Source organism: Eulemur rufifrons, chromosome 29, assembly GCF_041146395.1.
Source record: "Eulemur rufifrons isolate Redbay chromosome 29, OSU_ERuf_1, whole genome shotgun sequence".
Taxonomy (NCBI): domain Eukaryota; kingdom Metazoa; phylum Chordata; class Mammalia; order Primates; family Lemuridae; genus Eulemur; species Eulemur rufifrons.
The window spans coordinates 80,571,769-80,629,291 of NC_091011.1; the positions used below are offsets into that span (position 1 = coordinate 80,571,769).

Genomic DNA, 57,523 nt, shown 5'->3' on the forward strand with positions numbered 1-57,523 from the left:
TTGCCAGCATCACTGGTATGATGTATATTTAATTAAAGCACACTTTTCCCCTGCCGTATACTTAAAATGATGATTAAAGCCATTCTTTTAAAAACAAACAAACAAACAAAAAAACCCAGGATATGCTATCTGATCTAATCTTTGTTTAAGAAAAAAATCTAAAGCATGGAGAGAAATTTGGAAAGATATACTAAATGGTTTTCTTTGGGTGGAGGAATTACTGGTGATTAAATAAAACACTTCATTTCAATCCAAATCCAAACTTTCTGTAACAGGTAACTTCCTTGTTATAATCAGAAAGACATTTTCATTTTGGGAAAAAGCACAGAAACAGAGATATCAGTTTGTTGCAAATACAGATGGATCACTTTAGAGACAGTGTGAAATTGAATATTAAAAGGCCTTCTGTTTTGTTTTAATATAGAGTGAGGACTGGAGTGGGCCACATCTACAGGGACATTCAGCAGACGTGGACTGGGTGATTACAGTGGTTCAGGGTAAACATTACAAAAACAAACAAATGAGCAAACTAATGGAATGTGATAGACAGGATGCCTGAGTAATTGCTATAAATGCTCTGTCCTTTTTTTTGTCAGAAACCCAGAAAGGACTTTAACCTCTAGGTCTATTAATCTGGTTTCTATCACTGGGCAGAGCTAGCGACATTTTATGTTCTAAATTATAAATATATGACTCGCCCTTGATATGCTCTAGCAACTTTGTTTTCTTTCCACTGAAGTTTGTTATCTCATCACAGGAATGGAAAACGGACAGATTGGTGAGTATCACACAGGTGAGTATCTATAACCTTGAGAATTTCACATGCAGGTGGGAATTTTACCATGTAGGAAATTCGCTTGAGTTCTTAGGTCAGTAGATCAGCTCCAGCTACAGTGCCTATAAATAAAATTCAGGAAAGACTCTTGAATTCTGGACTCTGGGAAAACTCCTGACCATGAGGTTGATCCTGTTTTTTGGTGCCCTTTTGGGGCACATCTACTGTCGAGAAACATTTGTGGGGTAAGTTACGCTTTCTGGTGCTTGTTGGAATTTTATTGAACTGATTTCACTGAGCCTCTCCCTTGACTGTTACAGAGTAAACGGTGTTAAGTGTTCAGTGTCTCCAGAGTTCTCTTAGATTTGTGGGTGGTTCAGTAGTGGGAAAAATAGGAGTGGGTGATCAAAAAAAAGATGAATGGCATTTAAAGGAAAAAAAACGAAAGTGAAAACCGAACACACACAGCCCGATTTTTTTACTCATTTTCCCCTCCAGTGATCAGAATGTGGGATGACAAACATCAGGTGAAATAAAGCTGCATGGCCACTGGCCTCAGGGCATCTTAGGAGGTGTCCAGGCAATGCTCCCAGCTCCTTCCTACCTTTCTGGGGTTCACCTACCCCTCAGTCCCTGTCTGGCCCAGCTTCAGATTCAGCGTGTTGGCAGTGGAACCGCATGGAGTGGGGGCGGGCAAGGCTGGAGACTCCAGCTGGACTCCTGCTCTCATCTTTGCTCCCAAGTACTTTGGCTCCAAAATGTTACGTGGGGCTTTCGGCAGCATTTTTTGGAGAGTGTTCCAGGGAACTAACGAAGCAGTCAAATCAATTTGCTCCAAAAAAGTGAGTGGTCAAATAAATTTGGGAATGAGAGGGTTAAACAAACTATAGGATTTCTAAGAACTTTGACTAAATTAGTGTGCATTATAAATCTATAAGAGGAGATCTAGGTTGCAGCATGTATGTACCCAAATTTTTAAAAATTGCTAACTACCCCCCTTTTCTTGCTGAGCAACTCAAAGAACTACTACTATTCCTTAGAATAAACACCAGGAAATATTAGCCTAATGTATTTACTTTTTCCAGCACCTTCCCATTTTAAAGGAGGACTCCAGAGAGTCCATGCATTAACTAAAAGTAATGAGACTCAAATGGAAGAATTTTCAGACTATTTGTGGCAGATGGATACTTGGGGCAGAAGAGCCTTGAAGAGCTCACATTCCATCATTTATGCATTCCACCGGAGTTTGCTGGAAATTGCATGGGACTTGGTTTCAAGGACCTATGTGCTGGTCCCCATATATATATGCTCATTGTGCAGATTCCTTCCCCACTGCACAAATGAGTGGGCCAATGATTCGGGAAGTCTGCCTGCTTGGAGAAAGGGATAGAGACGGAACTCTATCACCAAGGAAAAGGCTATAAGAATCCAGCTCTTCCACCCAAACTCTTCTTGAAAGACAGGTGTTTGCTTGTTTTGAGATTTCTCTTTCCTGCAAATCTTTTATTCCCATTGTAAGTGTGCGTGTGTGTGTCTGTGTGTGTGTGTGTGTGTGTGTGTGTGTAAAGAGAGACACATCATGACTTGTCTGGGTCCCAATTGTCCCTGGCCATGCCCCGAGTTTGGGCCACATGAATGGGGTTTGGAGATGGAACCCCAATATATTTTCATTTGACAAAAACAAAAAACAAACAAACAAAAAAACCCTGAAAACAAACAAACAAAAAAAAACCCCAAACCAAAAAAAAAAACAAAACAAACTTATGTCTACTCACATGTGAATTTGATTCCCCTTATAAGCACCAAGTTAATTATTCCACTTTTTAAAAACTTATTTCTGAAAAACAGGAACAGACGAGTTTAAAAGCTAGCACTTTATGAGCAGCAGGTGTTATTTGACAAACACTCATTAGCTAAAGGAAAGGTAACTTTAATGGCAAGCTTCCTGCCAGGAGCAGGTACACCTCTTAATTATTATTTAAATAACGTTTCCTTAGAGGAAATAAAGCCATTCTATCACCTCCTCATTCTGAGGATGTGGGTCAGTATGCTACTTATTAGTTTCTGGATTGTCAAAGAGATTATTGACTGTCGCGTTAATCTGTTACATGCAGAGACTAACAGAAGCAGAAAGCAATAGGAAAGTGCCCAGGTTTTGCTTTTAAGATCATGCCTGTGGTTCATTTTCTTTAGGGACCAAGTTCTTGAGGTTGTACCAAGCAATGAAGAACAAATTAAAAATTTGCTAGAATTGGAGGCTGAAGAACATCTTAAGGTATCTGTCCTGGAAGGGGCGGGTTCTGTTTCCCAGAGTGGATACTGCAGTTAGATACTATGACTTCTCTGATGTAGGGTGGAATGCTAACTCACAGAGCTGGGATTCCAAAAACCTGGGCGCTAGTCCTAACTACATGTCAAGTCACCTACCTGCCCTGTGTCTTATTTTCCCATTCAGCATACTGGCAATAAATATACCATTCTTGTATTTCATAGGTTTATTATAAGGATGAAAAGAATAGAATAGAATGTGAAAGTTACTTTGAAAAATTGTTGAACACCTTTAATTCATATTTTCCTTCTAAAATAATTTATGGTATTTATATCCTAATATGAAATGAATTGATCACTTGAATGCCAGCTTTAAAAAATAAAAAAAAAAAAAACTGCCACAGTTTTAAATAATCTTTTCCTTCTGCCAGTTTTATTTTATTTATTTTTTTTGAGACAGAGTCTCGCTCTGTTGCCTGGGCTACAGTGCCGTGGCATCAGCCTAGCTCACAGCAACCTCCAATTCCTGGGCATAAGCAATCCTTCTGCCTCAGCCTCCCAAGTAGCTGGACTACAGGCACGCACCACTATGCCAGCTAATTTTTTCTATATATATTTTTAGATGTCCAGCTAATTTCTTTCTATTCTTAGTAGAGATGAGGTCTCGCTCTTGTTCAGGCTGGTCTTGAACTCCAGACCTCGAGCTATCCTCCTGCCTGGGCCTCCCAGAATGCTAGGATTACAGGCGTGAGCCACCACACCCGGTCCCTTCTGCCAGTTTTAATATCTAGCCATGGTGGAGGGTTCAGGGCAGAGGCAGGGAGCAATATAACACATTTGCTGATGCTTGGATGTTTAAAAACCCTTGTTGCAATAGTGATTCCACAATGATTCTGGTCTTGTGGGTTCAAGATAAAATATATACAAGTTGATTTCTTGAAATCTATCAATGCTGAACTGTCTATATCCCCAGAAAAACCCACTCATTTCCTTGGCTTGGCCTTTTATCCCTTTCAGCTTGACTTTTGGAAGTCTCCCACCATCCCAGGGAAGACAGCTCATGTCCAAGTTCCCTTTGTCAACCTCCAGGCAGTCAAAGTTTTCTTGGAGTCCCAGGGAATTTCTTACTCCACCATGATTGAAGATGTGCAGGTAATTATGCCACAGACCAGCCTTCCAGAGGCTTGCTGATCCACATAGACTGCAGTTCATGTCCACCCTCTTTTATTCTTGAGTACCCTGTGCCAAGCAGGGACTCGTGGGTGTCCCTAGGACCTTGCAGCAGCCTGGGCTACCCCCGCAGGGTGGGTGGGGAGGCAGTGTCTCTCTTCCTTTTGCATTTGGCACAAGTAGAATATGGTAACAAAGAATTTCAGGGAAAAGGCAAAAGAGAGGCTACAACATGAAATATAAAGTGCAAACCTGAAGGGTATGTAGTCAAAATAGAGAAAAGCAAGCTGTTACTGATTTAGGTTTTGATTAGAGGTTGACTCAGGCCCTGAGTTCCCAGAAAGGTGGTATGAGCCATAAGACTGTGCCTCCCATTCCACCACGGCATCTGCAGCATCTGGCTGGCAGGAAGTGCCATTAATGCCCCAGAGTACTTTTGGAGTACTGCCAGAGTAAGAGAAAGCCATGACTCCAAAGCCTACCAGTCAGGAAGAGGAAAGCTTGGTACTGGGGACCTGAGTGTCACCATTTCTTTCACAATTGTAGACTGAAATGCATTGCTACAAACTAATCATAGATATAATTGGTTTATCTTAGGTTCTGTTGGACAAAGAGAGGGAAGAAATGCTATTTAATCAGAGAAGAGAACGGAATGGGAACTTCAACTTTGGGGCCTACCATACTTTGGAAGAGGTAGGTGTTTCCAAATGAACATCAGAGAAATGGGCCATTCTCTCCTCTGATGACAGAGGCTGCACTTCCACATGGTGATTAAGAGACCTAGAAATGATTCTCCTATTTCCTAACTTCTCCAAGTTTCCCTAGGATTTCATAGCCAGCATCAGTGTCATGGCTCCACATCTCCACCTGCTTAATGCAGGACCTGAAGCCCGCCAGCCACCCAGCTACTTTGGAAGTGTCTGGGAGTGTCTAAAGTGAGCCAACAAACAGCCCTCTCCTGCTCATGTGCTTCCTCTCAGCCCCCTTGCTGCCTTCCGACCTGTGCTGTCCGCAGAGCCGTGTGAGAGTTCTGCTTCACGGCTGCCACTGATGACGGAATCAGGGGCCACCTCGATGCCTCTGCCTTCCAGCCAGGGATCAGGTGTCTTGCAACCTGCCTAAGGCTTCAAGGCCTCAGGGTAGCAAAGCCTCATGTAGTCTGTGCTGTCTTTCCCGAGTTTTGTTGGTCCTGTGAAGAATGCTCCCTTCCTGCAGCTGGTGCTCCACGCTGCTACGCAGCTCCTGGGCGTCGATGCATTACCTCTTTGTGACACAGAGTTCTTCTTGGGGTTCACAGGAGTCATCTGCCCTTAAACGACTTAGGAGTAGGGGGTGGAAGGGGGCATGAAAGGAGAGCTGTTGTGGGGTTCAGGCATGAGGCTGGGAGTAGGGAAGAGCCAAAATGGAGGTTTCTGGCACCAAGCCTCCAAATCAGCAATTTTAAAATGCAAAGAGCTCTGAAGCATTTTTCCCCTCTAATTTATCTGGTGGCAAAACCTGATCTGACCTAAACTCATTTGGGAGCAAAATCTGACCTGAACTCGCTACTCATTTGTTTCACTGCCAGAAATATTAATGTGCTTGAATATGGAGCAATGTCCCATGTGTAATATATAATACATATTTCCTATTGCCTTTGTTAAATCTCCCTCTTCAAAAGAAATTTTTTAATTTGAAATACATATGGCCCCAAGGATTTCAGATAAGAGGCTGTGGACCAATACAGACAGTAAAGAAGAAAAGGGAGTGGAGAAAACAAGATGCCCTCTCTCTCCCCCTTGCCGGCCACACAAACTGGTGTCCTCCTACGGAGTGCAAACGCTGGCAACAGCTGGAGGGGCTGTTTCCACCCCATCAACTCCCCAGACGCGCCTGGACACGTTTCAGTTCCAGCAATGGACACAGCTTGGGCGCCCCAGAAGCGCAGAATTTCAATCAGCCTTGGAAAATGGGAGCCAGAGTAGCTGGTGGCTTTAGTGTGTTGGTGGCAGGCACCTCATTGTCCCCAGGCCTGAGCTCTCCCTGCTGCGTTTTGTAGCGCCCTCCTCTACAGCCATCCTTTGGGGGGCCACTAATGTTTGTGTTCCTGTGCTAGCGAGACCGAGAAGCTTTATAGCTGGAGAAGCTCGGCCGCATGGCGGGGGTCGAGGAAGCCACAGGCAGGCCAGAGCAGTGCCATTTTGTTCTGCGCAAAACTGCAAAGAGCCGGCACTGCCGCAGCAGAATGGCTGCTCCTTTCCAGCCCCTGCAGATGCCGGCTAGCAGACCCTGCAGACGCCGGCTGGCTCTTACCTCCTAGCTGGGACCTCCCCGACCCTCCAGCACCCCCCTCTCCACGGCACCCCAGGGCACGGGAATGGAGGCGAGGGGAAAAATCACTAACGAATGCAACACATCAGGTCGTTCACGTGCAAATGTCTTACGTATTCATTTGAAACATTTTAGATTTCTCAAGAAATTGATAACCTCGTGGCTGAGCACCCTGGTCTAGTGAGCAAAGTGAATATTGGCTCTTCTTTTGAGAAAAGGCCTATGAACGTGCTCAAGGTACACGGCGCAGCGGCGGTTTTTCCTCCCGATGCTTCTAGAATTTCCCTTCCTCCATGGCCCGCAGTCCCCGCTCAGCTTGCAGAGCGGTTCTTTTTTCTTTTTCTTTCATCCCCCTCCTAACCGGTCCTTGCTGGTTTTGAGCATCCACCCCCACCCTTTTCTTTTCCCCTCTTCCTGCGCAGGCTGACGCCGGTCTGCAGGAGTGAGTTAGTGCTCACGTCCGACGGACGCGCGCGCGCGGGGCATGGGGCGAGGGCGCCAATGGGAACCGAGCAGGGGGAGGTGGGGGGAGTCTTCTGTAATTAATCAAGGTGGGAGTTCTCTGCCCTTCCCCCCCCTTCATCTTCTCTTTTCTTTACTCTTTAAAAAAAAAAAAAAAAAAAAAAAAAACCAGTTAGAAAAGGCACCAAGTAATTGCCTGAGCTTCAGTTTAAAAAAACGAAGAGTTCCTGTAGCGTGCAGAAGGATGACTGACAGCTAAGCCGCAAAGGCAAATGCCCTGAACGAAGCCTTTTTTTCTTTTAGGTGATAGTTTTTTAGTTTAGGGTTTTGCTCCAATTGTAACCCCTGTCTTAGTGCTGATAATTTCAAGCTTTTGCGCTTTGCCCTGAAAAAGAGTGAAAATTATTTCCCCAGCTTTCCTAGAAAGAGTTTGTTAAGAAAAAAAAATAAATAAATAAAGAAGAGGTAATGTCACAACTCCTTGCTAAATTGGGAAACCTTATGGCTGGGAACCAACTAACTGGGACAGATGGATTTCTCCAGAGCATTTTTTTCCAAAGCAAGCCTGAAAGAAGTGGTTTGCTTACTTCATAACACTGGGGTACATTTGCTAATGTTTATTATTCTTTCTTTTTATTTTCTCCACCTGCCCCCCAACTAGGTCAGGAAACTCCAGATTCTCCTGGCCTTGGACTTTCCTGGCCTTCCCTTTTCCAGGATGGTTTGGTAGTTGAAAATGTTAAGTGTTTTTGAAAGTTCCCTGCTTTTTACATTTGAGCCCTTTAGAGGAAAAGGCACAAAACATTCAACTAAACATTCAACATTCAACTAAAACTCTCAAAACCCGTGAAATGTAATTTTTAGCGAGGATTTGCATTTCTCATTTACCTTATCTGCTATGTTTAGAATGCTGCACGGAGATAGAAGTTGATGGTGCAAAAATAATCTTTTCCTCCCCATTTACTGATCCAATTGGCAAAGCCACTGTTCCAAATAAAACTCACTTAGATCATAAAATTTAAACTCTGGAAAGCACCTCTAGAGCCTGCCATCCTGTTTTTATGAAGGTCTCAAAAGGTTATGAGCATTTTTATAATAAAAATAACATTATTATTGCATAAATTTGGAAAGTGGAGAAACAAACCAAAAAAAAAAAAAAGGAAAAAATCCTAGTAATTCTAATTCTACAACTATGGGACAACAGTTATTAACAATGTTGTGTATTTTTCTACTTCTTTCCCTCTTTTTCCTTTTTTCTTTCTCCTCTCCCTTTTTCTCATATGTATGTGTGTGTGTATATTAATATATGAAGTCTTTTTATTTTTTTTGGTCTCCAGAACAAAATCTGGTGAACAGTCTTTTTAAAAATGGCATACATTTCTGTAACCTGTTTTTTTCTAATTTACAACATATGAACATATTTTCATGTCATTACGTTATCTGCAATGATTTTTTATAAACATCAAAGGCGAAAAAGCCCATGTCCCGCTTATTAGCCTGCATTTAAGCTTACATTTTAAAAAAGGGACAAAAGAAAATCCACCTTAAATGAGAAGAGTTAATTGACAGCGTCATTGTCTGCATCTCCTCTTTCAATCACATCAAGAACAGAAAGGGGAACAGAGAAGGACCCGAGGTGGGGGGAAAGGAGGGGCCGAGGTGCCACCGCGGTGGAGCCGTTTACATTGCCACGCTTGTTTTGCAGTTCAGCACCGGAGGAGACAAGCCGGCCATCTGGCTGGATGCCGGCATCCATGCTCGAGAGTGGGTTACACAAGCTACTGCACTGTGGACAGCAAATAAGGTTATTTTGCCAAAAATTCCTTGCTTATTTTGTCTTTCTGGAGTCAGGCCCACCTAAACACACAACAGTCTCTGTGGTCCTGACGGCCGGTCCTCTCAGCCCAAGCCCTTCTCTTGTCGCAGGGGCAGGAAACAGACCCATCCAGCCTTTTTGGCATTGCCCCATCTGGCACCCTCGCACTCTCCCCTTGGGCTGGCTGCTGCATGCTCTGTTACACGATGCAGCGAGCTAGAAAAGATCTAAAGGATGGCAAGTAAGGACCGTGGGAGTCAGATTTCAGTCTAAGAACTGACTAGAGAAAAATCGCTTTGCTGCCTGGAATTCTAAGGGCTGTGGCGTGATGTGCTAGAAATTTATAAAATCACGAAAGAGGCTGAGAGAGAACATATGAACAGGTGCAAGAAGAGTTTACTTTGACCTACAGATCCAAAGTGGAATTATTTAAGGGTGTTTGGGTGGTTCTGAAAATTTCCCAAATCTGATTTTGAAGTCAGAGTATAGCAATACCTCTCTTCCACATGTTTGTTGGCATTAGAGTCAGGACATGGGGCTGGGTGTGACCTAGTCTGGTATTTCTTAAGTAATTCAAAAATGACATGCTATAAATCAGAATGTTAATTCATGAGCATAGGAAATCAATCCACATCAGATCATTCAAGCATGTGCAACCACGTGCATACCGACTGATACATTTTTCCCTTCAATTAAAATGCGTTTACCTTTAGGGTATTATTAAATGGATATTTAACAGTTGAATAATAATGTGTTAGGATGGCTGAGCACAGGAAATGAATAAATTTTAATCCAGCAGAAACTTCAACTCTACTGCTATTGATGGCAAGTAAAAATGTAATTGCCCAAATGGAATTTAACCAGTTCTCTATATCTTTAGCAAAGTCTCCACATATTTAAGTAATCTGATGTTGGTCATGAGTTCTTATGGAAAACTACCCAGTGTGGGGATTAGGAATGCTAAAAAAAATTTCTTTGGTTCATAGATCTACATAAACCACATATACTATTGCCCACCATTGCAAAATGCCTCACCAGAATTAATAGGAAGAATGCTACTGCTCTTGAAAGAGAATGGATATGTGATATCTGGTTTTTACTTAATGTAAGTAAATTATTCTGACAATAAATAAAAGTATAGACATTGGGGTATTAAACACATTAACACTGCAGGAGGCTGGACCTGGAAGACTCATTGACCAACAGTGATTCCTAATTCACATTTGGAGAAAACACATTGCATTAATGTTTTGTCCTGCGTTCCCCAGTGAGGGGGAACATGAGGTTGACATATATAATGTCCCTGCTTAGATTGCTTCTGATTATGGAAATGATCCATCTATCACTTCCATCCTGGACACTTTGGACATCTTCCTGCTGCCAGTCACAAACCCCGACGGATACGCATTCTCTCAAACCCAAGTAAGCCTGGATCTTTCCTCTTCTTCAACAAGGACCTAAGGAGATGTGTAGGAACTTCAAAAACATAATAAAAGTAATCTTTCTTTTCTTGATTTTTGCTAAATGGAATGCCTCATCTCTCAGTAGTGCCCGGAAATGAGGCACGGAGAGGTGTTTATAATCCTTTCTTGCTCTGGTACATGATGTCTTTGCATGTCGTCTCTGCCAGAGCCCATTTCGGCTGTTAGCCTGTGCTATTAGAGCTCAGTGTTCGCTGTGAGTCACCTAAGAGATTTGTTCCAATTATCTCTGCGTTTTTGTGGTAGGATTGATAGAAAAGAGGAGGCGGATGTTACCTGCTGACAATTAGATTGCAGTAGGATTTGGGTAGGAGTACAATGCGTCTGGCATTGTGCTTAGAATCTGTGGAAGAAAGCCCCTGTAATATCACTAAAAGGGGTTATGTAGGTTTTTTTCCCCTTTAAAATCTCATTACAAAACACTATTGTGGCAACTGTGACCCCACGTATATTCAAAATGAATTGGAACTTCAAGTTTATTTTTGGAGAGAGCTAACTACAGTATCTCATGAGATACCGAATGAATAAAGGGTTCCACAGTCAAGTCTAGGAAATACCACCCACCATATCCCTTTCTTAGAGGTTCGTAAAAACATTAAAGCATTAAAAAATCCTTCAAAGAACTGAAGTAAGTTTACCAACTTAGCCCCATATTTTCCAAAATATTGTATCACAGTCCCCTCTCTCTCCCGGCTTTTTGTTGTGAGCACAGCAGGCAGGCATGCATTTGAGGAGATGGAGGAACATCCACTTCTCACCTCGTGAGATGGCAGAGAAGCTGCAAGCAGAGCCCTGTTTGAGGACTATTTGACACCCCTGCAGGCAAGGGAAATGAGTGCAATTCCAAGGGGACCTTTCCGGGAGGGAGCAAGGGAAATTAACAGAATTTTAAAGGGACTTCTCATCAGGCTGAATGACCATCTTTCTTTTTTTTCGTATTACTTTTGCATGGGATTTTGAAGAATCGTATGTGGCGCAAGACCCGGTCCAAGGTATCTGGAAGCTTCTGTGTCGGTGTGGATCCTAACCGGAACTGGGATGCAGGTTTTGGAGGTGAACACAGGGACTTGCCCCTGGGGATGGTCAGATGGTTGTCTGGCTAACTAACTGGTTTGCATGGCTCTGTGGTGCGTCAGCCTGCTAAACCCATTCAGGATTCAAGCCATTTAGAAACCTATTTGAAAAACACTTAACTAAATTCCCTTCACAGGAGCTCAGTGCTGTCACAGAGCTCTGAGCAGCATTTAATATGTTTTGTCTCACATCTTGGTTTTCTCACAAGCCGGTTGGGCTTGCAATGGCGGGAGGCCGCAGGAAGCCCTGAACCAACCACTAGAGGGGGTTAGGATCTATTCCGAGGAGAAGCATTACATCATCTATGGATGCTTCGAGAAAGAAAACTAAAACGAAGTACAAATAGGATTAAGAAATTGATTTTCAAAATAGATTCAAAGGTAAAGTATTAGCTTGCTGTTCTGGTTTTGTTGACTTGCAGCTGTTATGATTTGGAGTTCAATGCCATGCTAGTTAGGGGCTCATTTATGTTTTCAGCCACTGGTTAAAACCACTTATGTTTCACTAATCATGGAATTGAAATTTCTTTGATTTTTTTTCCCCCTCAGTAGGCGACAGAGGTTAGGAGCTGTGCCTTTTTTCACGGCTGTATTCCTAACACCTAGCACAGAGGCTGCAACATACGAGGCAATCAGTAAATATTTGTAAAACAAATGAATTAATGAGAGCTATGGAACCGAGACAGGACACACTAGGGAATTGTGACAGGATATGGGTGAGTGGCAACATCATCCATTGCTTTTACAATTTCTTTTTTTTCTTTAGCTTAGGGGGAAAAAAGTCAAAGCATCAGATCTCCGATATTGAATAATGCCCTGCAATTCGATATCACATTTTTTTCCTGAAATGTTATTTTTATTAAATAATTTTCAAATAAGGTGGCGTTCTGTCTGTATCACTTAGATAGCCTGGGGAATTCTAGCCCTCCCCATCCCCTCAGAGGTTCTCTAGCCTTCAGAGGCTCGGGCACACCCACCATGGACCCACTTCAGTGGTCTTGAGCCATGCTAGTTGCGGAGAGAATCAAGGCCAAAGATGGCCTTGTTGTCAAACGTAGTTGTGATTTCCTCACTGTAGAAAGGGTGTCAGAGTTTCCTTGCATTTGTGACTTTGTTATTTGGAAGTAAAGATGCATAGAATCTTCTACTCTTGGACTCTAAGAATTGGATGAGATGCCAGAAAATAAATTTGCTAAACTCCCACCCAATGCAGGAATTCCATCTATAATAGTAAATCTAACTTTTCTTCCAACAACTCCCACGGAGAGATGATATAATTTGGTGGCTCTTTCTGCCATTCTACATGACAGAAAGAACCTATTTTTTAAAGAATAGGTGTATCCAGAATCACTTTGGTTGTGCTTCCTATTTCCTTAGGAAGAGACTTAATCTAACACGATGACAATCACTCTGATTTCCAGAGGAGAAACTTAGTGATTCATGATAGCCTCTTCCTTACTGTGTCTTAAAGCTCATTGTCCTCACTGGGCTTCTTCTGCATCTCCTCAGGACCTGGCGCCAGTAACAACCCTTGCTCTGATTCTTACCATGGACGCAGTGCCAACTCTGAGGTTGAAGTGAAATCGATAGTGGACTTCATCAAGAGCCATGGAAAAGTCAAGGCCTTCATTACCCTCCACAGCTATTCCCAGCTGCTGATGTTCCCCTATGGGTATACATGTACCAAGTCAGCTAACTTTGATGAGCTGGTGAGTTTCTGAAGCTTAATTTCAGCTCAGCAACAAACATCCATTGTGTAGACAAGTAAGTTTCAGTCATAAAGTTAGGCACTGAGGTGGATGTGTACTAGTGATAGGTGACAAAGATGAATGAGGTGGGCACAGTGGCACCCTCCTGTAGTCCCAGCTACTTGGGAGGCTGAGCTGGGAGGATGGCTTGAGCCCAGGAGTTTAAGTCCAGCCTGGGCAACACAGTGAGATCCGATTTCTAAAAAATTATTTTTTTCTTTTTTTTTTTTTGAGATAGGGTCTCGCTCTGTTGCCCGGGCTAGAGTGAGTGCCGTGGCGTCAGCCTAGCTCACAGCAACCTCAAACTCCTGGGCTTAAGCAATCCTACGCCTCAGCCTCCCGAGTAGGTGGGACTACAGTTATGCACCACCATGCCCGGCTAATTTTTTCTACATATATATTTTAGTTGGCCAGATCATTTCTTTCTATTTTTAGTAGAGACAGGGTCTCACTCTTGCTCAGGCTGGTCTCGAACTCCTGACCTCGAGCGATCCACCCGCCTCAGCCTCCCAGAGTGCTAGGATTACAGGTGTGAGCCATTGCGCCCCGCCCCATTTCTAAAAAATTAAAAAAACAAAACAAAAAACAAAACAAAGATGAATGAGACACAAGTTCAACCACTGGGAAGATTGTGGTGCAGCCAAAAGTTTGAAAGGCTGGTTATGAACTTTTCTAAATTGAGTTTCCTTGGGAAATAGAATTCACAAAATTACTGTTACCTTAATCTAGATGAGCAGGAGTTGGATTTGATCATAAATTCCCAGGATGTGCTTTTCATTGCTTAAGGGGAAAAAAACCCCCTTGGATTTGGATCTGAGGCTCTGGGGTGTGTAGTCAGATGCTCTGCACTAATCAATACTGCTTCCCAAGAACTTGCCTCATTCTTTCCTGGGGCGTTTGGCTCTGTGACCTGTCATGATGACACACTGGTGTGTGATGTTGGGACTGAAACACTCGCCTCCCTAATTTGGTACTTTCTGTCATCTTTCCTCTTTCAGGAATAAGCAAACTGGTGGCAGCCTTAGGTCCGACAGTGACATCTCAGAAGGCTATTCCTAATTGAGCAAGAGATAGCCCCAGCTGAAAAAAATGTGCAGATATTTCCAACCTGGCTCCTAAGCTTGGTTTTTGAAACCCATATGTTAGGGATAAGGCCTGCATTGGGACCTTTTATCAATGTACCTTCAAGTATATTATTGTCAGTAGCCGCAGGCAGTAATGGTATAGATTATTCTAATTCAGGTGTATTTTTCATCTCATCAGTTGAATTTTAACTCTGTAAAGCAGTTTTCAGAGTTTTGATGGTATTAGTATTCAATTTCAAATCAAGGAAAAGGAATGTAATGGTTGGAAAGAACCTAAAGTATACTTTTAGTAGACCTAGATGACCTTAAATTATCCAAACCTGGCGCTCAAATCTCTACCTGCAGTCATATAGCCTGTGATTCGATGGCTTCCTGCCTCCACGGGACTGTCTGTGCTGGGGCAGGTTTGATTGTTAGAACTCTTCTTTACAGAGCCAAACCTCCTCCCCATGGTTTTCACCTATCAGTCCTGGTTTATCATCTGGCTCTATTGAGCAAGTTTATTTCCCTTTGAGAGGCAAATCCATTAATTACTTGAAGACCACACCTGCTTCTCCTAGGTCTTTTTTCTCCTAAATAACCCCAGTTCCTTCAAGTACTCACATTACGGGATCAGGTTCCCTCCCTATTCTGGTAGTTGTTTCCTGAGCGTGCTTTGGTTTGTCTGTGTTCTTCAAGGCTGGCTCCCAGAAGTGAATGTAGAACTTGTGTTGTGGGTTAACCAGCACAGAGCAGAGCGTGATCATAACCTCGCTCATCCAGACAGTGCACTTCTGCTAATGCTGTTGAGGGTCATGTTAGTTTTTTGGCAGTGGCACCTTGCCATTAATTTATGCTGGACTCATTGACAACAGAAACCCCCAGGCTCTCCAAGGATTCTACCGAGCCAGGTTTCCCCATCTGGTAATTGTACAGTTGTTTTCCTGGATCCAAGCTCAAGACCTTACGTTTATCCCTAACAAGGACGGTAAAGCCTCAATCAGTCAAAATTGGAACTGTCAAATAACAGAAAATATTTTTCTGAGCTCTACTTCTTGGAAAAAGAGACAATCACAGGGAAATAAGCCAGTATAGGGATTTAGCTAAAAAAAAAAAAAAAAAAAATCAACTTCCCAGGTATGTCCTGGGGACAGTACATGATCTCTTTAGCGCCCTTACACCCATTCTATGTCCATCCACACTCCTGAGCAAGGAGAGCTGGTGGCAAAATCATGAACCCTGGAGTGCTGCAAACACCAGGATGGTCAAATAAACACTGACAGACTTCATGTTGTGTTTTCAAAGCCAACAGAAGTGAACTTGTGCTTACTTCTCAGTGAAAATGGTTAAAACAAAAACGGTATTGTGCTTCCAGCTCAATTAACCAGACAGTCTAGATAACCAAACCTTCCCGTTCTACATTCCACTGTTGGGCAACTGATCTCCCAAGAGACAAATGTTATCCAGCCACATTTGTTTGCTTCTCTCACTCTAGAATGAAGTGGCCCAAAAGGCTGCCCAGTCTGTGGAAAGCTTGCATGGTACCAAGTACCAAGTGGGACCAATCTGCTCAGTTATCTGTAAGTATCTAATGTGCTGGAAGTTTTTACAAATGAGCCACTAAGTTGGCAGGCACCATGTGAGTTTGGGCCAAAGCTTTTAAATACTTTGATGTGAAAGGGATAGGCCTTCATGCACGGAACCCAACCTTACCCAGTCTCCCTCAGTAAGTCTCGTCTCCTCCTGAGACACTTGCTGTGTAATGTCTGGTACAAAGAACTTCCTAAATATATGAGTTTTTTGCTCGCTCCTGTGCTTGTCCAGATCCTTACAGCTTACTCTTTTTTTTTTTTTTTTTGAGACACAGTCTCACTCTGTTGCCCGGGCTAGAGTGCCGTGGCGTCAGCCTAGCTCACAGCAACCTCAAACTCCTGGGCTCAAGAGATCCTTCTGCCTCAGCCTCCCAAGTAGCTGGGACTACAGGCATGCGCCACCATGCCCGGCTAATTTTATATATATGTGTATATATATATATATATATTTAGTTATCCAGCTAATTTCTTTTTATGTTATTTTATTTTTTTTTAGTAGAGACGGGGTCTCACTTTTGCTCAGGCTGGTCTCAAACTCCTGAGCTCAAACAGTCTGCCCACCTCAGCCTCCCAGAGTGCTAGGATTACAGGCGTGAGCCACCGCGTCCGGCCCCAGCTTACTCTTGTTATGTAGAATCTCTTTGCCTAAAAATGGACCTCTATCAAGACCTGGTCCTAAATCATGTTCTTTTATTAATCTTCCCTTCAACTAAGGTAAGGACAGAACATTTTCCATTAAATTTTCACCACTAGTTTATTGGTGACCTTAACCAGAGCAGTTTCAGAAAAGTGGATGAGAAAGAAAGGAGAGAGGAATGGAAGGCTTTTTTGGGGGGTGGGGGGTGGGATAAGAGATATATTTATTAACTGTGGGAAAAGAACCAATAGAAAGGGAGTGGTGGAAGATACAGGAAAGAGAAGAAATGACCAATGCAGGGTGGTGCCAGAGTAGGGGAAAAGAGGGGAAAGAAGGGGACAAGCACGGGCAGGCAGAGGTAGCCAGTCAGGCTGGGACAAGAGGAGCATGTCTTCGGATGCGCTGTGGGCATGTATGTAGCTACAGCCATAAGAGGGGCGGTCGTGGGAATTTGCAGGAATGCACGCTTGTTAGTCATGGTTTTCTTACTGGGGACTTAAGGGGAGTGATATTTTACTCACCATATCATGGAAATGCAAAAACTACTTATCTGGTAATTATATTACATGTCCTCAAAGTTTCTTTTTTCCCAGGTTATGTCTTTTTTTATTTTTGCTCTTTTTTGCAATTTATGATACATTTTAAAAACTTTATAAAAAATCCAATTATCATATCTTATCATTTTCAAGTTCGTCAATGATTTTGTCAATGAATATGAATATATTTATGTAGTTGTAACCATATATTTTGTACTCAGCTTTTTAAAGTTCTGTATAGTTTTATGCATTTACATTCTAGGTACTTGTTATTCCATTATATTGCTATATCCCAGTTATTGCGTCTTTGGATTGTTTCAACATTTTTGCTAAATAGTACTATTTTGAACATGTTTGTACAAACTCCTTTTTCTGTTGGACGATCTTTTTGGAGTATATTCCCAAGGCAAGATTACTGAATCAAATGGAATAAACAGCTTTGGAGCTCTTGTTACATATTTTTTTAGGCTGTTCTCTGGGAAGACTGATCTGCTCACAGTTGCTGAGACCATTTTATCCATGTTCCACATGGGATTGTTCTCACCTTCATCAGGGGAACCTCCAGAGAGGAGGGCCCTCTGAATTGTGGCAGTGGGAACAGAGGGCTGGACCTAGCTTGAGACCGTCACAAGTCAAGACCGAGGAATCTGTGCCTTTGTCTGGCTGGCAGCTTTTGAGTGGACTCTGGAGTTCGGAGTATCAGCAGAGTGGCATCATATACCCCTGAGACCCCCACGTGGATCTCAGCAATTCTATTATAAGGAATCTAGTTTTACACCTGCCTTATCTGGAGGTATTTGCAAATAAGGTAGACCTTGGAAGGCTGAGGTTGAGTATGTTTTCCTTGGTGACATCACAGATGTTGAAGATATTCCTACTGAGCAAATATTGGTCAAGTATAGTGTTTACTGTATGATCTTTCGAAACCTGACCATTGATGGCTGAGCAAGTTCTGGTTGCATCATTGCCCAGAGCTGACTCTGTTATCCTGGTCTCATTCCAGCGTGGACAAGCACTGCCTCTAAGGACCAGTCCTAATTAAGTCCTTTTTGCCTGCTGCCCCAGCTTGGTATGCAGGTCTGGGCTGAACACCTGCTCACTCCACCTAAGAGGTTGCTGTGTGCCTGTGGTGGGTGAGACATTTCCTGGGCAGCTTTCCATCTGGAAAGGGCTTTGAGGAGTGGCACTACAATAGGTACTTGGTCCAGGAGATGTTGTTCCTTGAGTTCTTTCTCAGGGAGGTGTAGGGGGAAGAAAACACAGAGCTTGCTGACAGAGGCCTGGGTTTGAGTTACAGCACAGCCACAAAGTAACCTTGGGCTGGTCACTCATCCTTTCTTCGTGTCTTCATCTGTGAAATGGGTTGTTGAGAGGCTCACAAGCTAGTATATGGAATAACAGTGTTCACTAACTCTAAAGCACTGTATAAACACTGACTGTTAGTTTCCTGGTGAATCCTCCTCCAGTTACGTCTGGTCCTTACTGTAGTCTTACTTTTTTTTTTTTTTTTTTTTTTGGAGACAGAGTCTCACTCTGTTGCCCGGGCTAGAGTGTTGTGGCATCAGCCTAGCTCACAGCAACCTCAAACTCCTGGGCTCAAGCAATCCTCCTGCCTCAGCCTCCCGAGTAGCTGGGATTACAGGCATGCGCCACCATGCCCGGCTAATATTTTCTATATGTTTTTTAGTTGTCCAGCTAATTTCTTTCTATTTTTTTTTTCTTTTGGAGACAGAGTCTCGCTCTTTTGCCCTGGCTAGAGTGCCATGGCATCAGCCTAGCTCACAGCAACCTCAAACTCCTGGGTTTAAGCAATCCTTCTGCTTCAGCCTCCCAAGTAGCTGGGACTACAGGCATGCGCCACCATGCCCGGCTAATTTTTTCTATATGTTTTTAGTTGTCCAGAGAATTTCTAATTTTTTAGTAGAGATGAGGTCTCGCTCTTGCTCAGGCTGGTCTCGAACTACTGACCTCAAGTGATCCTCCCGCTGCGGCCTCCCAGAGTGCTAGGATTACAGGCGTGAGCCACCGTGCCTGGCCTATAGTCTTACTTTTTTGACAGGATCCTGGGCATTTGTTGATAATAATAGTCGTAATCATAACTGACACTTGCTGAATGCTCATTCTACATATATTATCCTAGCTCCTTCACTTCAACTCTCAGAATCTCACTTTCCTCTTCTAAAAATAGGAATAATACTAGGACCTACCTACAGATTAAATGAACCAACCTAACATGGTGCTGAACACATTTAGTAGTGCTCAACTAGTGTTCTAATTGTAACCATTGTGTAATCCCATTTGAGTCTCACTGCCCTGTGAAGTACGTAGTAGTATCATCCCTATCCACAGACGAGTCATCTGGCCTCAGAGGGATAAGGGATTTGCCTTAGGTCACCCAGGTAATTATTTGCAGGGGAAGGATTCCATTTGAAGCCAGCATTCTGTCCCCTGTGGACCTCCTGGTGTGATTGGCTGTGCCGTTTAGCCACACCAAAAGGATGAGTTAGTAATTTTGGTACCTGGGGAAGATTTAGTTCAAGTCAGCAACCACTTAGAATTTGTTATTTGCCAGGTGCTCGAATGGCTGCTCTGGGTGAAGGCAAAGACACAAGTCATGGGGTTCATAGCATTAATTCATAGTACTAACCTCTCTAGTCCTACTCTTTTCTGCCACATCCTCCCTGGTCTTCCCAGCCCTCTTCGTAGGGAGTAGGTGGCTTCCGCCATCTCTGCTCCAGCCATGTCCTCCATGTAACCTCTACCTGCCCTTCCCAGGAGGGCCCTCAGGGCCATTCATTGCTCAGCTCTTCTGAGTCATGGTTGCCTCATAGGCTCGCGCCATCTTACTTCATCATCTGTCACGTCATGTCTCAGGTGCTCATTACTGTACTGGCTAAACCCATCAGGCAGAGGTGCCGGGCGGGCTGATTGATAGCAGAGCAGAGCCTGCTCCACCCTTAATGCTGAAAGTCCCTTGAGGGCAGGAATCAAGTCTCTTACTCCATTTGTAATCCCTCCCCTCCTGCTAGAGAAAACTATCTGTGCCTTCTGAAGAAGGAAGTGGTGTAGCTTCCCTAAGGTGGAGAAGATGCCAGTTAGGACAGCAAGTGGGATTCCAAATGGGTGCTGGGTAGAGCTAGAGGTTCCTAAGAACACCAAAGGAAGGCTGAGTATAGTGTGCATTTGAATTACACCATTTGCTTTTCAAATTATCGTGTATTTTTTTCATAAGTATGACCCTCCACTGAACTATCCCTTGTCTCACAGTTCATGCATATAGGGGCCTGACTCATCTTTGATAATGGTAGAATTTAGTAGAGAGGTTACATTGCTGTGAGAGACCAGTGGGAAGAGTATAACCAAACTTTATTCTCATTTGCCCTTCAGATCAAGCCAGTGGGGGAAGCATTGACTGGTCCTATGATTACGGCATCAAATACTCATTTGCCTTTGAACTGAGAGACACAGGGCGCCATGGCTTCCTCTTGCCAGCCAATCAGATCTTGCCCACGGCCGAAGAGACCTGGCTTGGCTTGCAGACGATCCTGGAGCATGTGCGAGACCACCCCTACTAGGGGCCTGGGGAGGAAACAAACACCATTAAATCTCTTTGGTTTGAAGCAAAGTTGGGTTGTGATTATTCCTTTTTCTAACCCTGATCTGGGAGTACCAGTTCTTCGGTTTCTGCTGCCCTAAAACACAGCAATTCACTGCACTGTACCCTTTTGTCTTTTTAAAAAATATCCACCCTGAGCAGAATGCTCCCAGCATCCTTTAAAACATTTTTTAAAAATTGTGATAAATTGTACATTACATATAATCCACATCTGACTCAAAAAATTATACATTACATAACATTTACCATTCTGATTATCTCTAAGTGTGCAATTCAGTGGCATTAAGTACATTCACAGTGTTATGCCACGGTAACCACTACCCATCTCCAGACTTTTTTTTTATCTCAAACTGAAACTCTGTACCCATTAAACAATAGCTCCTTATTCCCCTCTCCCTCCGCCCTTGGTAACCACCGTTCTACTTTCCGTCTCTATGAATGTGCCTGTGCTGCGTACTTGGTATGAGTGGAATCATACAGTATTTGCCCTTTGTGTCTGGCTTATTTCACTTAACATAATGTTTCCAGGCTTATCGTGTTGTAGCAAATGTCAGCCCTTTCGCCTAAATGCTAAATAGTGTAGCATTGTACAGCAAGCAGTGGACTTTTGAGTTCCTTTATTCTATAAATACTAATGAAGCAACTACAACGTGCCAGGCATTGTGTCTGGTTGCGTTGTTGCCTTTGGCATTTCCATTTCCAGTATGCTGCAATATACAAACTGGTGGAGTCCACACCAGCGACACTCCTTTCTGGTTGCCCCATCAAGTCTGGTTCTCAGCTTCCACGTGATTTCTCTTTGGACATTCACTTCCATTAGGAATTTAGGTTTTCTTCATGTGTATGGTTTTCTCTGAGAGAAAAGGTAAGAACTAAATTTCAGCTTGCTTAGAATTCTGGGGACTTGATTCTTTTGCTTCACATCTCTTAGAGATTCGGGTCTCAGTTTCTCTGGTTCCTGACTTCAAAGCTGGTAGAGCCCAGGCTTTGTGGTGGACAGGGCGGGTTAGGAATGCAGTGTAAATCTGGGAGGACAAAAGGGCCCCCAGCTCCTGATAGCTCTCTCCTGGACCACACTTGCGACTCTGTGCCCTCCTTTAGGCTAGGCTGGTTCTTGGCGCTAAGCCAGTCTACACAAAGGTCCTACTAAGTCATCCCCCACTTTGGTATCTGATCAAGTTCCTCATCCCCCACCTGTGATGTATAAGTCCGTGGCCTGCCTTGGCTCAGCAAAAATCCCACTATCTTGATGTCTCCTCTTCGTAATTTTCCATCCCACCGATGCCCTCACTCTGCTGTCCTTGCTGTATTCAGAGTCCAGCACAATTAGTGTCTCTCCTATTGTAATGGTCATGGCCTATATTGCAATCATCTAATTAACATCTTCCTTACCGTTTTATTTTTTTATTTTTTCAAATTAGTGGGTTTTTTTTGTTTGTTTTTTGAGACAGAGTCTCACTCTGTTGCCCGGGCTAGAGTGCCATGGCGTCAGCCTAGCTCACAGCAACCTCAGACTCCTGGACTCAAGCAATCCTCCTTCCTCTGCCTCCCGAGTAGCTGGGACTACAGGCACACACCATCACGCCCGGCTAAATTTTTTTGTATATATTTTAGTTATCCAGCTAATTTCTTTTTCTATTTTTAGTAGAGACGGGGTCTCGCTCTTGCTCAGGCTGGTTCCTTACCGTTTTAACAAGTGTCAGAATACGTTTTATGTAACACTGCCAATACTGACCCTTGGTTGTGTCCACTCCTCTTAGAAAGAGTGTAGACTGTTGGGAAGGTGGGGTAGGGAAGGGTTGTGGGAATTGGGGCTCCCAGGATAGACTCAAAGGCCCAGAGCCCTTGGAGAAGTCCTGGAGATCATGAATTTCTTCCATTTATTCAGCTGTGACTTGGTGGAACAGACACCAGGCTCAGAGTCTAGCAGACGTAAGAAAGTCTTGTTGTTATTAATACCATTAAGACTTCCCTGTAGGTCAGATTCCAAGGAGCACTGATGATTCATTCAGACTAACACATCCTTCTTATACCATTTACCTGATATATTTCTATTTTCTTAGTGGAGTCATAAGAATTAGGCCTCAGATACACAAAGGAGGCCACAAACTCTCGTCATTATGACCCACGCTGGTGAAATTCCCTGGCAGGGCTGATCACGTGTGGAGCTGACTTAGGGTTGCTCTGATAGTCTTCACTATTTTCCTTCTCTAGAGGTAACTTCACGCCAGGTTTACGATCTGGTCTCTTCTATCAGTATAAATTCCACCCAGCACCGTGGGACTTTCTTATTCATTAAAAAAACACTATTTAAATGCCAAGTGATGAGCAATGTGGTACCTTTGGCACAGACTTTTCCAGCCTGTGGAGCAAGTTCCTGACCTTGTAAATTGAGAGGCTCAGCCTTTATCACTTGAAAGGAATGGAAGAGGCATCGGTAGGGACTGGCCTGTTGCCCCGTCAGAGTTGCAAGGGTGCTTGGGAACCACATTATCATTTCTGAGGATATGAGTCTGCTCAGACACCTTATAAATACAGCTTGACTCAGCCACTGTATGACTGACATCCTTGGGACATGAGGTGGATACTGTTCTTTGGGGCCCTTATTGGGACCAGCATCTGTGGCCGAGAAAAATTTTTTGGGTAAGTTATTTTAGACTTATTATTATTATTAGGTTATTTCAGAAACATGAGAGCCAAATGGAATTGAAATGAGTGGCTGATTATAGCTCAGGTGGGAGGGTCCTGGTGGAAGGAGACCTGGGCTCTTGTCCCAGCTTTGCCCTGTGTCAACCAGGACAGCCGGTTTCATCTGTGAAATCGGGACTGAAGGTCGCCACAGTCCTTCCTCAGCATCTTAATCTCCAGCCAATTCTTTTTCTTCCTAGTTCTTATTTGTAAGATCAGTCCCAGGCATCTCCTACTTTCTTACTTCTGCGTTAATTACTGAGAGTTACCAGAAATTTGTTTCTGTTTCTGCCATGCTTAAAGGGAAAATCTGGGTCTCAGGCTTTTTGGCTTCACCTCTCTGTTAATGGCGAAGGCTTTGCAGGCTGGTACTTTCTCGGTGGGTTCTAGGACATGAAAATTTAATAGGTCTTGTCTAGCCACAGCTATGAAAATTGACATGCAGGGACACACACCTGTACGTGTGTGTGTGTGTGTGTGTGCTCGCACATGCGCACATGTTACACACAGAATGCTTTGAAGCTTGCAAAGGAGAGGACATTTGGGAAACGGTAGAGATGAAAGGAACACCACGGTGCCCTGCTAGAAGAGTGAATTATAATAGCTCATTACTGAATAATGCTTTGCCATTTACAAAGAGCTTTCATGTGCATTATCTTTTGGATCACACAACAACTTTGCCAGGCAAGGCTGTTATTTTCCTCAATTTAAACCTGAAAAAAAATCAGACTTAGAAAGGTTAAGGAATATGCCAAGGCCACTTAGTTGGTAAGCAGGGGAGCTGGACTCTGAGTGCAAAAATCTTTTGCTATGACACAAGTTAGTCTCCCAACAGAATCCTCTATCTCCCAGATCTATCTCTATCTATTAGTTTACTCTCTATTTATTATACTACCTCACTAAAGGAACTTTGGGGTTGTTTATCGGGGTAATTACTTATATGAGATTGAGTAATTTTTATGGTGATGACTTCTGTTCACACCTGTGTCTCTGCTGCTGAATAGCTCAGAGAGCTTAGGCGTAGCAGGTGGCCAGGGAAGGAGGTTTTTCCACAGGCAGCTCTGCAGGAGGTATGTAATAACTACACTTGGTGATGCATGGAAATGTCAGGCTCTCACTGCAGCTATTCGTGTGGCTGAAAAATCTCTAGTTCTCAGGATACAGACCCCTTTCATCATGGGGCGGGCACCTGGGCTGAGACAGCTGGGCTGGGCCCTGGAGTGCTCACCGCGGGAAGTTTGCACAGAAAGGGCTGTGTGCCTGAGCTGAATGCAGATGGTTTTAGCCAACAGTGTCATCCTCACCCCAAAATCTGTTCTCATCCCCATAGCAGGGAAACCAGTAAGGGTGGTGGAATCCTTCCCAGGGTCTATAGACATGTCCCAGGTACTCAGCCCAGGGAATATTGACAGCGAGGGAAGCTGGCCTCTGAGCATTCAAGTGGTCGGGAAGCCAGGACCCAGACTGGCTGATGAAGATGAGGATCATGGTTTCTCCCTGTCTCCCAGTCTCCCTTCCGTCCACCTGCCTCATCCACCCCCCCAGTCTCTCCTGCTCTGCTGTTGTCTTCTGCCTTGGTCTTCAGACATCTTAAGGGTGAGATGACGGCCCAGATGCCTGTAGGTGCTGGGCAGGCAGAGAACAGGAAGTAGTTGCATAACTGGCTGCAGCATCAGCAGAAGCCGGCAGGCATCTGTGAGTCCCATGAAACCATCTCTTAGTACTCTCCATGGTGGCTGCTAAGCCTGGCCGGGGAGGCAGGTGAGAAGGGCACCAAGAACAGGCACGTGGCTTCAGGCATGGAAAAGAGGGGAGGGGTAGAAGCTCAGTCACTGAGGTGATTATTGACTGTCCGGAACACAGGACAAGTGTGAGGGTGACGGAGAGGGGTCACCAGTGATTGCAGTGGCAGCAGTTGGACAGCCCTGGCAACCGCAGAGGGCCAGAGTTAAGAGGAGCTGCAGGAACACCCGTGTGGAGCAGGAGTGGTAGACACGGCCATCTGCAAATCCCAACGTGTCTCCCCTCCCAGGTCAGTCTTCGTCTTCAGAAAGAGCTCGAGGCCTTTCTTTGAATGAGTTTCCAGATAGCAGAGAGAGGATGTACTCAACTATCTGCCCTCTCATGACCTGGAGGGGGCATTTTCCAAATAGAGACAAGGACAGTGAGGGCAAGGAAAAGGCAGCCCTTTGCGTGGCACCCCACGAGTTTCAGGGGTTGCTGGGCTTATGTTCATAAGGAGAATGCTAGCCCCTACCACCGCTGCCAATTTCCAGCAGTCTCTGCAGACGGCAGCTAACTTTGCCTCCTCTAATTAGGGAAAGCTTCTTGGGTGATAGGAGTTGGTCCTGAAGACTTGGTGGAAGATTACCAGACAGAGGGGGCAAAGGACTGGGACTGCGAGCAGAGGAAACACGTGCAAAGGCATACAAGGGCAAAAGTACACCGTGAATTTGGGATGTCTGCGGGGCTGGGGCTGAGGAGTGGAGAGGGGAGAGGTGGAGGAGAGAGAGATGGGGGTGGGCTGCACTCGGCACCAGGCCTTCCCCCCTGCCGCTCTGCACACTACAAATGTTTCTTTAACCTCTGTAGCCTGGCTGATTAGAGCATGATGAAACGGGCTATGGATTTATTCATCGTCAGAGCCAGCCTGAGTCACTGTGTTCCTGTCGTTGTGGGCTTTGCCCAGGAGGATGCACAAGTTCTATTGTGAAGTCACCTCTTTGTGTTTTTGTTTTGTTTTGTTTTGTTTTTTGAGTCAGTCTCACTCTCTCTTTTGCGGGGGCTAGAGTGCTGTGGCGTCAGCCTAGCTCACAGCAACCTCAAACTCCTGGGCTCAGGTGATCCTCCTGCCTCAGACCCCCAAGTGGCTGGGACTACAGGCGTGCGTCAATATGCCCGGCTAATTTTTTCTATTTTTAGTAGAGACGGGGTCTCACTTTTGCTCAGGCTGGTCTCGAATTCCTGAGCTGAAGTCACCACTTTGGAAAAAGTAAAATGTATGTGCTGGGTGAATGCTTAATGAGATTTTCATATTCTAAAGAGCTTCTTATTCTTATGTCCCTCTTTTTTTCTTTTTAAAATTTTTATTTTTTAAAAAAATAAGCCTATAGCAACCGGTATTCCCAGGCAGTCTCCCATCCAAGTGCTAACGAGGACCAACCCTGCTTAGCTTCCCAGATCAGATGAGATGGGCACATTCAGGGTGGCATGGCCATAGGTCTTCTTTTTTTCTCTTCCTGTCCCTTCTCCCTCCCCTCCTTCATTGTGATTGCTGTAGCCAGTGCTATATTTTACAAATGCCTCCTCTTGCTAATAGTGATGTCAACACATAGGCTCTTTCTAGAATGCCCATTTTTAAGATGCCTCTTTTTCTGGAGCGTTGGGGGTAGGTTATGACAGAGCATGGGTTCAGCAGACAGGTCCTGGTCCTCTGCCAGGAGTAAGGGCTTCCCTTCTGTTTGGGACCTGTCTCTTTTCGGCAAGGCTGCTTGCCTGGGTCAGGGAAACAGTGGTTTGACTCCCTGTCTTCCCAGGGCTGCAGCCCAACTCTTGGCAAACCTATTGGGTTCAGACTGACACCTGCTTAGCCGTGGCTTCTCCTCTAGGCCCTCACCAGCTCTCACGGGATACAGTTACTTGCCCACCTCCAGGACCCTGTAGGGACCAGGTGGGTTGGGAGAAAGTGAGCCTTTAGCACTGGCATCTCCTCCAGAAGGGCCTCCTGTGGCAGGAGCAGCTCTGCAGTGGACCTTGCCTCCTTGGGGCTGGCCTAGACCCCCTGGAGAGCCCCCAGAACTTTCCAGAACCCGGTGAAACTATGACAGTCCATCCGGATGGGACTGGTTTTCTGATGAGGAGCTGCCACGTGAGGCTGCACGTTTAGCTCCCTGTGACAGAGCCATTCATTCTGTCAACAGGTCCTTCAGCCCACGGCAGCTCTCCCCGCATTCACTGATGTCAAAGGGATGACGCATGTGACAGCGTCGAGTGCGGATTCATTTGGGCTGTCACCTAGCAACAGCCTAATGGCTCCCCTGGCTCTCTCAGCGGGCTGAGAGCACAAAGGCAGCTTTTCAGGCCCGCTGTCTCCCACCCACACACAGGACTTTGGTGGCACCTACCCCTGCACTGCTGCGGAAGTCCAGTAATGTACCTGAACCAAGTGCAGGACAAACGTCAAGGGGACTGGGACCAGTGGGCCCTTGTGGGCCCTGCGGGGAGGAATGGATCCCAAGTTCAGCCTCGGCACCCTGGGCCATGATCAGTTTCCGCCGTAATGTGTGCTTGTCTGGGGTTCTGGAGCCGGGAGGGATTTCGAGAGCACCCAGCCTCTCCCCTCTTCCCTAAGAGGACAACAGCTACCCCTCTTAGGACACAGATACAGGTCCCTTTCCCAGCTCTTCCCAGCATGGAGGTTCTAACAGCATTTCGGGACTTACGCCTGACAGTGAAGAAGTGCTTCTTTATGTCTTGAGTTAGCTTTGCGTGTAACTCAGGAACATTCCTTCTTGTAAAATATATATGTTTTTCATTATAAAGTAATATGACCACATTACAGAAAACAGATACAAGAGGGAAAAAAAGTAAGTCATCCATAATCCCACGACCCGAACATAAGGGCTGTCAGCATTTGGTCTATTTCCGTTGTCTGTTTTTCTTCCAATGCATCTGCTTTTTCCATACTTGTAATCATGGCATACATACAATTTTGTGTCCTGCTCTTTTACTTAATATTTCCCTTAAAGTTATACCATAAGCACTTTTTCATATTTGCCACGTAGTCTTATTTTTAATGGCTATACATTATAACCAAAGACTAGACCATTTCCTCCCTTTCGGCCCAGTTACGTCTGGGATAGTGGGCTTGGGGTTTATATGCCAGCTGAAAGCTCACCGTGATCTTTTGCCTTTTTTTTCCCCCTTCTTCTCCAGGGACCAAGTTTTTAGGATTAATGTGAGAAATGGAGACGAGATCAGCAAACTGAGTCAGCTAGTGAATTCGGACAACTTTAAGGTACCTGGTTTTTCTTAGTCCTCTTGAATGTTTTCTAACTTTGGTGGGAGAAGGCTCTTGCACTACCCGTGTTATTATTTTTATTGCCAAAGATTCTCTGGGTATAATCCTGTATTAGTCAAACTACCGTTTGCACAGTTGGGAGGGTTGGGAGGGGAGAAGCAGCGCTGTAGATCACAGCAGTGCTGTCCTGGGAGACGGGAGTGTGAGCAGTAGGCCCCCTCCTTCTAGCTGCCTTTGACTTATTCCTTCCTGGACTCTGCCAGATGCTGCTCGCCGGGCAGATCCGACCAGACACAGTTGGTGAAATAGGCAAACTTTGCCCTTGGGCAGAGCCCAGCCCCTCAGGGATCACCCTGGCTTTTGGTAGTGTTCTAGAAGAATGAGCTCATTGTGCCTTTTACCTGAACTGTCCTTTAACCTGCTTTTACTTCTGTTCCCTTCAGCTCAATGTCTGGCAATCTCCCTCCACCTTCGGTCGGCCTGTGGATGTCCTGGTGCCGTCTGTCAGTCTGCAGCTAGTCAAATCCTTCTTGGCATCCCAGGGCCTGAACTACTCAGTGACAATTGAAGACCTGCAGGTGGGTAGGCCGTGGCCCCTCGCTGGTGTTGTGTAGGACCAAGCAGCCAGTCCAGAGTGGGCTGGAGAGCTTTTCAAGTTCTGGTCTTACCTTTTCCATTTCATAAGATGAAGAAATTGAGGCACCTGGAAGTAAAGTGCAGAACTTGTTAGAGGAACAACATGTAGTGGGAAAGGGCACACATAGGTCAGGGAAGCACACAGATCTGGATCCAGATCCTGATTTTTCTAACTACTAGTGCTCTGTGCTATATCTTTGGACAAGATGTTAACCTCTTGCATCTCCGTTTCTTCATCTGTAGATTGGTAATAGTGATAGCTATGTCATGGGATGCATTGAGACGATTCAGTGACTAAATATATGTAAATGTCTAACAGTGCCTGGCACATCATAGATGTACCATTAGGTAATAAGTCCCTCTCCCTTTTCTTCTTTGAAGTCAGGAGACAAGGGCAGAGTTGGCGGGGGAGGGGAGGGGGGGTTGGAGACCAGCCATAGAGGCACCCTTTGAGAAAGGGGGGATGTCACCAATATCCCCCAGCAGAGGGAACATCATCGTCCAGCCTCACGACCTGGACCTGAACATCAGGACAGTGTCTGGCTCATGCTCTCTCCTCCACTGAGGTGGGTTATGGACTAATTGGTGATTTGGCCTGGGAGTTTCCTGATGGCGTGAGCAGCTGTGAGCTTATTAATCATCCTCACATGTCACAGACATCTGCCAGGAACCTTCAAAGTATGAGTGGTTGTAAGAATTTCTTTGTTTCTGTATGGTTTCCCAAGCTGTGTGTTTCAGCGGCACTGGATACCAGATGCAGGCTGCTGTCTAGAGAATTCATACTCTGGAATAGCCAAATAGCACAGATGCTGCTTCCAGGGAATAAGTGGGTTCTCAATGGGGTGATGCAAATTGGGCACCAAGAAGTAAAAATTTATAAAGATATGAAAGAAATCTGACCCCCTTTTAAACTTTGACGTCTGCGCTGCTTGACATGCTGAGGGTGCCGCCATCTTGGCTGGCCCATATATCAAACATGGCGAAAAAAACCCCACGTACATCTCCACTGGATCACTTCACAACATTGCTCTGTCTGTTTTAGGGCCTCTTAGATAATGAAGATGAAGAAATGCAACACAATGAAGGGCACGAACGGAGTGGCAATAACTTCAACTATGGGGCTTACCATTCTCTGGAAGCTGTAAGTGTTTCAGAGCGGGTTAGGTTCAAATTTCTCTGCCTCCTGAATTTTGTAATACCTTCCTGTGATACCTTCCTTCCGGGAGGTATCAGTCTTCACCACACTACCACTTCACTGAGGGGCTAAACTGTGTACACTTCAATTCCTATCTTGGGTTGTTTAGCTTCCACCAGCACCTAACAGCACTGTGAAACACACACTGGGCATTTTCTCCCACATCCATCCTTCTTTCCTTAAGCAACCCCTTCAAGGAAAGCATAAAATAAGTGCAATCATTTCCAGTCCTTGTAATTCAACCTTCTTCTACCCTACCATAATCCCTCTATTTTATTCACCCAGAATAAAATGTTACTTATTCCAAGCAAGTAGACAAGTGGTTATTTCCAAGGTTAACCAAATATTTGCACTCATTTATCATGATTATGTATAACGCATATGTGTTCCATAATGCATTTTGGTTGCTGTGTTTAGTTAGAAACCGCTTTATATAGATGACTGACTTTCAAGGTAAGCCAGACCTTCAAAAGAAAAACTTGGAGCAGAATAATTTCCTAGGATACTGGAACCTAAGAAATCAAGAGGGACTAGAGAAAGGCCAGCACCATGCGCGATACAGTTCTCTTATGTCCCTCGGTGCCTTCTTCATTAGTCTGCAAACTCTACCAGCTCAGGAACACACCTCCAAATCTAAACTGGTATTTGCCCTCCTATACCTTAATACATGTTGTTCTTCATATGCAAATGTGGTGTTCCTGGCATGCTTTTCATGAGGCATATACTTTGAGTTGTTTTCTTCTTGACAAGGGATTATTTCAAAGGTTGATCAACTATTTCCACTTCTTTCCCATGATTGTCGGTAGCTTTGTTTACTGTGTACACTTCCAACCACATTGCCCCTTGATCCTTCTTGTGACCAATGACATACATCTGCAAAACAGCTGGATAAAGTTAGGAGTTCAGTCTCAGGCCAGGGACAAAAGCAGAACTCAGGGCCCACACAGGGATAGAGCCCATGACGTCAGCCTCATTAACATGGAGCCATCCCCAGCTGAGCTAACCAGTTGCAAATGTCACCCACGACCCTGGAGGGGCCACCCCCTCACCTGCTGGCTGCTGGAGCCTCACTTTCTCCTCTTCTCACCTCTGGTTTCTCCAGCGGTGGGTGCCCTTTGCAGTCTGGCTTGCAGCTGTCTCTTGCTCTCCGTGAGGCCCTTTGCTGTGGATGGGCAGCTGTCTCTCTCCCAGCTTGATCATTTTCAGTTCTTTCTAAAAACAGCTTTTGGCCGGGCGCGGTGGCTCACACCTGTAATCCTAGCACTCTAGGAGGCCGAGGCAGGAGGATCGTTTGAGCTCAGGAGTTCGAAACCAGCCTGAGCAAGAGCGAGACCCCGTCTCTACTAAAGAAATGGAAATTATCTGGACAACTAAATATATATAGAAAAAAATTAGCTGGGCACAGTGGCGCATGCCTGTACTCCCAGCTACTCGGGAGGCTGAGACAGAAGGATTGCTTGAGCCCAGGAGTTTGAGGTTGCTGTGAGTTGAGCTGATGCCCCGGCACTCTAGCCCAGGCAACAGAGTGAGACTCTGTCTCAAAAAAATAAATAAATAAAATACATAAAAACAGATTTTAAGAGCTCTTATCCTACAACCACTTAGGCTTTTTTTTGGGTCTCTGGTGGGAATTTCATGTTTGTCTCTGCCAGGGTTTCGGGTTCCAGATCCTTTGTGCATGTCATGGTGGTGGTTGGCAGTGTGAATTTGTACCCCACGTCTGGACACAGCTTGGTGATTTAACTTTTCCTGGGTGACTCTTTTTGTCCCCATGGCTCAGGGTGGCCATCCTGCTTTTTCTCCACTCTTTGGGATCAGGGGGTGGAGTTTCCAAGCCCTTTTTGTGACCAAAATTGCCAATTCCTAGCTCTCAAAGTTCCAGGGCCTTGCCCCAAGCTGAGTCTGCGCCCTCTGCTCCTGCTCTGTCTGCGTTTGCCTAAACCCGCAGCGCCTAAGGCAGATGTGTGGTCCTGTGGCTTCATCTCCTCCACCAGGGTGGTTAGTTCCATCTTCATTTCTGGCATCTACAATTTCCCCTTTTTTGGCTTTTAAACTTGGCTGTGAATCATTTTCCTTGTATTTTATCTGGTTTGCCTGCATGTTTTGGGTAGTTTCTGGCCTCTGTTCCATCTGCCGTATTGATTGCAAGTCTGAGAAACCCTCGAAGCCTGATTTTGTTCTATATTGATTACATACTTTCCTCCTCTGTCTAGCTCCTTCTTCCAATCTTAAGCACTAAACGGATAAATTTGTTTATTTTCTTCTGTTGGCCCTCAAATGGTTTGAGCAACTGAGATGGGTACATTCTACTTAAATCAAACTGGTTTGTTTTTTCTGAAAGCAAACAAGAATATTCACAGCCACTGTTTACAGTCCTTCACTGGCTCCCACAAGGCCTTTAGAGAAATCATCTCTATCGTGGGGTGCCTGTATCTTGGGCTGCAAGCAAGATGGTCCACTGGGACGGAGGAAGAAACCATTACAACTTCTGTGTAGATTTGGACATATAATTATGTTTATTGTTAATGCAACCCTTATAAAATAATGTACATAATATATGTATGGCAATATGTATATATGTATATATATTTCATGCTAATTTTTTGTTGTTGTTGTTGATGGAGAAAGTGACCACAGGGGTTCGGAGAGTGTTGCTTTCAAGAGCCTGGGCTAACCCCAGGCGGTTGCTGATTGTCTAGTCCAGCATGGCACAAGGGGCCGAACTGTTGCAGCAATATCTGCAAAAGTCTCTCTAGTTTAGTGGACTTTAATTTTGTGGACAAATAAAATGTGCTAGTCTCTAGAAAACTGCAGAAAAGAACTGTTCAGGCAGTTCCTCATAGTAAGCGTTCCTTGCCAATAATATGGTTAACCCTGAGGTTAGGGGCCCAGAAGAAATCATTAAGACCAACAAGGTTAAGTTCATAGAGACCCAGCCAATGCTGAACAAATTCTAAAAATGCCCCTGGGTTCACTTTTTCATGCTCCAGATTTACCGCGAGATGGACAGCATCGCCGCAGATTTTCCTGACCTGGCAAGCCGGGTGAGGATTGGACATTCGTTTGAAAACCGGCCGTTATACGTCCTGAAGGTGAGGCCTGTGCTCTTGGAAGGGTCCTGACTGGAGTCGTGTCCAGGACCCAGGTCTCACACCTCTGAAGGAGGCAGCTGTTTGGACTCCGTGACTTCAGGGACACATTGTACCTGGGCTAGAACTTGGTCTGACAGAGTCCCCTGCTTCTGCCTAATGTGGGGGGGGGAGGGGAGTTAGAAGGAGCACATCCCATTCCAAGTTTTGACTAAAAGACAGGATCGGAGAGGGATGGCAATTAGTATTCCAGAAAGTTCTCAGATGGTCTTTTGCCATCATCGTCACCTTCTGTAAATAGCAGGACAAGTTGGGATGGGCCCACGGACTTCCGCTTTTGGGGGTACTTTATTGGAAAAGCAACCTAGGAAGCTAATTTTAGGTTTGATATAATTTAAATCCAGACTCTGATCCTTGGCTACATAAAGCCTCATTTCCAGATATTTCTAACAGATTCAGGTCTATATTGGCAAAGGAGGTAGAGAACTATGACAATGACATAAATTATATAAATCAGCCTAATGAATAAAAAGGAATTTGGGCATATAAACCACGGAACAACTGATGGCCCTAAGAATTTGCCAAACCTTTAGCTTCATATAAGCCCCAAAGAACTCAGGTTTATAGTACCGGGCAAATTACCAGCGGGAGGGGAGATCTGCCACTGAGCTGGTTGCTCTAAAATTAATTATATTTAGATTATTTGCCAGTCTGATGGAGACCTTGGCTTCATTAAGCACCAAGCTCTGACCCAAGGGGGCCCAACACTATGGCAAAGGCAGGAGCCAGAATTCATTACCGCCATTTACAAAGAGCTATAGTGCATCTCCCTTCTTCCTAATTTAAAACTGAATTCATTTATTGCATCAACTGGAACAGCCTGGTTCATGAACCCTATGTCTCTCTCTGTTGGGATACCACTTGAGGTCTTTAAAGAGACATAATATTATCTCTAATCACTCTGGCATTATAATCCACGATAACAATTGTTTCCCCTTCCCATTTGCTCTGAGTGCTGGAGAGGTTCGGGCTGCCCAGGGCTGTAGCTTGGCCCCACAGCCAACCAATTAAGCTCCCTGGTCACGGATAAGCTCGATAAATAGATGGTGCCCTCAGGAACATTTGGTCTCTGAATTATCTTAAATGAATTAAATGAATGGGAGTGAGCTGGGGAGAGGAGAGATGAGGGGGATGTGGGCAGGCAGGTCACTTTTTGGCCTCTCCTCCCTCCTGCAGTTCAGCACCCGGGAAGGGGAGCGGAGGCCGGCCATCTGGCTGAACGCGGGCATTCATTCCCGAGAGTGGATCTCCCAGGCCACTGCAATCTGGACGGCGAGGAAGGTCATGTCACCTGGTATTAGCCAAGAATTCTGGTGGGCCTGGGGTGCCCCTGTAGCATCCCATGTGGCTGGGCCCAGGGCATGAGGTGGGAGGGTGTTCTGCCCAGCCCCAGGAGGCTGGGGGTGGGGCTGCTTTTCAGGTTGCAGGAGCAAACGGTCAGAGCCCCTTGGTCAACCCACTGTGGCTAAGTGACAAAGTACGTGTTCATGGTGGTGAGCAAGCTAGGGAGCAGCAGAGGTGGGTCTGAGACCCTCACCTGCAGTCTACCCATGGAGCAAAACTCAGGCGAGTCCCCACGGGCCCTCAGGGATCTCATGCTGTCTCCATCTTCTAGAAAGTCTATGTTCATAAAGTCCACGGCAGGAGAGGAACTGTGGTGCACGTGGGGGATGCATCTTCCCTATCCTTTCACTGGGGGTTGAGATTCCTAAAAACTTATGCTGTGTGGTCCCTTCCTCCTGCAATGAATAAAGGGGGCACCCCAGGACTCATTGCAGTTGCTGTTGTCCCCCCAGGTTTTGAAGGGCTCTGAGGGCTTTTCAGAGGGCGGAGCCTATGAGGGTGGCAGGGAGGCTCCTGAGGGTGGATGCTGTTCTAGTTGGCTGGGCATCTCAGGAAGATACACGGCCTAGACTGGTGACCTGGTCTGTGGTGGGGTAGCTGACAAGCACATTGTCTCTGCTTAGATTGTATCTGATTACCAGAAGGATCCAGCTATCACCTCCATCTTGGAGAGAATGGATATTTTCTTGTTGCCTGTGGCCAATCCTGATGGATATGTGTACACTCAAACTAAAGTGAGTAATCCCAAATGGGCTGCGCTTGGAGTTAAGACTTGGTTGGATTCCTTGCTTTGCCGTGAACCTAATTGTCTAAGCTTGGAGAGAACTTGCACAAATGTGAGTGTGATAAGCTCCCTTGGGATTTCATTTCCTCAGAGCTAGGAATCATCAGGGAATATTTTTTCTTAGCGAGAATAATTGAATGAACTCTTTATTGTGGGTCTTAACAGTTATCAACATTTTACCAATTTTTTTCATCGATTTCTCTCCCACGCATTTTTTTTTTCCTGACATATTTTAAGCAAATCCCAGACATCATGTTATTTCACCCAAAACCACTTTGGCGTGCATCTCATCTCTAGCTGATGATTAAAAAAACAGCAAAAATCCATGATACTACTATCTCCTTTAAAAAATTAACAGAAGCTCTTTCACATCATCTAACACCCCCAATTGTTTAAAAAATGTCTTTTAAGAGTGAATTTGTTTTAAGTCAGGATCCAACAAGGTCTGTACACTGCATCTGGTGCAATGTCTCTGTAGTCTCTTTTCTTCTACAACAGCACCCACCCCCCGCCTTTTAAAAATGTCTTTCATTTGTTGGAGAAACCAAATAATTTGTCCTGTGCAACGTCTCACATTCTGAATTCGGCTGATGGCTTCTTCGTTGTGCCACTTAGTTTGTTCCCCATATGCCCCCGTATTTTCTATTCACTGATGGTCAGATCTAGAGCTTGATTGGATTTAGGTGAAGTTTTTAGGTAAGAATGAAACAGAGGCTGTACACTTGCAATTGCATTAATGATCACCCAGGTACATAGTGTCCACTTGTCCCACTTCTGCCAAAGCCAAGAATTATTTGATGGGTTCAGGTGGGATCAGACTGGTTCTAGCACATAAATTCCTCATCAGGGTGTTTTAAGGGAGTCCCTCTTTTAGAGCCAGAAGGGAAAACCCTGCTGTCTCTGGGGGAGGAGAGGTCACCTCTCAGTCAGTGAGGATTGGAGCCCAGAGGACCCTTCAGGTAGAGCCATAAGCAGCCCTGCCTGTGGTGTCTCAGGCCTCTCCTGTGCCCTGACCTGCTTCTGGTTGTTTGTTCCTTCCTTGGTGGCTTTTTCAGAACCGATTCTGGAGGAAGACACGGTCCCTAAATCCTGGAAGCCCCTGCATTGGCACTGATGCGAATAGGAATTGGAATGCTAGTTTTGCAGGTAGGTAGGGGGAGACACTTTGCAAAGCCCCCTGGTATAACCTGGTCTACCAGTGCTCTGAGCTTGCCGAGATGGGGCCAGTTTCTCTCTGCTTCCATTGCTGATTCATGAGAGACTGAGGTGCATCCCTTATGCTCTCTCTGCCTCGGTGTTTTGTCTTTTTTTTTTTTTTCCAGACAGAATCTCACTCTGTCACCCCACTAGAGTGCAATGGCATCATCTTAGCTCACTACAACCTCAAACTCCTGTGCTTAAGTAATCCTCCTGCCTCTGCCTCCTGAGTAGCTGGGACTACAGGCATGTGCCACCATTCCTGGCTAATTTTTCTATTTTTTGTAGAGACAAAGAAGTCTTGCTCTAGCTTAGGCTGGTCTTGAACTCCCGATCTTAAGTGATCTTCTTGTCTCGGCCTCCCAGAGTTCTAGGATTATAGGTGTGAGCCACTGTGCCTAGCCTATTTCGTTTTTTAAATTTTATTTTTGTAATTTTGAAAGGGAATGATTTAGTAACTCCTGCCCTCCTGAGAGAATGATGGGACAGAGAATCTTTACATTGAGATTACAATTTACACTAATATTTTTAAAACCAATCTCGTCCTACAGGTAAAAACCCAAGGGCCTTCCTTATCCCTGGCCATACCAGCTCCACCTGGGCTAGTTATGAGCAGGTAGAAGGACTCCTCCTGGAGACTCCTAAGAGAGCAATTAGCACTGTTACCCAAATAGGCAAGATCGTGCTGTGAAAATTAAACTCCAGCACTTTGCTCTTAGATGTGTCAACATGAACCTCAGCAGCTTGCTGTCACAGAAAGAGAACAAGAATTAGGTGACCTGGGTTCTGAGTTCCAGATATTAAAAAGCCATCCTTCAAAAAAGTGCCAACTGTGTGCCAAGTACTTTCCCATATATATCGTACTTATTCTTCTCACCTAGTGGTGAATTTTATTATCTGAAATGAGACAATTGAAGCTCAGAGACAATCTCAAGATCATATGGCTGCTAAGAGTTCAAATCTACACTCACCTGCCTATTCCAAATCCAGATAGTGCTCTTTCACTATTCCACAGCTGTGCTGATGGTTTGTTTTTAACGTTCTTCTTTTACTTGCATAGAAATACCAGAAAAACCATTGGGGGAAAATAATGACTGTGGGAAAGGAGCTGCCACCAATGTGGGAACTTAGGGCATGAGTCAGATAGTGTCACAACTGGGGTGGTTTTACCCACACACACACACTCGTGCACACGCACGCACCCCAGACACCTCAGGGAGCTATATTGTAAAGTGATACAGAAGGCAGTATTTCTGAATACCTGCCAAATAAATAATAGAGAGATTTTAGCCACAACAATAGATTATTTTTGGCAGCACTTGGCCATTAAGATCTGAACCGAGAGAATAAGTTGACACCAGGATAAATGGAGTCATTTTCATTATTTATTGGTATTCATATTAATTATCTTGAACGCTTATTAATTACTGCTCATTCTCAAGTATGACATTAATTACTTATGACAACTGCTTCTGGTATGATACAGTTGTCCATTTAAAGGCGACCTAATGGTTTTCCTCCACAGCTGTGGCAGATCAGCACCTCAGCCTGCCTCTCCCGTGCCCTCCCTGCCGTCCCCACACACCAGGTTCTCAGGGGCCCCTGGCAGGGGGGGCCTCCTCTGGGTTAAGTGTCCTGCATTTCTGTTTTCTTGGCCTGTCCCCAACAGGAAAGGGAGCCAGTGACAACCCTTGCTCCGAGGTGTACCATGGACCCCACCCCAATTCGGAAGTGGAGGTGAAATCGGTGGTAGATTTCATCCAAAAGCACGGGAATTTCAAATGCTTCATCGACCTGCACAGCTACTCGCAGCTGCTGTTGTATCCGTACGGATACACAGTCAAAAAGGCCCCAGATGCTGACGAGCTGGTGAGTGACAGGCTGCCGCCCGGCCAGCTCCAGCCCTGCTATACCCCCGGCACTGCCCCGGCAGTTGTTCCGCAGCTTTGTAGGGCAAGTCCAGGGGTCTGGGCAGGTTTCAGTAAGGATCCAGTCTTCTCTGCCTGCCCTTTGGGATGTGCTGGGGACAGGCAGAAAGCAGTGCCTCTTTCTGTCCCTACTGTGAGCTCCCAGGACCACACCTGACCCTGTCTTTTCTCCTCTCTTGTTCTCCTGACTGAAGTGTGTTGTGGACCCACTGCTTGCCAAGGACTGTGGTTGGCACCACTGTGGGCAAGGGGAGGTGCTCCTGGCTCTAATTAAGGAAGAGTTTACAGAGAGTGTGGGCCACAGCCCATGGGTGCTCCGTGTCACATCTGATGGCTCACCCTAGAATGTGGAGAGACGCTTAGGGGTATACTGGCAGGAGCTGGGCCACATCTGCGGGGTGACTGCAGACCGCTGCCTCTGTGCTGGTCTGCTTGAGCGCACCCCGCTGCCCGGGCCACAGCCAGCCCATCAGCCTCCAGGCAGATGCAGCCGCTCCCAGGCTCAGGGCTAGGTGTGGCTGGGATCCTGGCCCCCCGCCCGCTGGCAGGCATTCTGTGCCGGGCTCATGCATGCCTGGCAGTCCTGTCTCCCCGCCACTCTAGAACACCCAGCCGTTTGAGGGTTTTCTCTTAAACATACTTGACCTTCCCTCATGGTCACGTATGTGACCTCCCCTCCCTAGGGATGGGTGAAGACAGTGGCGCCTTTCCCAGCCTCCTACGGGCTTGGTGAGCAGCTGCTCAGGCCCTCAAAGAGCTTGGGGGCCAGCCCTGCAGTCTGCGTGCACGCCGACGGGCTTCTCCACTCCCTCTTTACCTTTTCCCCCAAACTGGGGGTGTGGCGGGAGAAGGAGTTGGAGGAACTGTGTCACCTCCCTCGGTTTCCAGTCATGCCTTGGCTCTGGGCAGATGGGAAATCAGGGGAGGGGCCGAGAACCTTCCAAACCATCCCAGTGCGGAGCAGCTGAGGAATGTCAGGCTCCTGGATCCATTCTTTCTCATTCCACCGATTCTCCCTTCCCAGGACGTGGTGGCCAAGCGTGCGGCCAAGGCTCTGGCTTCCCTGTCGGGCACTGAGTACCAAGTGGGTCCCACCGCCACCACCATCTGTAAGTACTCTCTGTATCTATTCATTCTTTAGACAGCACTTGGAGAGGAACCTTGAAATGGGGTAGGAGGGGACTGCAAGTTAGACTTGCTATGTTGTTGTCTGATTGTTTTTGTGGTGAGTAATGGACTGAACTTACGCCAAGCCTGTGTGCTGATAGCTGTTGCAGGCAGTCGCCTTCCTAAATATCACCACCGCCATCAAGCTATTTATCATGTGCCCAAGATGAGTTAAGTCTTGTCAGCAGAGTCTGCGTTGCCTATTTTGCATTAAAGATCCTGACATAGTTTATCAAAAATTGCTCAAGCCCATCATTCCAATTTCAGAGGAAATCCACCTTTGGGTTGGCAGAAGGATGATGCTGGGAGTGGGGGTGGGGAGATGAACTCGCCTTGGAGCATATTGAGGGGGCAGCGGGTTAGGGGGTCCCTCCCGCAGTGGTTAGAATCTAGCCACAATATCTACCAAGCCTCAGACCTGAACCTGGGCTTCAGGCTCACTACCCACAGCCTCATTTAGAGGAAATACCTTTGTTTTGGTTTTTCACGGAAATGTTCCATCTGAGCAATTCACTCTGTTGCTGCTGAGATCTTTCCACTTTCCTTATTCTGTGAGTCTGTCTTTAAATGTTTCGGTTGGAAAAAAAAAAACAAACTATACTCCAAGACTCCAGTTGTAAATGGGAAATAGAAATACAGTCACGAGCCGTATAATGGCGTTTTGGTCAACAACAGACCGCACATACCACAGTGGTCCCATAAGATTATAATATCGTATTTTTATTGTACCTTTTCTATGTTTAGATGCACAAATACTTAACACTATGTTACAATTGCCCACGGTATTCAGCCCAGTCACATGCTGCACAGGAAGCCTAGGAACAGTAGGCTAGATGTGCAGTAGGCTATACCGTCTAGGTGTAAGTAAGTCCACTGCATGATGTTCGCCCAACCATAAAGTCGTCTAAGGATGCATTTCTCAGAACACATGCCCCTCGTTAAGCAACACATGATGGTATAAATACAGGAGCACAACTGTGATTCTTTTAAAGGTAACTCCCTTGTTTTTCCCTCTAGTGCCTCTTCTATTAAGAGTGTTTCAACAGTCGAGCCCCTCTTTGAACCCCTGCAAACTTGCTGATATTTCTTTCCTCTTCATACTGTAACTCACGCCCCTGTCCTGCCTGATTCTCTGGCACCCGGCTTTCCTTCCAGACCTCCTCTTCTGGGAAGACTCTCCATTCACCCCGAGCCCTCCTCTGGCCTGGGACCTCAACAGCTCCCGTCTCTGTTTCAGCTGCCACTGAGCTGCATAAAGCAGTTAGCATGATGTTGGTGTTTGCGCTGCTAATTACAGCAACAATCCATTAATTATTCATGGTGTATTGTTATTAGTGTTGTTAAAGGAAAACTCTTCAGAGAACACATCATCAGAGCTTCTCCACCTTCTGCTTAATTAGTCAGAGCTGAGTCAGAGACCAAAGAGAGTTTAAAGAGACTTGGTAGGAACCCTCTGAGAAGGTCCTCTCCAGAGATCTCTGTGGGTCATCAGGGTCGTGGCTCTTGGGTCAAACACTAGTTTAAATAATGGTCATGTCCTCCCACATCAGATGTGTTCTTCTCCCAGCGTGAGCTGTGCCCAAACCAAGAGATACTCATCTGATTCCTCCAACAGAAGAGGAGGGAGGCTCTCCTGAGGGTTGTCCAGGAGACATAAAATTTCCTACCTCTTTCGAGAGCCCATCTTCTGTAGTCTTTGTAGAATTGTCTATCCTCCTTGCTTTCCAAAAAGGCAATCAATTTTTGTATAATGTTAATAAGCACTCTATCTAACCCCCTGGGTTTTGGCATGTTCTGCATAAACAGTTGGCATTTGTTCCTCCAAGTGCTCAACGTTTTCTTAGATTAACCATTTTAGATGAAAATAATTCTAAAATGGATTTTGCACTTTCCTGCCTTCTTAGAGCATGTAGAAAAGATGTAAGCCCCTTTCTTCATGATTGAGTGGTCTCGTGAACATCAGTTATTACCTCCTGAAGGCCTCCTCCACCATATTGGACTGTTCCACCCCTCTGCTAAATGGTCCCAGCCTGTTTTGTTTCCTTAATTCTTGTGTCTGCTTTTGGAAGTTTTTATGCCTCCTTTCTCCTGTCAGACTGCCAGTGGAAGCTTGTATGGTTTTAGGCAAACTTACTCTAGCATCCCTTTCCCCGCCCCTCACTGATTCTCCTCCACTGAGGGCTTAGAAACAAGTTCTTTGGGCTCATCTAAGTCATGGATACATCACGTGTATTAAGGATGTTCATGACAGCATTGTTTATAGTCGCTAAAGACGCGTGCAGGGACCAAGGGCAAACTTCTCCTCTCAGGAACAATGGGAAAACAAAAGGACCCATATTCCCATTTAACAGGCATGTTACTAACTGACTGGGCCTGGGCTTTGTCATCAGATGGTCCTGGGTTCAAATCCCAGCTCTGTCGTTTTCTGCCTGTGCTTCCTGGGTAGGATAAAACACCCATTCTGAGCCTGGGTTTCCTCATCTGTGAAACATGGACGATGAAACCTACCTCACTGGGTTCTTAAAGATTATGAGGTCATAAACGTAAAGTTTCTAGTGTCATGACTGGCTCACAGCAGATGCTCAGTAAATGATAGCTGTTACGCCCTGCACTCTCAGCCAGCTTTTGCTCCGGTCCAGTTTGACTGGAAAGAAGCCGATAAGTAGGCCTCTTGCCTTTCTCGAGCTTTCTGGCAAAGGGACGTCCCAAGGGCCATGCTTCCTTCTCTCCGTGTATCTGTTATCACTTGCGATGTGAAAAAAAATCCTAAAACTTAGCAGCTTAAAACAACAAACATTTATTTTCTTACACGGTTTCTGTGGGGCAGGAATTCAAAAGCAGCACAGCTGGATGGCTCTGGCTCGAGATTTCCCATGAGGTTGTAGTCAGGATGTCTTCCAGGCTGCAGCAGCCCAAGGCCTGCCAGGGCCAGTGTCGGGGGTGGGGGGGGGGTGGCTGGACGCTGCTCCAGGACGGCCCACCCGGGTGCCTGGAGAGTCGGTGCTGATTACTGGCAGGGGCCTCAGTCCCTCACTCCAGGGACTTCTGTATAGGGTGCTTGAGTGTCCTTACAGCATGACAGCTGGCTTTCCCAGAGTGAGCCATCCAACAGAGAGCAAGAAAGCCACCGTATCTTTTACCACCCAGCCTTGAAGGTCACAACAACTTCATTTCTGCAACATACTGTTACCCAGGTGAGGTCAGCCCTATTCATTGTAGGGGAGGACCACACAAGCATGCGACTTCTAGGATATAAGGATCATTGGGGCTATCTTGGAGGCTGCCTGCCACACTCTGTCTCTGTAGAGACTGGTTTTGAGTGACCTGTAGGACTGGACACAGTGAGTTAGTGACAAGGTGGGAATGAGGATTGCAGATCTCTTGGTTTGAGGCTGAGCAGACCCTCATGGTGCAGGATGGCCTGAGATGATGTTTTTGTGTCCTACGTCTGCTGACTTGCAGAAAGAACTCTGGATCCTTAAGGAGCCCCAGGCAGGCAGAGATCCTGTGTCTTCCCTTCTAACCGAGAAGGGAACTGGGCTTCCAGAGTGTTTTCTCTTCTGACTTACAGATCCAGCCAGTGGGACCAGCCCCGACTGGGCATATGACAGCGGCATCAAGTATGCGTTCACGTTTGAGTTGAGAGACACGGGGCACTATGGCTTCCTCCTGCCAGCCAGCCAGATCATCCCCACCGCGGAGGAGACCTGGCTGGGACTGAGGACCATCATGGAGCACGTGCGGGACCACCTCTACTAGGTGAGGACCCCGCTTTGTCTACATTTATTTGTACCCATACGCTCACACTGAGGCCACTGTCAAAGGAGCTCATTCCTTCCCGAGTGAGTCAGGGTTCACAGGCCTGCCCCTCTCCAGCCCGCGCCCTGGAGTCGTGCGTCCTGGCGGTGTCCCTGTGCCAGGTGCTGTGCCAGCTGCTGGATTTTGGTGCCGCTGAGCCTTTTGTCTGCCTCTCCTTCCACATGGCGGGCTGGGCGGCCACACTGAGGGTCATCCCTTCCCGGGGAGCATGTCTCTACCTCATTTTTAGGACAGAGGAACAGCTGAGATGGTTCTGTAGCCAAACCCCAGGGAAGGTGCAGTGGGAGACAATGCTTATCTTTGGTGGATCCCAGAGATGATGCAGAACTTCCTTTAATTTCTCTCACTCCTTTCGGAATATGGTTTTCTTTGAGCAATGAATCCTGTGGGGTCATCAGCATAGGTCTCTTCCTCCTGGCCCCTTTCTTTTTAGTCTGAATACAAAGCAGAAGATCACTCCCCATCACTGGGCTAAGAATTTCTAGAAACCACAGTTCTTATCCTTTTTGTCTCCTTATTACTCAGCATCACTGGGATGGCAGGAGGGGATCTGTGTCCCTCTAGGTGCTGCTCACCCAGGAAGGCTGGATGAAGAGGTGATCGAAGTCTCAGGATGGCTAAATTATCCCCATCTGTTCTGAGGGACTCACCTCCTCTTTGCCTTTTGAACTCACTTCAAAGATCTTGCCCTCACCCTACAGGTCCTAAATCATTCCCCTGGTCTGGATAATCTCACCGCCTTGGCACATTCCTGTTTGTGCTCTGGTGTGCCTACGGCATTTGCTTCTCCACGGCGTGTGTGCATGTGCGTGTGTGTGTGTGTGTGTGTGTGTGTGTGTTTAAAGTCGTCATCTATTTTGTATCCCAGACCATGAGTACCTAAGTGGAGCGAGAATTCGTCAGTCAGATGCCTCTTGTTCCATTTCTCTTCTGTATGTACCATCTGTCCTTTTTTGTTTTTGTTTTTGTTTTGTTTTTGTTTTTTTTGCTTTTCCTTTTCAAACATGTCTGTAAATCTTCACCTTCTGCCTAGGATTTGGGCAGCATCTGTTGTGTACTCAGAAGCCAATAAATATTCAGTGTGAGTCTCACGATCGTCTCCTATTCTTCCCCTTCACCTGAATGGAACCAAGCCATGGTTTTGAATAAGCAGCTCTTTATAGAGTCAGAAGTCGGTTTTAATCCCTGTCCGTACTGCAGGGCACGTAGGCAGGCCTTCTTCACCAGGCCGAGAGGCCTCCAGGGCAATGTTCCCCAGTGATCTCACTCTGGTCCTGGGGCTAGTTCTTCATTTTTCAGCTCAGAAGCTTGATATTCCCAGTGTCCGTGTTGATTAGACTTGGGGATGCTGACTCACGCCTACAGAGCTCAGATGAGGCTAGAAAATCAGAATACGAATTTATTAATTTACATCATGGCACGTAACTGTGTAGTAGATTGGATCCTCACGTCGGCCTGAACAGGACATTCTCTCCCTGTAGGCAAGATACATGGGAAGCCAAATTATAATCAGGTGGTTGCTTAGCAAGCAGGCGTCAGTGCAAGGAAAGTTAATTAAAGTCTATGATTAGAATTTTTAATAACACCCAGCTCTAATAGCATGATATAGCCACTTTCATAACCAGAAAACACCTGCCAGCCAGCCAGCTGGTCATTGTGCCGGCTAGTGAGGGCTCCGCAGAGAGGACAGGCATTGGAGGGCATGATGATGTCTGCCTCTGTGACTCGCCTGTCACCTGGCCCCCTCATGTTGAGACTGTCCTTCTGATTCCTTTAGGGGAAGATTTCTTAAACAGGACATGAAAATCCATAAAAAGAAACAGACTGATACCTGGGACTATAAGAAAATTAAGAACTTTTATTCATAAAAAGATGCCTTATAGAAAGTGAGAAAACAAATTAAAGGCTAGGCGAAGATATTAACAATATTCATAATTCGTAATACACACAACCGACAGAGGATGTATGAAGAACTTCCACAAATCAATAAGGAAAGCACAAAGAACCTGATAGAAAAGTGGGCCAAGGTATGAGCAAGCATTTCTCAGAAGAGGAAGCAGAAATGTCTGATAAACATATGAAAGAATGATTAGTGATTGAGGACATGCAAATCAAGACTGCAATGAGATGCTAATTTATACTCATTCAGTTTACAAAAATCAAAAAGTTGAAGAGGATGTGGGTGGCTGGGTCTCTGATTCATTACTGCTGGGCAGGTGAATCAGTAAAACCACTTTGGAAAACAATTTGACATTATCTTCTAAATTTCATACCTTATGATTCAGCTATTCCACCCACACATAAACCCAGGAAATTTTTGCAATTACACCACAGGAGACATGAGACTGTTCATTGCAACTTTTATAAAATAGTGAAAACCTAAAAACAACTTAAAAGACTATCGGTGGGAGAATGAGTCAATAAAGTATGGTACAGTCAGATACTAAAATATGATAGTCAAAACAAAATTTAGTATGATTTCCTTTCTAGAAATTTCCAAACAACTGAAAAAATATATATTATACATATGTACTTTTAAGGAAGACATACAAATTTTGATAAAACTACATAAAAATGGAAGCAAGACATAGTGGCCATGCCTAGACCCCCTCCTCCTGGTCGAGCACATGGATCCCCAGCAGCTGTGAGCGTTGGCTATGGAGGGTTCTGGACTTCATCCGTCTCCAGAAAATTGCCCTTGGCCAATGGGGGCTGCCTCACCCAGAGGCTGTGTACCTGTTTTCCCTTATGCTACCTCTCCTAATGTCAGCCCATGACGGACTGGCTCAGGGTTACAAATAGCTAGCTCTTTGCCTCAAGGTGGGATCAACGCTTTGGCACAACAAGCGCTCCAGAGCTCCCTGTGATGTCAGGCCAAAGCCAGACTCCAGGATGATTCAGGTAAGTCACCCTTGCTTTTTTCCCTGGCCCACCCTGTTTCCCTTACTCTCTCGAGACCACTCCCGAGTGTATCCCTTGCATAAGACTCTGCATCTCAGGCTCTGCTTCCAGGAAGATGAACTTAAGACAACAGGGAATGAAGGACGTGGGATTCTGAGTGCTGATTCCCTCGGACGGACAGGGAGAGGCAGAGGCTGAGAGGAGGACAGTGCGCCACGATTGGATGAAGGAGCCTAGCTTTTGTCTGAGCTTCTGTTTTTTCAGGTGTTTATTGTATGATTTTTTTAAAGCCTAATTTAAATAGCTACATATAATGAAAAGAGGGCCATGCATGCATCAACAATGGACGTGCTGTTAATCAAGAATTATGATCAATCTATTTCTGTGGACCTGAAATCCAATTTTTAAAATGTTTGAAAGATACAAATTTTAATAAAAAATTTTACTATTCAACATGCATTTATTGAGTACCTACTGTGTGCCAGAGACAGTTTTAGAGGCTGGCAATGCAATAGCAAAGAAGATAAAATCTCTTCTTGCAGTGAAATTTCATTGTAGTTGAACAGACAGGAAGTCCTTAAGTAAACAACTAAATTAAAAAGTGAATTTGGGTAACAAGAGCTACTATAAATAAAAGAAAGCAGACTGCTGTCAGGAGAGGGATGGGTAGTGAGAGAGCCATTGTGGATTGGGAAAGCTAGGGAAGATGGCATTTGAGTATAGTATCATAAATTCTTCTTCTTTTTTTTTTTGTCACCCAGTCTAGAGTGCTGTGGCATCATCAGAGCTCACTGCAACCTCAAACTCCTGAGCTCAAGCAATCCTCCTGCCTCAGCCTCCCAGAGTGCTAGAATTACTGGCATGAACCACTGTGCCCAGCTGAAATTATTCTTTTTTTTCCTTTTTTTTTTTTTTGAGACAGAGTCTCACTCTGTTGCACAGGCTAGAGTGCCATAGCGTCAGCCTAGCTCACAGCAACCTCAAACTCCTGGGCTCAAGCGATCCCCCTGCCTCAGCCTCCCGAGTAGCTGGGACTACAGGCATGGGCCACCATGCCTGGCTAATTGTGTGTGTGTATATATATATATATATATATATATATATATATATGTTTTTTTTTTTTAATTGTCCAGCTAATTTCTTTCTTCTTTTTTTTCTTTCTTTTCTTTTTTTTTTTTGTAGAGACGGGGTCTCGCTCTTGCTCAGCTTGGTCTCAAACTCCTGAGCTCAAACGATCTGCCCACCTCAGCCTCCCAGAGTGCTAGGATTACAGGCATGAGCCACCACACCTGGCCTGAAATTATTCTTAACTTTATTCTTTATGTTCTTTGTATACTTCCCCAAGCCATGTGAAAAAGGTGGGCTAGATTTTATTATCCACGTTTTATAGATGGAACATCTCCAGAGCAGTATGTTTTTGCCCAAGATGAAATTAATATGTTCTCCACTGAAAACGAGAAAACCTGAGCCAGGAACATGCATGGACACAACTGAAGTTTCTGAAACATATTTAAGTTTGAAAGGCTTTGATACCTCATCAAGTCAGTCTCCATGGAATTTTCCACCAATAAAACATCAGTGAGGATGGAAAAGGGATAATCCAACAATGATGGGAAAAAGTGTTTTGAGTTCTTTTTTGCAGTTCTGGGAGCCATCTCCAGGTGTCATACTACTGGATCCTCTTGGGGACCGAAAGAAGACTTCTGTGAAGTAGCTGCCATGGTGAGGGAGTACAGTCCATGGCTGTGGATGGGATTAGCTGGCATCCATGGCTGCTCACTGGAAACCAGAGCCATTCATCTACCTGCAGCCACCTAGGGGCCAGCGAGCAGATCACAGCCACTTCTGTCTTCTGGGTCACAGACAGTGGGGAGCAGTGGAACGGCTTAACTCCTTCACTGCCCCATGTTACCCTGGGCCATGATGCACCCTCTGGGATCCTCAGTTTTATTTATTTATTTATGAGGTGGGGGTCTTGCTATGCTGTCCAGGCTGGTCTCAAACTCCTGGGCTCAAGCAATCCTCCTGCCTCAGCCTCCCAAAGTGCTGGGATTACAGGCACACACTACTATGCCCGTCCTGTTTCCCATCTTTAAAATGAAAATAATAATAGTATCTGCAATGACTTCTCAAGAGAATTAAATAAGCTAATATGTTCAGGTAGCTAGTTCTTAACCCGGCAGTAGCAGCTCTCGGTATATGTTAGAATTTTTCTCACAGAATGGTGGAAATTTCTTTATGAATCAGGTCCTTGGCATTTCCCCTAAGTGGGAGAATTATTTGCTTTAGATTTTTTGTGAGATTCAATAACAAAAATCTCAATAGTGCACAGAAAAATACCAGTCGGATGTTAAGTCATTTTTGGTGTTATTTGGGTTTTGAAATATTGTGGTTCTTTCTCTGGGACCTTTCCCATGTGATATAGATATTGATGCCCTTTTACTAGATTTGGACAGAGAACCATGGCCTGAAACCTTCATAGGTCCAGCGTCCAAGCACATCTATGTCAAACATATGGGGCCACTTCTGAGTGACCCACCTCCAGGTCCTGGAAAGGGTATGTTCCAGCTCCGGAATGTCCTATGTAGACTACACTTCTTTTATGTCAGTATATAAAGACCAACTATGCAGAATCATTTTTATCATTATAATCATCATCCTTATCTTTCCGTTTGGTGAATTCTGGAATTTTGCCAACCCAGGCAGCTTGTAAAATAAATATTCTCTGCTATTTGTGTTGAGCCTTAAATCATGAACACCAGCTGTTTCTTGTATTTGAAATAAAGCTCCAGGTGTATTGGGGGCAGCCAAGGAGCACAGGCAGTTTTTCCCTCCTCTAGAATATACGGGTTCAGCTGGCAGATTTGCTCCTTTAATATAGAAAGTGAATCTCATGCTTTTTTGTATCTCCTATAAGGCTTAGCTCAGCAGCTAGTAAATATTTGTTGATTTGATTTGCTGCAGGGCAGCCAGTTAACAATCGCACAAGCCATACTCTCAACAAGTTAGAGCAGCAGGAAAAGAGCACTTTTTCCAACAAATATTATCAGTGGAATTCTGGAAAATAGATTGGAATGCATGTCCCTAAATTCTAAGAGAGACAGAGCATAAATTAAACATTCAGAGATAAGGAAGTCTTGATATTGGTTAAATTGCTTGCAGTTTTGTAATGATTTTAAAATGCTTTATAAATATTGGATAATTAAATTATCACAACCAGCTGGTGATATAGGCAGGCTGGGTATTATTGTCCCTGTTTAGCTGATGAGGAATCAACGTGTTAAAGAGGCAAAGTAACATGCCCAGACGTACGTAGATGGAAATGGGGAAGCAGAGTCTCAAGACCTGCTCTACAGATTGTTGCTAAGGTAGCACGGAGGCAGGAGGTGTTTTGGTGATATTGGATTTGATTTTGAATGCCTTGCAAATGCACATAGTTCCTGCAGTCCCTCTGGTCTCACACTCTTGTGTTCTCTGCCTGGCCCCTAAAACCTTTGAGTTTCTAGTTGTGCAGTCACGACAGGGGATTTAGGGAGGAAACAGGAGCCAGGTCTGCCTCTCTGGCTGCCATTGTTGGCTGAAGAAATACACTGGTTGAGGAACATCATGTTGTTTCTGTAGGTCCTCTTCTGGGCTTGGGATTGCCATCCAGGGAGAATTATGGGTAATGTTTTAATAAGAAACATCTGGAGTGGGCTGAAGACTGTATTTCCACCCTTTAGGGATTTTATGTCTTTTCATGAGGATTCACAGCCCATGGAATCACCTACCCCTGTAACTATGAGCCTCTTACGACCTTGGACGACAAAATGTGCACTTCTCTCAACAAACAAATAGATGCAATCTGTTTGAGTATTTAAACAATTTGGCCTAGCCTTAGAAAACTATTAACCTGGGTTTGGGGCTTATAAGCTTCAAGGGCAGAGCCAAGATTTTATTTATTTTGGGTCCCTAGCACCTAAACATGTAATGATGCATCATAAAGATGTATTGAATGGATACCTGCAACAGCATCAATTCCACACTGGATTCCAGAGAAGCCCGGTGTATTCTTTCCACTTAGCTAACTGGCTGCAGCAGTCTTCCTCCCTCAGCTCTGAGAACCTTGCCATGGCATTGTTCTTCCTGATGGATGAGGGAAACACAGAGGTCAGGGGAAGCAAAGAGCTTCTGCTCTAGTTTCAGCAAATCTATACTAGAAAACTCAGAGAAACCAGGCTTGGTGGGAAAGGATGACCTGTCTTATCACTGTGAAGTGATATTTCTAAAACGCTTCCAGAGGCAGCTGGTAGGTGGACACGTTAGGAGGCATGTCAAAAAAGAAGGCACTAAGCTGGGCGCAGTGGCTCACGCCTGTAATCCTAGCACCCTGGGAGGCCGAACCAGGAGGATGGCTTGAGCTCAGGAGTTCGAGACCAGCCTAAGCAAGAGTGAGACCTCATCTCTACAAAACATAGCAAAATTAGCCAGGTGTGGTGGCCTGTGGCTGTAGTCCCAGCTACTTAGGAGGCTGAAGCAGGAGGATCGCTTGTGCCCAGGAGTTTGAGGTTGCAGTGAGCTAGGCTGATGTCATGGCATTCTAGCCTAGGTGACAGAGCAAGACTCTGTTTAAAACAAACAAACAAACAAACAAAAAAAACCAAACTATACCTATTCATATCATAATCAACCTGGGAAAAAAATAGACAAAGTCTTAAAAGAAGTCAGAGAGGAAAACCACTACATATACAGAAGCAAGAATAAGAATCAGAACAGACTTCTTGTCAAAAACTATACATGCAAGAAGAGAGTGGAGTGAGATATTTAAAGTGTTGAGAGAAAAAAACCCACCAACCTAGAATTCTATATCCAGTGACATTATCCTTCAAGAGTGAAGGAGGCCGGGCGCAGTGGCTCACGCCTGTAATCCTAGCACTCTGGGAGGCCGAGGCGGGTGGATTGTTTAAGCTCAGGAGTTCAAGACCAGCCTGAGCAAGAGCAAGACCCCATCTCTACTAAAACATAGAAAGAAATGATCTGGACAGCTAAATATATGTATATAGAGAAAAATTAGCCAGGCATGGTGGCGCATGCCTGTAGTCCCAGCTACTTGGGAGGCTGAGGCAGGAGGATTGCTTGAGCCCAGGAGTTTGAGGTTGCTGTGAGCTAGGCTGACGCCATTGCACTCTAGCCCGGGCAACAGAGTGAGACTCTGTCTCAAAAAAATAAAAAAAATAAAAATAAATAAAAATAAAAGGGTGAAAGAGAAGTAATTCCTGAGACAAACAAAAACTGAAGGAATTCATCAGCAGCAGACCTGCTCTGCAAGAAATATTAAAAGAAGTGCTTTGACGAGTAGGAAAATGATACATGTTGGAAATCCAGATCTACATAAAGATAGGGAAAGAGAAGGAATAAATGAAGGTAAAATAAAATATTTTATTTTTTCTTATTCTTCAATAATCTAAAAGATAACTATTTCAAGCAATGCTAGTAACAATGTATTGTGTGATTATAGCATATGGATAAATGAAGTAAACTTCAGCAATGTCACAAGGGACAGGAAGAAGGAATTGGGAATACTCTGTTACAAAGTGTCTGCACTACATGTGAAGTAGTATGGTGTTATCTGAAGGTGAACTTAGAGCAAAAACGTATTGCAAACTCTAGTGCAACTACTAGAATGATTTTTTTGTTTTGTTTTGATTTTTTGTTTGTTTCAGACAGAATCTCACTCTATTGCCCAGGCTTGAGTGCCGTGGTGTCAGCCTAGCTCACAGCAACCTCAAACTCCTGGGCTCAAGCAAGCCTCCTGCCTCAGCCTCCCGAGTAACTGGGACTACAGGCATGCACCACCATGCCTGGCTAATTTTTTCTATATATTTTTAGTTGTCCAGCTAATTTCTTTCTATTTTTTTTAGTAGAGACAGGGTCTCGCTGTTGCTCAGGCTGGTCTCAAACTCCTGAGCTCAAATGATCCTCCCGCCTCTGCCTCCCAGAGTGCTAGGATTACAGGCGTGAGCCACTGCGCCCGGCCTTAGAATGATTTTTAAAAGAAGTATACTTCATATGCTAACGAAGAAGATAAAATGGAATTATGCTCAATTAAACCCAGAGAAGGAAAGACAAGAGGGCAAACAAAAGAAACAAATGACAGGTGTAATGGAGAGCAGTTACCAACACGGTAGTTATTACTCCAACTACATTTATAATAAATTTAAATACAAATGGCCTAAATACACTAATTAAAAGAGATTGTCATAGTGGCTTAAAAAAACAAGACTCAAGCATATATTGTCAATAAGAAACCCACTTTATTATTATTTATTTATTTATGTAGAGACAGACTCTCACTCTGTCGCCCTGGATAGAGTAGAGTGGCGTCATCGTAGCTCACTGCAACCTCAAATTCCTGGACTCAAGCGATCCTCAGGCGCGTGCCGGACACATGGCTGATTTTTCTATTTTTAGTAGAGAAGGAGTCTCGCTGTTGCTCAGGCTGATCTCAAACTCCTGAGCTCAAGTGATCCTCCTGCCTCGGCCTCCCAGAGTGCTAGGATTACAGGCGTGAGCCGCCGTGCCCAGCCAGAAACCCACTTAAATATAAAGACTCATATATGTTAAAAGTAAAAGGGTGAAGAAAGCTATTTCAGGCTAACGCTAATCAAAAGAAAGTTGTAGTAGTTCTCTTAATTTCAAACAAAGCAGACTTAAGAAATAGAAAAATTATCAGGGGTAAAGAGGTGCATTACATACCGATAAAGAATTTAATTCTCCAAGAAGCTATAACAATCCTTAACACGTATGCACCTAACAGCAGAGTGTCACAGTTAATGAGGCAAAAACTGGTAGAACTGCAAGGAGAAAAAGACAAATCCACTGTTATAATTGGAGACTGAAAAACCCTTCTTTCAGTAATTTATACGTGAAGCAGGCAGAAAATCAGTAAGAATATAGTTGACCTGAATACCACCATCAATCAACTTGATCTAATTGACGTGTATAGACTACTCCATCCAACAATAAAACACACATTCTTCTCAAGCTCACAGGGAATATTCACTAAGGTAGACCACATTCTGGGCCATAGAAAAATCTTGACAAATTTAAAAGTATAGAAATCAAAAAAGCCTTCAGGTTCTCAATGCTCAGGATTCCTCTCCTGTAATTCAACATACTGCCTGTGGAAGTGTCACCTGGCCCTCTTTGTGCTGTCCTGTGGAAAATGGGGCTCAGAGAAAAGGCACAAATGCCGATATCGCCATGAGTCATAAAGTTCTTTGTCTCTGATCCAGTACTTCAGTGTCATCTGCTGACACCCATGAAACTATGGCAGACTAACTTGTTAGCTTGTAAGTGGGGTAAAATCTCCAATTCTTCACAATTCTTGACTGTATCTCTTATAGTCTTACTTTTTTCCTACCCAAGTGAACACCCAGATAGGTACCTGGGTTAAGCTGATGAATGTCCAAGTGAAGCTAATGATTAGCTTCCAGTATGTTTATTTCCACATTTATCTCAGTTGCATCAAGTTTATCTCAACTGTTTAATCACTGGTGCTAATAATTTCAATTTTTTGATTTTCCACTAATTTTCACAAAACATGGGAAAAACATGCACAAACACTGCTATTTAGATGAAGACAAGGGAGGTGAGGTGCTAAATTAGCAGGCTGCACCCCCACCCCCTTGCTGTCCTTTGTTGCACAAAAGACGACTGTTGTACAAGAGACTGAATTCAGCATATGCAGGGAGTGTTACTTTATAATTTATGTAAGTCAAGCCCAGGGTGAAGTCAACATGAACCCAGCAGTGGTTGGAAAATTCTTGATCCCAAAGGCCTGCCTTGGGGGAAGATGGTTCTGACTCTATGTGACAAAAAGGAGCAGCAAAAATTCAAAATCTCGGGCCGGGTGCGGCGGCTCACACCTGTAACCCTAGCACTCTGGGAGGCCAAGGCGGGCGGATCGTTTGAGCTCAGGAGTTCAAGACCAGCCAGAGCAAGAGTGTGACCCCGTCTCTACTAAAAAAATAGAAACAAATTAGCTGGACAACTAAAAATATATAGAAAAAATTAGCCAGGCATGATGGCGCATGCCTGTAGTCCCAGCGACTCAGGAGGCTGAGGCAGGAGAAATGCTTGAGCCCAGGAGTTTGAGGTTGCTGTGAGCAAGGCTGATGCCACAGCACTCTAGCCAGGGCAACAGAGTGAGACTCTGTCTCAAAAAAAAAAAAAAAAAAAAAAAAAAATTCAAAATGCCAAGCAGAGACTAGGTTCCAAAGGCAGAACCTTGCTCATAGCAGTGTTCAACAAATAGCAACAAAGATAGCAAAGTTCAACAAAGATAGCAAAGTTCTCTAATGTCTATCAATATTGATTTAAATACATTTTAACTTAAAAAATGAACTGAGGGTGGTGGCTCACGAGCGCTAATCCTAGCACTCTGGGTGGCCGAGGCAGGAGGATGGCTTGAGCCCAGGAGTCTGAGGGTGCTATGAGCTATGACAGCACCACTGCACTCCGGCTTCGGTGACAGAGACCCTGCTCTGAAACAAATAAATAAATAAAACAAAAATGTAAAAAATAAAAAATCAGATTTTGCCACCCAACACTATGTGAGAGAAGAGTTACTTACTTCTAGAAACGAAGGCACAACAGTGTGAAGCTTTTCAAAATAAACTGAAGTGAGAACTAGGTCAGCGTTCTTCCGACTGTTTTCATCCTGCACCCTTATAATTAAAAAAAAAATCTAGCCTGTCCACCCACCCTATGTAATTACAGGTTTATAAATTCTCTACAAATGCCATTGTACTCACATTATGTATTTTATAAAACATAAACAAAAATATAAATAGAAAAGAATGAGTTAAAAATATAGCATAGAAGTCTTAATAATTTTGTTTTTCCCCAGTAGGAATGAATGCCTCTTTCTGGCAATCGTTGCATTTGGTTGAAGAATGCGTCTAACTGTTGTCTCTGATTTACCTGAAGCTCCCTAATAGTTTTGAAAAGTGTCATAAATGAACACCATCCCTTTAACTGGACCGGGGTAGGCAGAGTACAGCCTGCAGATCAGGTGTAGCCTCCACAGCCTGCAGGCTAGGAATGGTTCTCGCAATTTTAAATGTGAAAAAGGACTCTTCAGTGAGAACAGTTGTTTTTTCTTACCTAAAATATTTACTCTTTGGCCCTTTCCAGAAAAAATTTGCTGGCCCCTGGACAGGGAAATGTGTGGGTCACCTTTGCCTTTCCTCCATAGCGCAGGGCCCTCCTCACAGGGCTGGACAGGTGGTTCTCGGGCCCAGGGGGCTGGCCCTGGCTGCAGCTGCACCCCTTGGCCCGTAGGTGCCTTTTTTTCTTGGAACAAAAAGTGACTTATGAGTGGTGGCTGCCAACCCCGGCCCCCGCCACTGTCTCACTGGGAGTAGGCCCAAAGCTTGTGCTCGTGGGCACCCCGTGGTAGTCATTAGCTGGGTCTTGGATGGCCAGACCCCCAGCAGCAGGATGGCAAGAGCTGTGGGACTTTTCACTGGGCATGTCACTGGGCAGCACCCCCAACCCCCAAGGCTGGAAGGCTGGGGGCTCCCTTCGTGGGTGGCCAGACCAATATGGAAGGGGCGGTGTAGTACAGTTGAGAGGAGGCCAGTTGGGTGCCTGGGTGGAGGCAGCAGGTGGCAGATGGTGACCCCAGAGCCTGTCATCCACTGCTGGGCCTACTTCTGGGGAGAGAAGTCAGTCCTGGGGGGAGGGAAGGCAAGACCCCGGGATGGGGAGGCCTGCCCTTAAGGATGACACCAGGGGAGCTGCCTGGCTGTGGTGGCTGAGAGTGGGTTCCAGTAACTGAAAATGGGGCGCAGGGAACAGGACAGAGCAGAGGTCTAGAGCTCTGGGCTGACATTGCAAAGCTGAGTGGAACAGCACGTGTGAAGGCCTAGAGTGTGAGGGTTTGCTCCCTAAGCTTCAGGGAGTCGTTCAAATGAGTGAATCAACCCATCAATCCACAAATAGGTCCTGGGCAGTGGCCTGGGCCATTCACAAGCTTCCCTGGGTCACATAAATGAATGTGACGCAGCCCCAGCCCATGAGAAGTTTGTTTCATGTTAGCAGATCCCAGTAAAGAACTAGAATCTACAGAGCATGATGGCAGGGGGAGGCACAGGCAGGTTTGGCCAAACTGGGGAGACATGGTGGGCTGGCTGTGGCTTCTGACCATATCAGGGGTGGCCCCAGGATGGGATTTTTGAATGAGGAAGTAGAGTTAGAACCTCTAATCTAGAGCAGCATTCACCTACCTTTTTGGCGGGTCTTTGTTTTCTTTGCTTTTCAATACTCAGTTTCCTGAAAGCACCTGCCTGGCCTATTTCTGCAAGGTGGGATAAGCCTGTTTTCTGTTAATTAAAGCACACTTGAGGGTACTAGGGGAGCACCCATTTTAAGAAACAGGGGTAAATCCTCTGCTAATCAAGGAATCCTTTTAGAATGTGAATTATGACAGTCTGTTGTTCTGTTTTTAAAGATTACACTTGATGTATTTATTTCCATAAAGCACTCAAAGGGGAATTTTGGGGATTAAACATAATTTAGTTTGGGAGTTTTATTTGCGAATGTTGGATCTCTGGAGACCCTCAGGGTGGTCCCCAGCAGACGTGGGAATTAATACCTTTAATGAGGAAGGGATTCAAGGCAAGAATCGGGTTTCCTGCAACATGGCCACCACGCTTGGGCTAGTTAACTCCTCTACATCTTACCTAACTCAGCTCAAATGCCACTGTTTGTTTGTTTTTAGCTTTAATTTTTTTGTGTGTGGTAAAATATACGTAATATAAAATTTACCATTTTAATTGTTTTTAAGTGTACAGTTCAGTGGCATTAAGTATATCTACATTGCTGTGCAACCATCACCACCGCCCACCTCCAGGACTTTTTTATTTTCCCAAACTGAAATTCTGCCCTCATTAAACAATAATTTCCCATTTGCCCCTTCCTCCTGGCCCCTGGCAGCCACCATTCTACTTTCTGTTTCTATGAATATGACTACTCTAGGTATCAAATGACACCTTTTTAAACTTAACTTTTAAAAAATATTTTTATATATTTACTTTTTAGAGAAAAGTTCTTGCTCTGTTACTCAGGCTGGTGTGCAGTAGTGCAATCTTAGCTCATTGTAA

At 45.0% G+C, this 57,523-nt stretch overlaps 2 protein-coding genes and 1 pseudogene across 7 annotated transcripts; 2 read left to right on the forward strand and 1 right to left on the reverse strand.

Moving 5' to 3' along the window:
- The first annotated feature begins 613 nt into the window (after positions 1–613).
- On the forward strand, positions 614–20,557 carry CPA2 (carboxypeptidase A2). 6 transcript variants are annotated; one of them, XM_069461582.1, is made up of 12 exons: positions 614–793; positions 1,274–1,617; positions 2,969–3,050; positions 4,061–4,195; positions 4,811–4,906; positions 6,659–6,760; positions 8,691–8,789; positions 10,113–10,223; positions 11,245–11,335; positions 12,865–13,064; positions 15,663–15,747; positions 20,320–20,551. In XM_069461582.1, the coding sequence occupies exons 2-12, from the start codon at positions 1,454–1,456 to the stop codon at positions 20,505–20,507; spliced, it is 1,353 nt and encodes a 450-aa protein (XP_069317683.1). In that variant the 5' UTR covers positions 614–793; positions 1,274–1,453; the 3' UTR covers positions 20,508–20,551. The 6 variants fall into 6 exon arrangements, with proteins under 6 accessions (XP_069317683.1, XP_069317688.1, XP_069317687.1 ...); XM_069461586.1 differs by lacking the exon at positions 1,274–1,617 and having other exon boundaries at positions 749–778; XM_069461584.1 differs by lacking the exons at positions 614–793; positions 1,274–1,617 and adding an exon at positions 823–1,020 and having other exon boundaries at positions 20,320–20,557.
- A 2,566-nt stretch (positions 20,558–23,123) lies between these two features.
- Positions 23,124–44,385, forward strand: CPA4 (carboxypeptidase A4). Its single transcript, XM_069461589.1, has 12 exons — positions 23,124–23,191; positions 28,172–28,253; positions 28,700–28,834; positions 29,935–30,033; positions 33,078–33,179; positions 34,413–34,517; positions 35,204–35,314; positions 36,420–36,510; positions 38,231–38,430; positions 39,514–39,598; positions 43,228–43,415; positions 44,040–44,385. The coding sequence occupies exons 1-11, from the start codon at positions 23,124–23,126 to the stop codon at positions 43,413–43,415; spliced, it is 1,266 nt and encodes a 421-aa protein (XP_069317690.1). The 3' UTR covers positions 44,040–44,385.
- Positions 26,341–26,458, reverse strand: LOC138377736 (5S ribosomal RNA; annotated as a pseudogene).
- Positions 44,386–57,523: the final 13,138 nt, after the last annotated feature.

Coding starts and splice junctions, on each gene's coding strand:
- CPA2 (XM_069461582.1), top strand. CDS start 1,454: ATGGAGTGGGGGCGGGCAAGGCTGGAGACTCCAGCTGGACTCCTGCTC. Junction 3,051..4,060: donor AGGCTGAAGAACATCTTAAG/GTATCTGTCCTG, acceptor TATCCCTTTCAG/CTTGACTTTTGGAAGTCTCC. Junction 10,224..11,244: donor ACGCATTCTCTCAAACCCAA/GTAAGCCTGGAT, acceptor GGGATTTTGAAG/AATCGTATGTGGCGCAAGAC.
- CPA4 (XM_069461589.1), top strand. CDS start 23,124: ATGAGGTGGATACTGTTCTTTGGGGCCCTTATTGGGACCAGCATCTGT. Junction 34,518..35,203: donor CAATCTGGACGGCGAGGAAG/GTCATGTCACCT, acceptor GTCTCTGCTTAG/ATTGTATCTGATTACCAGAA. Junction 36,511..38,230: donor TTGGAATGCTAGTTTTGCAG/GTAGGTAGGGGG, acceptor TGTCCCCAACAG/GAAAGGGAGCCAGTGACAAC.